General features: G+C 39.3%; 3 protein-coding genes across 3 annotated transcripts in view; all 3 read left to right on the forward strand.

Moving 5' to 3' along the window:
• The window catches only part of LOC145505235 (filaggrin-2-like), a 7,119-nt gene extending 1,730 nt beyond the window's left edge, over nucleotides 1-5,389 (forward strand). Inside the window, exons 2-3 of the mRNA XM_081486993.1 lie at nucleotides 1-2,083; nucleotides 5,364-5,389. The exon at nucleotides 1-2,083 is cut by the window's left edge and continues 1,295 nt beyond it. Coding sequence (XP_081343119.1) covers nucleotides 1-2,083; nucleotides 5,364-5,389 — 2,109 coding nt within the window. The remainder of the gene's footprint in view (nucleotides 2,084-5,363) is intronic.
• A 22,344-nt stretch (nucleotides 5,390-27,733) lies between these two features.
• On the forward strand, nucleotides 27,734-45,907 carry LOC145505236 (uncharacterized). Its single transcript, XM_081486994.1, has 4 exons — nucleotides 27,734-30,411; nucleotides 43,874-44,032; nucleotides 44,602-44,926; nucleotides 45,621-45,907. The coding sequence occupies exons 2-4, from the start codon at nucleotides 43,895-43,897 to the stop codon at nucleotides 45,905-45,907; spliced, it is 750 nt and encodes a 249-aa protein (XP_081343120.1). The 5' UTR covers nucleotides 27,734-30,411; nucleotides 43,874-43,894.
• A 351-nt stretch (nucleotides 45,908-46,258) lies between these two features.
• Nucleotides 46,259-49,261, forward strand: LOC145505237 (uncharacterized). The gene is made up of 5 exons (XM_081486995.1): nucleotides 46,259-46,516; nucleotides 46,591-47,279; nucleotides 47,331-48,388; nucleotides 48,528-48,700; nucleotides 49,199-49,261. The coding sequence occupies exons 1-5, from the start codon at nucleotides 46,259-46,261 to the stop codon at nucleotides 49,259-49,261; spliced, it is 2,241 nt and encodes a 746-aa protein (XP_081343121.1).
• Nucleotides 49,262-72,089: the final 22,828 nt, after the last annotated feature.

Raw genomic sequence — 72,089 nt, forward strand, 5'->3', positions numbered from 1 at the left:
GGAGAGTCAGCAGCCACAGTGAGAGGGAGACACCGAACTGCTCATGGACAGTCAGGAGACACCAGCACACATGGCCACTCTAGTCAGGGACAATCTACACGGTCAAGGTCCAGTCAGGCGGGAAGACAGGGATCCAGTCACAGTGAGGCTAGCGACAGTGAAAGGCATTCAGAAGTCTCACAGAGACACTCAGGATCCACCCATGGGCAGGCTGGATCTCAACATGGAGAGTCAGGAGCCACTGTTAGAGGGAGACACAGAACTGCTCATGGACACTCAGGAGACACCAGCACACATGGCCACTCTAGTCAGGGGCAATCTACATGGTCAGGGTCCAGTCAGTCGGGAAGACAGGGATCCAGTCACAGTGAGGCTAGCGACAATGAAAGACATTCAGAAGTCTCACAGAGACACTCAGGATCCACTCATGGGCAGGCTGGATCTCAACATGGAGAGTCAGGAGGCACTGTTGGAAGGAGACATGGAACTGCTCGGGGACACTCAGGAGACACCAGCAGATATGGCCACTCTAGTCAGGGACAATCTACACGGTCAGGGTCCAGTCAGGTGGGAAGACAGGGATCCAGTCACTGTGAGGCTAGCGACAGTGAAAGGCATTCAGAAGTCTCACAGAGACACTCAGGATCCACCCATGGGCAGGCTGGATCTCAACATGGAGAGTCAGGAGCCACTGTTGGAAGGAGACATGGAGCTGCTCGGGGACACTCAGGAGACACCAGCAGACATGGCCACTCTAGTCAGGGACAATCTACACGGTCAAGGTCCAGTCAGGCGGGAAGACAGGGATCCAGTCACAGTGAGGTTAGCGACAGTGAAAGGCATTCAGAAGTCTCACAGAGACACTCAGGATCCACTCATGGGCAGGCTGGATTTCAACATGGAGAGCCAGGAGCCACTGTTGGAAGGAGACATGGAACTGCTCATGGACAATCAGGAGACACCAGCAGACATGGCCACTCTAGTCAGGGACAATCTACATGGTCAGGGTCCAGTCAGGTGGGAAGACAGGGATCCAGTCACTGTGAGCCTAGCGACAGTGAAAGGCATTCAGAAATCTCACCGAGACACTCAGGATCCACTCATGGGCAGGCTGGATCTCAACATGGAGAGTCAGCAGCCACAGTGAGAGGGAGACACCGAACTGCTCATGGACAATCAGGAGACACCAGCACACATGGCCACTCTTGTCAGGGACAATCTACACGGTCAGGGTCCAGTCAGGCGGGAAGACAGGCATCCAGTCACAGTGAGGCTAGCGACAGTGAAAGGCATTCGGAAGTCTCACGGAGACACTCAGGATCCACTCATGGGCAGGCTGGATCTCAACATGGAGAGTCAGGAGCCACTGTTGGAAGGAGACATGGAACTGCTCATGGACAATCAGGAGACACCAGCAGACATGGCCACTCTAGTCAGGTGCAATCTACACAGTCAGGGTCCAGTCAGGCGGGAAGACAGGGATCCAGTCACTGTGAGGCTAGCGACATTGAAAGGCATTCAGAAGTCTCACAGAGACACTCAGGATCCACTCATGGGCAGGCTGGATCTCAACATGGAGAGTCAGCAGCCACAGTGAGAGGGAGACACCGAACTGCTCATGGACAGTCAGGAGACACCAGCACACATGGCCACTCTAGTCAGGGACAATCTACACGGTCAAGGTCCAGTCAGGTGGGAAGACAGGGATCCAGTCACAGTGAGGCTAGTGACAGTGAAAGGCATTCAGAAGTCTCACAGAGACACTCAGGATCCAGTCATGGGCAGGCTGGATCTCAACATGGAGAGTCAGGAGCCACTGTTAGAAGCAGACATGGAACTGTTCATGGACAATCAGAAGATACCACCAGATATGTCCACTCTGGTCATGGACAATCCACTTGGTCAAACAAACAGTCACGTCACACTCATGCCCATTCCGGTAAAAGTCATTCTAGATCACAGATTAGTGGCAGACAAAGACATAGATCAGATCAAGCCTGGAGACATGGCAGTTATGGGAGTGCGGAATATGACTATGGGCAGTCTGGTTATGGACCTTCTGGTGGTAGCAGAACAAGCAGTCGTAATTCTAGTTCTTTTAGGTCCACAGATAGAGCTGCAACCAAGCGAGCATCTAGTCATGGACAATCAGTTTCTAGTTTTGACTACATGGGATCAAAAGCAACTGAAAAAATAGGAAGACAAGATTCAAGTCATGGACAATCAGAGATAAGTGTTGGGCAGTCAATTGATTCCCATAATCATTCTGGATTTGGTGCAACTGGAGGACAGGGATCTAGTCATAGACATTCAATAGCAACTCAGGAACAGTCAAGAGACATCCACGTTCAATCTGGAAGGTGGGGGTCTACTCATAGCAGTCAGCTTAGCAATCACTCTGCATCTGACCATGGAAAACCCTTATCAGCCCACAGCCATTCAGATTCTAGTTCAACTGGAAGTCAAATATCCCATAGTGATAGTAAAGGGTATTCAGAAGATTGGGGGGAAAAGACTCATGAACAATCAGAATTGAGGCATAGACAATCAGAGTTCAGTACAATAGGTGTACATGAATCCAGCCAGCAGCACTTGGGAGATTGGTCTTCTCATGAGCTGGTAAGATCCAGCACAAATTTAGCAACACAGGGATCAAGTGATGGACAATCAGAACATATCCACGGTCAGTCTGGATTCAACACTAACGAAAGACAAGTATATAGTCATGGCCAGTCAAGTGATAGCTATGGGCAGTCAAGTGGCAGTCACTCACTTGATAGCCAAGCCCCTTTGGGAATTGAAGAAAATAGTTTTAGGTTTTTATCAAGCAGTGTAACCACATGGAGTGGGGAAAGGCAAAAGCAAGAGCCTGGGTCACGTCCATCAGGAACCATGAGAAAAAACAATCAGGATGTTGATGATAAGCAGACAAGAGACTCTGAGGTCAGAGGTTACCATGGAAGAGAGAGAACAGATTCAGGTTCCTTTTACTCAGATAGCAACACCCCACTCTATGAATATATCAAAGAACAAAGGAGCTATTACTTTGAATAATAATTTGAAACCAAAGGAAGACAAACTAACTCAAGATAAGAACTAATCCAAAGGAGAATTGAGACATACAACATGGAATGAAGATATTTAACGTGATCCTTTCTTTTGGTAGTGGGGGTATATGTCCGATTTTCTATTTTAACTGTAGTACTGTATTCTATTTCTTTTGTTTGGTACAAGGCTTTTTTGTAAAGCTCCATAATCATTGAGCTCTTAGAAAATAGTGGATGGAAGAAGTAAATTGCATTTGGGACATATTTAGAACTATATGACAAAGTGATTGGATGCTCTGGAATAAAGTGAGCATTTAAAAATAATTTTATATATTCCAAATTGATTCAATTGATTGTTGATAAACCTATCCAAGAAGCTAAGAGACATGGTTTAGGAGCCAAAATTTCTCTAATAACATTGTAACATATTCTGTGTCCTAAACAACAACAAAAAAATATAGTAGTTTAAGATTTAGAATATTTGCATCTTTTGTACCACCACTGGAACACTGTACTGCTGTTTTTTAATTTATTGTCATGACCACCAGGATACAGGATCCAGAAAATTGTATTGCATAAAAATTGACAATAAACTTTTCATCAAGTTACATTTTGTCTTCTCTTTCATCCTCGCAAAAACAAATACAGCCTTCTGCTATGGGGTCAGATGCATATTTCTCTTTTCTACCTTTGGACACCTAGATGACAGGAAAATACCTGGATACTATTCATAGAGAGTCCAAAGAAAGGCAAAACTCAATCACATTTATCTTTTCTTCAGTCTAATCACTGTCCAAAGCATTTATAAGAAGAAATGTTTTATATTGAGGAGTTGATCTCAGATACTTTAGTTAACCGTGATTATCAGAGCAATCATTAATAAACATAACCCCAAGTGGTTGTTTCCTGAGACCACACAACCTTTGAAAATAAGTGATGAGTCACAGATTTTCTCTGTCAAAGATATTAATTGAAATATCCCTTAGCAATGGAGGCTAATGGGGTCCTGTAGTTTCTAGTCAAATAAAAACAATAAAAGTATACTCCTCCCTAGCAAGAAAAATATGTGAGTTTATTATAAACAGAAAGAGACATAACTAGGAATAGAAAAATAGGTACAAAAAATAATAACTTCAGTAGAAAGGTTATTGCTATAAAATCAAAATGCAAAGTTCACAATGTGAAAACTAGTACAGACTTTAAAGATCATCCCCATAATTTACAGATTAAAAGAAAAAAAATCAAAGCAAAGCCAAAGTGAGTGATAATTTCTTAAATCAGAATTTGATGTTCCATCATCTTCTCCTCCCCCCAGAAACTCAAGCTTTTTTTTTCCATCTTCACCTTTGGATTTCAAACTAAAGTACAATTCATCAATGAGTGTTCAAGATCACAAGCCATTATTAGAGAAAGAAATTAAATGAAAGACCAAAAGAATAGTTTCATTCCTCTGGTTAGACTTAGAACATATTTTATCCAGCTTTTAACATTTTATTTTAAGAACTATCCAAATTTTAAGTCATGCTATGTGATAAATAGAACACTAGTCATATTACTTTATTAGTAGAAGAAGATAAAATTATTGTTATACTAGTAGTGACACACATAAAAATAACTGAGTATATCTAAGAATTGGACCATAAAGAAAGCTGAGCACCAAAGAATTGATGCTTTTGAACTGTGGTGTTGGAGAAGACTCTTGAAAGTCCCTTGGACAGCAAGGAGATAAAACCAGTCAATGCTATAGTAAATCAGTCCTGAATATTCACTGGATGGACTGATGCTGAAGCTGAAACTCCAATCCTTTGGCCACCTGATGTGAAGAAATGACTCATTGGAAAAGATCCTGATGCTGGGAAAGATTGAAGGCAGGAGGAGGGGACAACAGAGGATGAGATGGTTGGATGGGATCACCGACTGAATGAACAGGAGTTTGAGCAAGCTCAGGGAGGTGGTCATGGACAGGGAAGCCTGGCGTGCTGTGGTCCATTGGGTTGCAAAGAGTCAGACATGACTGAGACACTGAACTGAACTGAACTGAACTGATATGGTAGATAACTCTAAATGGTAACCAATTTATACAAATCTATATATCCATCATTTATATGCTTTATATGCATATATATGCAAATTTATATTCATTATTATATATGTTTTATATATGATTATAATTCAATTATATTTCATCATTGAATAAATGCTAAGTACCAAAGAATCATTAGAAATTTAAATATCATGTTTAATCTAATCCAAACAAAATCTATTGTAGGTTAAGTAAATGAGACTCAAAGAGATTAACTTGCCCCCATTGTGCAGGTAATAAGAAGCACTGCTATGATTAGGGTATAGGTTTCTGATTCTTAAACCAAAGTACTTTCCTTTCTTTCAGGGGCTCTGCACTCCATTCATTCATAATTTCCCCACCCTTTAATCTCTAAATATGAAATTTAGGAGTGTCTAAAACTTTACCAGTTCCTTGAATCAATGTTAATTTGCCTTTACTCTGTGAGTGTATGTTTATCAGTGATACCCATAATTCCTTGACCAAACTCATCTGAAGTATAAATATAATGAAAAAAATTATATTCCAGACTGTTAAGACCATCAATGATTTGTTTTAGTCAAATTGAAGGCAATTACCCCTTATAAATTATACCAAAAGTCTTCTAAAATAATTCAAAAAGAATTACATATTCCCCTTCTAAGATGAAAGGTAACAGTGAAACAGCAGGTATGCTCTACAAGGTAAAATGTTAGAAACTGGAGTGCATACATATGGAACCCTTGTGAAGAGTTGAATTAGATGCACTTCTGTTGAGAAATGAGTCATATGATATGCACAATTAGAGATTTTCCCTCTACTACCACCTGTGTATCAGTATTCTATGGATAAATCATTTCTGTGCCAAAGGATACTAAGTGAAGTCAAAGCATTCTTCAAAGCATGTCTGTACTGTCAGGGAGGAGCATGTGGCATTGAGGAGAAACTGTGAGTGGCCAAATGAGGAGGATCAGAGAAAAAAAACTTCTTTCCTTAAATTTTCTAGATAAAGATGGCATTTAGATATGGGAAACTGAAGGTCAGTTTAAACTGGACATACTACATGCACTGGTTGTTTTGTTGGAGTGCAAGTCATAGTCTGGGGTTTCCCTGGTGGCTCAGACGGTAAAGAATCTGCCTGCGATGCAAGAGGCCTGGGTTCGATCCCTGGGTCAGGAAAATCCCCTGGAGAAGGGAATGGCAACCTAGTCCAGTATTCTTACCTGGAGAATTCCACGGACAGAGGAGTCTTACAGGCTACAGTCCATGGGATCGAAAAGAGTCAGACATGGCTGAGCAACTAACACTACTACTACTGTTACTACTAAGTCATAGTCCTCTGTGTTATGAGAGACTTCTGTGTTTTGAGTTATGAGATAATCAGAAAGGATCTTTTAAAATAATACTACATGTAGTTTATTTTTATGTATAGTGTTAAAGAATGTTTTAATTTCATTCTTTTACACATAGCTGTCCAGTTTTCCCAGCACCATTTATCTCCATTATATTGTCTTGCCTCCTTTGTCAAAATCCCCAGTGGCTCAGTGGTAAAGAATCTGCATGCAATGCTGGAGACTAGCAGGAGATGTGAGATTGATTTCTGGGCCAGGAAGATCCCCTGGAGTAGGAAATGGTAACCCAGTCCAGTATTTTTGCCTGGGAAATACCATGGACAGAGGAGCCTAGTGGGCTGCAGTCCATGGGGTCACAAAGAGTCAGACACGACTGAGTGACTCAACAACAATCTTTGTCATAGATTAACCAATCATACATATCTGGGTTCATTTCTGGGCTTTCTATCTTGCTCCATTAATCTATATTTGTTTTCTGTGCTAGTACCATACTGTTTTGATGATTATAGATTTGTAGTATAGTTTGAAGTCAGAGAGCCTGATTCCTCTAGTTTCATCCTCTCTCTTAAGATTGCTTTAGCTATTCAGGGTCTTTTGTGTCTCCATACAAATTTAAAAATTTTTTTTGTTCTAGTTCTGTGAAAAACTGGTGATTCGACAGGGATTTCATTGAATCTGTAGATTGCCTTGGGTAGCATAATCATTTTGACAAAATTGAGTCTTCCAATCCAAGAACATGAATTAAACATCCAAATGTAATATCAAATACTGTAAAACTCTTAGAGGAAAACATAGGAAGAACACTCTTTCACATAAACATAGCAGTATATTTTTTGACACATCTCCTAGAGTAATGGAAACAAAACCAAAAATAAACAAATGGGACCTAATGAAACTCAAAGGCTTTTGCACACCAAAGGAAATCATAAATAAAATAAAAAGATAACCCACAGAATGGGAGAAAATATTTACAAACAATGCGACTAACAAGGGATTAATCTCCAAAATTTACAAACAACTCATGCATCTCAATATCAAAAAAAAAACAATCCAATCAAAAAATGGGTGGAAGAGCTTTATAGGCATTTCTCCAAAGAACATATACAGATGGCTGAGAGGCACATAAAAAGATGCTCAACAGCAGTGACTATTAGAGAAACTCAAGTCAAAACTATAATGAGATATCACCTCACACCAGTCAGAATGACCATCATTAAAAAGTCTACAAACAATAAATACTGGAGAGGGTGTGGAGAAAAGGGGGTCCTCCTACACTGCTGGCAGGAATGTAAATTAATATAGCCACTATGGAGAATAGTATGGAGGTTACTTAAGAAACTAAAAATAGAACTACCATATGATCCAGCAATCCCACTCCTGGGCATACATCCAGAGAAAACTATGGCTTGAAAGGATACATGCACCACAACAGTCATTGCAGGGCTATTTAAAATAACCAAGATGTAGAAGCAACTTAAATGCCCATTGCCCAATGAATGGATGGGTAAAGAAGATGTGGTATATACAATGGACTATTACTCAGCCATTAAAAAGAATGAAATAATGCCATTTGCAGCAACATGGATGGACTTAGAGATTATCATACTAAGTTAAATAAGCTAAGCAGAGAAAAACAAAATATTATACGTTACCTCTATGTGGAATCTAAAAAGATACAGATAAATTTGTTTACAAAACAGAAACAGACTCACAGACTTTAGAAAGCAAACCTGTGGTTACCAAAGGGAAAAAGTAGGGGGAGAGAAAAATTGGGAGTTTGGGATTGACTTACTCACACTACTATATTTAAAATAGATAACCAACAAAGACCTACTGTACAGCACAAGGAACTCTACTCAATATACCACAATAACCAAAATGGGAAAAGAATTTTAAAAAGAATGTATATATGTATATGCATAGCTGAATCACTTTGCTGTATACCTGAAACTAACACAACTTTGTAAATTAACTATAATCCAATATAAGATAAAAATAAATAAAAATACTACATGCAATCAAAGGTGAGTATACAAGCTGTGGGGGCAATGAGAAAAAGGAAGCAGAAGAACAAGAAAAGGATGAAGACTGCAGCAACACTGGATTTGACTGGAAATGAATCCAGCCAATAAACAGAGGTCAGCTTCTTCTCTAATAATAAACCATTTGGCACAATTAAAAGGCCACTAGCCCAGACTCTTAAACCTATTCTAAGCAACATTTTACCAGCTTTGGGGAGTATATTAAGTAAAAGTGAGACAAGTTCTACTTACAAAATACATAGAAGTACCAGTAGACATTTATAAATACTCTCTTTGTATTATGAAGTTATTTGGCACAAGGAAGTATAGAATTTCCAAGGCATTTGTCCATTTTTTAAAAATTATTTAGATACATTAAATTTTCTCTTGTATTACCTATTTTGTTCATTTTTCCATGATGATCACTGATGAAAATCTTGTGATTTCCTAATGCCTACAATAAAGTAATTAGGAAAAAGATGAAATGGAGAATAACTCTCTGTCTCCAAACACTTAGATGTGTTTCTGGCTTTACCAACTTTTTCTAGGATTAAAGTTTCAAAGGTTTACTGGTCTTCAATCCTTCATTAGAACATAGACATGAAGGCTAAGTGAAGCAGTTTCCCATAGTGAGGCTATTAGAGAAGAGGAAATATAGAGAGAATCTGAAATATACAAATGAGATGATCTGCTGAGGGGGTTGGGGGGACAGGACTTAAGGACTCAACAACTTAGATTCCAGTATAGGTAAATTAGCCCCTTCTAATGATCCAGCTCAGAGTCATTATTTAATTCCACTAGGGCTGGGAGTCAAAAAACTGAGTTCCAGTCTACTATTATGTGAGTTAATACAAATCATGCAATATTCCATTGTGGATTAAAGAAAGAAAATTAATATGTATCGAATGCCTACTTACTGTGCTTCAGATACTTTCCCTACAATTATCTTGCAAATTAAAAGTGCACCATACTTTACAGATAAAAATGAGGCTTAGAGAAGTATAAAAAAACTTACTCAAATCCACATAGCTGTTATACAACTAAGCAGCAAAGTCAAGACCCCACTCACTCAAAAGCCCGGTGTCTTGCACTGTCTCAGGCTACCCAACACAGAATTCTAACACCCAGAGAACATTCATCAAATGTTGCTTTCCCTTACTTTCTTTGCTTTAAAAGTTAGCTCACGTCTCTTCTTTTAGATAGATAGGTTGATGATAGATAGATAGATTTTAATTTTTTATTAATAAATATTAAAGTCTTTGCCATACCTCACAAAGCAGTATCTTTCCCTTTTGTCAAGAGGACTTTAATAAGACAGTAATTCAACTCTTCTTCTTCCTCAAATTCTCAAGATGAACTTTGTCAGCTCTGATGTTTTTGTTGAATTGCTGGACTAGCTAGGTATCTTAAAACCCAATCAACCAATACACAAACAAAATCACATCTCATTCACACTAATTTATTCCAAGTAGCATTTAAAATACATTTGAGAGATTATTTCCAACTGGTACAATTTCAGAGGCTGGACAAGGCTTATGTTGCCTCCCAAAGCTTACCATATAAGCCCTAGATTTGAATATTTGGGGGAGTAGGGAAATACCCAACAGCCTTTGTTTCCCAGTAATAATAATGTCTATTTCCTATTGGTTTTTTTCTTCCAAATCCTTGCCTCATTCTTCTATTCTAATAGCTTTCTTGACAAGTTTTGTCAGACTCAGCTAGCCAAGCCTGGAAGAATAAATGCTTTATCTAGCTCCACCTGTGAGTGATGAAATACATTTCTACACCTCTCCAACAAGTAATCCAAGAATGTGGGATAAGCGGATGAGCAATCCCTCTCTGATCAGTTCGATGAAACAATCCAGATGATCCAGATAATGTAGTTGTTGTCAGTGCAGCATTACCATCATTCATTCACTCATTCTTTCATTGGAGGGAAGTTCATAACTTCTTAGTTGACAGATGCTATATTTCGCACTGAAGTTACAAATATCAGAAAGATACTGTCCCTGTCCTTTAGGAGATTACATATTCATCAGGGAGATAAACATATGAGAAAGCAACAGATGAATACTGTGGTAAATGCTGTAATAGATATGATGAAGGGACTGTGTTTGCAATGAAGTGATTGACTGATTTTAACTCTGATTAAAAGTGAAGAAATGAGATTCAAAGAAATCTTAAGAGAAGAATTTGTAATGAGTCTCTAGAAGTAGCCAGGAGTTATCCAGGTTTACTTGGGGAGATTACCCCAGGAATATATATTTTTAGGTCTTAAAATAAGAAAGACCATGGTGAGTTAAAGTAATTCAAAAACAATTCAGTATAGGTAAGACATAATCACAGAAAATTAACCATACTGATCACATGGACCATAGCCTTGTATAACTCAATGAAACTATGAGCCATGCTACGTAGGGCCACCCAAGACGGATGGGTCATGGTGAAGAGTTCTGACAAAATGTGGTCCACTGCAGAATAGAATGGCAAACCACTTCAGTATTCTTGCCTTGAGAAACCCATGAATAGTATGAAAAGGCAAAAAGATAGGACACTGAAAGATGAAATCCTCAGGTTGGTAGGTGTCCAATATGATACTGGAGATCAGTGGAGAAATAACTCCAAAAACAATGAAGAGATGGAGCCAAAGCGAAAACAATGCCCAAGTGGGGATGGGACTGCTGATAGAAGCAAAATCCGATGATGTAAAGAACAATATTACATAGGAACCTGGATGTTAGGTCCATGAATCAAGGTAAATTGGAAGTGGTCAAACAGGAGATGGCACGAGTGAACATCAGCATTTTAGGAATTAGTGAACTGGATTGGAATGGACTGGAATGGGCAAATTTAATTCAGATGACCATTATATCTACTACAGTGGGGAAGAATCCCTTAGAAGAAATGGAGTAGCCCTCACAGTCAACAAAAGGGTCCGAAATGCACTACATGGATGCAATCTCAAAAACCACAGAATGATCTCTGTTCATTTCCAAGGCAAACCATTCAATATCACAGTAATTCAAGTCTATGCCTAAACCACTAGTGCCGAAGCTGAACAGTTCTATGAGGACATACAAGACCTTCTAGAAGTAACACCAAAAAAAAAAAAAAAAAGATGTCCTTTTCATCATAGGGGACTGCAATGCAAAAGTAGGAAGTTAAGAGATACCTGGAGTAAGAGGCAAGTTTGACCTTGGAGCACAAAATGAAGCAGGGCAAAGGATAATAGAGTTTTACCAAGAGAACACACTGGTCATAGCAAACACCCTCTTCCAACAACACAAGAGAAGACTCTACACATGGACATCACCAGATAGTCAACACCAAAATCAGAGAGATTACATTCTTTGCAGCTGAAGATGGAGAAGATCTATAGGTCAGCAAAAACAAGACCAGGAGCTGACTGTGGCTCAGAAAATGAACTCCTTATTGCAAAATTCAGACTTAAATTGAAGAAAGTAGGGAAAAACACTAGATGGTTCAGGTATGACCTAAATCAAATCCCCTACTATTATACAGTGGAAGTGACAAATAGATTCAAGGGATTAGACCTGACAGACAGAGTGTTTGAAGATCAATGGACAGAGGTTCATGACATTGTACGCAAGGCAGTGATCAAGACCATCCCTAAGAAAAAGAAATCCAAAAAGGCAAAATGTTTGTCTGAGGATGCCTTACAAATAGCTGAGAAAAGAAAAGAAGCTAAAGGCAAAGGAGAAAAGGAAGGATATTCCCATCTGAATGCAGAGTTGCAAAGAATAGCTAGGAGAGATAAGAAAGCCTTCCTCGTGATCAATGAAAAGAAATAGAGGAAAACAACAGAATGGGGAAGACTAGAGATCTCTTCAAGAAAATTAGAGATACCAAGGGAATATTTCATGCAAAGATGGGCACAATAAAGGACAGAAATGATATGGACCTAACAGAAGCAGAAGATATTAAGAAGAGGTGGCAAGAATACACAGAAGAACTGTACAAAAAAGACCTTAATGACCCAGATAACCACGATGGTGTGATCACTCACCTAGAGTGAGACATCCTGGAATGTGAAGTCAAGTGGGCCTTAGAAAGCATCACTATGAACAAAGCTAGTGGAGGTGATGGAATTCCAGCTGAGATATTTCAAATCCTGAAAGATGATGCTGTTAAAGTGCTGCACTCGATATGCCAGCAAATTTGGAAAACTCAGCACTGGCCACAGGACTGGAAAAGTCAGTTTTCATCCCAATCCCAAAGAAAGGCAATGCCAAAGAATGCTCAAACTACTGCACAATTGCACTCATCTCACACTCTAGTAAAGTAATGCTCAAAATTCTCCAAGCCAGGCTTCAGCAATATGTGAACCGTGAACTTCCAGATGTTCAAGCTGGATTTAGAAAAGGTGGAGGAACCAGAGATCAAATTGTCAATATCCGCTGGATCATCAAAAAAGCAAGAGAGTTCCAGAAAAACATCTATTTCTGCTTTATTGACTATGCCAAAGCCTTTGACTGTGTGGATCACAATAAACTGTGGAAAATTCTGAAAGAGATGGGAATACCAGATCATCTGACCTGTCTCTTGAGAAACCTGTATGCAGGTTAGGAAGCAACAGTTAGAACTGGACATGGAAAAACAGACTGGTTCCAAAGAGGAAAAGGAGTACGTCAAGGCTGTATATTGTCACCCTGCTTATTTAACTTATATGCAGAGTACATCATGAGAAACGCTGGGCTGGAAGAAACACAAGCTGAAATCAAGATTGCCAGGAGAAATATCAATAACCTCAGATATGCAGATGACACTACCCTTATGGCAGGAAGTGAAGAAGAACTAAAGAGCCTCTTGATGAAAGTGAAAGAGGAGAGTGAAAAAGTTGGCTTAAAGCTCAACATTCAGAAAACTAAGATCATGGCATCTGGTCCCATCACTTCATGGGAAATAGATGGGGAAACAGTGTCAGACTTTATTTTTTTGGGCTCCAAAATCACTGCTGATGGTGATTGCAGCCATAAAATTAAAAGACGCTTACTCCTTGGAAGGAAGGTTATGGCCAACCTAGATAGCATATTTAAAAGCAGAGACATTACTTTGCCAACAAAAGTCCGTCTAGTCAAGGCTATGGTTTTCCCAGTGGTCATGTATGGATGTGAGAGTTGGACAGTGAAGAAAGCTGAGCACCGCAGAATTGATGCTTTTGAACTGTGGTGTTGGAGAAGACTCTTGAGAGTCCCTTGGACTGCAAGGAGATCCAACCAGTCCATCCTAAACGAGATCAGTCCTGGGTGTTCATTGGAAGGACTGATGTTGAAGCTGAAACTCCAATATTTTGGCCACCTCATGCGAAGAGTTGACTCACTGGAAAAGACCCTAATGCTGGGAAGGATTGGGGGCAGGAGGAGAAGGGGACAACAGAGGATGAGATGGTTGGATGGCATCACTGACTCGATGGACGTGGGTTTGGGTAAATTCCGGGAGTTGGTGATGGACAGGGAGGCCTGGAGTGCTGCAATTCATGGGGTCGCAAAGAGTCGGACACAACTGAGCAACTGAACTGAACTGAACTGAACCCTGGAGAATGTTCAATATGCCATTGAGTAATGTGTATTCTGTTGCTTTTGGATGGAATGCTCTGTAAATATCAATTAGGTTCACCTGATCAAAAATGTTGTTTTAAGTCAATGTTTCTTCATTGATTTTTCTGTTTGGATGATATAGCATTTGTTATAAGTGGGGTATTAAAATCTGCTACTATTATTGTATTGCTGTCCATTTCCCTTTTTAGGTCTTTATATATTTGTTTTATATATTTAAGTACTCCTAGGTTGGTTGCATAAATATTTATAAATGCTATATCATCTTGCTGAATTGACCGTTGTATTATTATGCAACATCCTTTTTGTCTCTTGTTACAGTCTTTGTTTTAGTCTCTTTTGTCTGACATAAGTATAGCTACTCCAGCTTTCTTTTCATTTTCATTTGTATGCAATACCTTTTTCCTTCCCTACACTATCAGACTGTGTGTTTCCTTATATCTAAAGTGAGTCTCTTATAGGCAGCATACAGTTGGGTCCTGTTTCTATCCATTAAGCTACTCTATGTCTTTTGATTAGAAAATACAATTCATTTACATTTAGAGTAATTATTGATAGTGAAGTTGCTCCGTCATGTCCAACTCTTTGCAACCTTGTAGCAAACTGTAGCCTGCCAGGCTCCTCCAGTTATAGGATTTTCTAGGCAAGAATACTGGAGTGGGTTGCCATTTCCTTCTCCAGGGGATCTTCCCGAACCAGGGGTCAAACCTGGGCCTCTCACACTGCAAGCAGACTCTTTACCATCTGAGTCACCAGGGAAGCCCACTAATTATTGATAAGTATGTACTTATTTCCATTTTGTTAATTGTTTTCTGAATGTTTTTGTACATCCTCTCTGTTCCTTTCTTCTTTGCTCTCTTCCTTTGTGATTTGATTATTTCTTTAGTGATATGTTTATATCTCTTTATTTTTTGTATATTTACTATAGGTTTTTGCTTTGTTTTTACTATGAGGCTTACATATGACAACCTGTGTCTCTAACAGTCTATTTTAAGTTGATAACAACTTAAGCTTCATCCCATTTTAAAGCTAAACATTTTTACTCTCCCTTCCCCCATATTTTGTTTCTGATGTCACATTTTATGTCTTTAAAGAGGAAGAAATCTTATTTGAAAAAATAATGTCTAAAAATTTTCCTAACCTGGGGAAGGAAACAAACATCTCAATCCAGTAATCCCAAAGAGTTCCATTAAGAGGAATCCAAAAAGATCCACACATATTATAATTAAAATGTCAAAAGTTAGAGATGAAGAGAGAATCATACAAGTGTCAACAGAAAAAACAACTTCTAATGTACAAAGGAATCTCCATAAAACAATTAGAATATTTTTTTCAGCAGAAACTTTGCAAGCCAGAAGGGACTGGCATGATATATTCAAATGCTGAAAGAAAAAAAAAAACTTTCAACCAAGAATACTCTACCCAGCAAACTGGTCATTTAGAAATATATAAGAGACAAAGAGTTTTCCAGACAAGTAAACATTAAAATAGCTCATTGCCACTAAACTGCCTTATAAAAATGTTAAAAGATATTTCTTTAAACTAAAAAGAAGGGCACCAATTACTAATAATAAAACATGTACAAGGATAAACCTCACTGGAAAGGTAAATATATAGCAAATGTGGCTGATTAACTATCTATAAAGCTAGTATGAAAGTTAAAAGACAAAAGTAGTAAAAATAACCATGATTACAGTATTAGCTAAAGGACACAAGATAAAAAAGATGTCAAAAGGGTTTTCTATGAAATATTTATTTTAGTACTGATCCTTTTACTATTATGTTATCTAAGTTATCTCTTAATGTAGTTTGAATGAAAACAGATTGCTTGTCAAGTATGTTGCTGGTATTTTCTTCCAATTCAAAGTTTTCTTTTAATGTATAGTACCTTTTGTCAAATACAAATTTGGAATTTTTAAGCAGTCAAATGTATCTAAACTTTTCTTTATGAATTCAGCTTTGGGGGACATAGTCAAGAAAATCCTCTTTCCTAAAAACAAAAGTTTTCATTCTTCTCCATATTCAAATAACTTAAGAGTTTTATATGCTTTGTTTTGGTTGTGGTTTGGTGTTGGTCCTTTGTTGTTATTCAGTCACTAAGTTGTGTCTGATTCTTTGCGACCCCATGGACTGAAGCACGCCAGGCTTCCCTGTCCTCCACTATCTCATGAGTTTGCTCAAACTCATGTCTATTGAATCAGTGATGCCATCCAATCATCTCACCTTCTGTCACCACCTTTTCTTCTTGCACTCAACTTTCCCAGAATCAGGGTATTTTCCAAAGAGTTGCCTCTTTGCATCAGGAGGCCAAAGTATAGGAGCTTCAGCTTCAGCATTGGTCCTTCCAATGAATATTCAGCATTGACTTCCTTTAGAATTGACTGGTTTGATCTTGCAGTCCAAGGGACTCTCAGGAGTCTTCTCCAGCACCACAGTTTTGAAAGCATCAATTCTTTGGCACTCACCCATTTTTATGGTCCAACTCTCACATCCATAAATGACTACTGGAAAAACCATAGCTTTGACTATACAGACCTTTGTTGGCAAAGCGATGTCTCTGCGTTTTAATATGCTGTCTAGATTTGTATTTCTCTCAGAAATCTTGATTCTAGCTTGTGATTCATTCAGCCAGGCATTTCACATGATGTACTCTGCATAGAAGTTAAATAAGCAGGGTGACAATATACAGCCTTGACAAATTCCTTCCCTCATTTTGAACCAGTCAATTGTTTCATGTCCAGTTTTAACCTTTTGCTTAACCTGCATACAGGTTTCTCAGGAGGAAGGTAAGGTGGTCTGGTATTCCAGCCTCTTTAAGAATTTTCCACAGTTTGCTGCAATGATGATAATATTATAAATATATCAGTTTATCCCATATTAATCTATAAATTTAATACAATCACAAATACCTCAAATTTTTTTAATTCTTTTGAGAAAAGTGAGAACTTTATCTAAAATTTTCATAGAAAAATAAAGACCCATGAATAAGTAAGTTTACATTTCAGAAAAAAAGAGCAAAAAGAAAGAATATCTACTACGTATTAAGAAATATCACCAAAATATCATCATAATAACCAAAAAGTGTGATATTACTGCAACAACAAATAAATCAGTGAAATAATGGAGAACTTAGAAATATAACCTTGCTTATAAGAGAATTTAATATACAAATGGGTACCACATATTAAGGGGAGAATGACTAACTACTTAATAAACGAAGCTACAAACTTAGCTCATGCTATAGATTAAAATAAAATTGGATCTTTACTGAAAACTACATCAAAGGTAGACTGCAACTGCAGTAAAGATCTAAATGATAAACATAAAACAATAAAATAAATAGAAGAAAATAATTTTGTAATCTCAGAGTAGGAAAGGACACTGTTGATAGAACTTTATATACACATTTTTTTTTTAATTGTGATTTTTCTTTTAGGACAGCATAAAGGTTTCTATTCAGTGAAAGATGTCATGATAAAGTTAACTGACAAGTAACAGACTGGGAGAAATTATTTGCATGGTCTACATCCAACAATGGACTAATATAGGAATATACAAGGAACTATTTCCACAAAATTAGCAGAAAAATGGGAAATGTATTTGAACAGGCAATTATGGAATAGATAATCAATATACTTTAGAAACATACACAGAGATGTTCAAACTTATTAGTTAGGGAAACACAAATGGAAATAACAGTGAAATAGACTAGATAAGCTAGGCATTGGTTGGGATGGATGTGGGTTTAGGAAATAATTTGGGTAGAAAAGTAAAGTATAGAAGTATAGCTGTTCCAAAGAGCAATCTCAGTATTTTGTCAAATCAAGCATACACATACCCTACCACCAGGCAACTCTAATTCTGTGTTTAGACCCTCCAAAAAACACTTCTCATACATCCCTAGTGGATGTAAAAGGATGTTCATTGTTTTTCATGCTGGAGAATTGCAAGCAATCTGAATGTCCATTACTGGGGAAGCACATAGGTACACAGAGTAGGTGCACAACACTGGCACAGTTGCAAGCAATGAGCTAGATATATTAAATACATAAAGCAGGATGGATGCTAAGTGAAAAAGGTAAGAAACAGAATGAGATCTACCACATAATAGCACTTACGTAAAAGAAAACTACATGCACACAAAAATAACGATGCATATTTTAAAGAACACATACAAATTAAGAAATACAGTGTAAACTCATTAGAACAATTTTCTAGTGGGTGAGGGACAGAGAGATGGGAGTGAAGAATGGGGATATAAGTTAAACAATCAACCATTCCAATAAAATATGCATAGACCAATAAGGATAATATGCCATGAAGTGAGGAACATGAGTAACTCAGATCTCTATAACTGGAATTAAAAAAAAAAATAATCCTTGGTATCCTGGGTGTTGATAATCTCAAGTCAGCAAAAAGTCTGGAAAAGTCTATGAAGGGTAATAGAAGATCACAAAACTGTCTATGAGAAGAGGAAACATCTTGGGAAGAGTGAAGGCACAGGAAAGAACTGAAGACCTAAGGGAACAAAAACGGTTTCTGCATTTCTGACTTCAGAAGATAAAAAGAAAGTTAGAAAAGGGAAAATTAAATCATTTTTAAAATAGGAACCAGGCTTAGACTGCTAGGTAGCTTCCAGTGTTGAACAGGGCAGGAGCCACAGACACACTCCTCTTTATGTAGAGATTTCAGGCCAGCCTCTACTCTTGTTCACAAAAGAATGTATTCTTTCAAAAAACGTATAATGTGACAAATGTTGGTTCAGTCTTTCGTTTGGAGGGAAAGGGAAGCTACGAAAGAATTTGCAGGGAGAACTTGTTTTTCCTCTTCTTTCCCTTCCTCTACTATCATTCTTCCTTAACATGCCCTGGTTAACTTGCTATGTTTTTATATTAATTATAAATGCAGAACATAGTAAAAAGCAAATAGCAATTACAATAGTTAGTTTTATTTCTACTTGAAGTAACAGAAAAACTCAACATAAACTTTATTAAATAAAAAGGGGAATTTATTGGTTCATGTAATCAAAAAGTTCTGCATGGGTCCTGCAGACAGTAATCAATCCAAGGCTCAAATGGTGTAATCAGGATTGAGGGAGTTTCTTAATTTCTAACTCTGCTTTCCTCTCTACAGACTTCATTTTCAGCAGACTGCTGACATACAGTCTCAAGGTGGCTGCAGTAGCTCAACACACATGCTTCCAAGTTCAAATCTCAAGGTGTAGCAGGTGGAGGAGCATGAAATGATGTCTCTTTACTGGTGGTTCCACAAGCGTCCTGAGATTCTGCCTGAATCAGCCCAGGTTACATGCCCACCTACTGCTGACAGCTCTATTGAACAGACATTCTTCACCTCAGAGTCAAAGCTAGAACTTTTACTGCGCTCCCCTAATCACATGGAATAAGAATGGGAAATAGATGAATTCCCACATGGGACTCTTGCAAAAGGTAGAATATACACAAGGGAGACAAACAATGAATGTACCTAGAGTAATTTTCACTAAGTTTTGTTTTTTTTTTTAGTATTTTCATTTATCATTCATTTTTCTCTTAAATTTATTATTTTCCTAAAGCAGGTGAAAATCTTCTCTCTGATCTCCCAGAGTTACTAAAGGAATCCAACATATCACCCTACACCCTTCAATAACCTCCACATCCCCTCCACATTTGAAAGGGGATCAAATATTGAAGAAAAAGATATATGTATTTCTTGCTCTTCTCTCTTGATGAAAACACATATAAAATTGAATCAAAATAAGAATGTTTCACATTTAGTTATCAATTCTGTTAAGATTTCATAATAGCATAATACTGAAGTGAAGTGAAGTTCACTCAGTCATGTCTGACTCTGCAACCCCATTGACTATGGAATTCTCCAGGCCAGAATACTGGAGTGGGTAGCTGTTCCCTTCTCCAGGGGATCTTCCCAACTCAGGGATCGAACTCAAGTCTCCCACATCACAGGCAGGTTCTTTACTGTCTGAGCCACCAGGAAAACATAATACTAGTAACTGCCATTTATTGAACACCTGCTATAATGTCAGCCAAAATGCAGACCATTGATGTATAACTCATTTAGCACCCTCAACAAGCATGCAAATTACGTATTATTATCCCTACTTTAATGATGAGGAAACTGTCAGAGAGGTTAAGAAATCTGCTCAAAGAGAGCTGGTAACTGGAGGAGCCAATGGTCAAAGGCAATCAGTAGAACTTATGAGACTGGGCTCTCAATCCTAAACCAAGAACTTTGGGATCTGGGCACCCATTAGGCACCAATATTGTGATCACAGCGTTACTTCAATTCAATCCTTTTATGTACCTCATCTGAAAAGTTCTAATAACTAGGAATTTCATGAGGAAAATGAAATAATTAGTTGAGGATTACTAAATCTATACTATAAAAAGAACTGCAAATGGTTTTCTATAGACTGCTTTAAGCACAGGTAGACATGAAATGCTGCCAGAATATACTTTGCAAGTATAACTAATGGCCTAGATGTCAAGAAAAGATGTCTCATCCAGCCCTGGGGGACTCTGCCCCAAGTTGTTGGGATATCCTAAAATAAGATAAATCCCTTGAAATGAATGCTTTTAGAAGTTGAGAAAATCTGGTAATACTTCAGACAACATTGGTAAAACAAGTAGAAATGCTGGTGGGCCAAGAATCTACCTCAACTTCAACAAGATCATCATTGATGAAGAAATCTATGAGGTTAAAAATGCATTATTCATCTCATGAAGTCACACTTTAAGGACTTTGCAGCCTTCAGTCTCAGTGATTCTTTTGGATATATGGTAGTTTAGAGTCTTAAATAACTGTTTTTAATTTTTGTTATGAGCAGAAAATATAAACAATATGTCAGAATGGTTCACCTTCTAAACCCATCACTCCCCAGACTGTTAGACTATGCAAGCCTTCTGACCCCATAGTAAGCCACATACACTATTCTGGGCCCTCCCCCACCTACATCTAATGAGAGGGGTGTGGTGTAGTCAGTATTGGAGCTACTTAACAGCAATAATCATGGAGATTATCAGCCAAACATCTGCCTTATCTACAGGGTGTGGGTGGTGAATTAAGATGGATGAGTAATTAGGAGATTTGCAAGGGGAGTCTAAAGTCCAAGTTGATAAAAAGTAGGTACAGAGTAGATAAAGGGGTCTTCACATACTGGAAGTTCAGTGAGACTATTTGTCACCCAGAACAAGTACTGACCTTCAGCAGAAGAAATTTAAGAACAGAAGCTCCCCAAAGCTCAGGAATCAGCATCAGGTCACCTGTTCTGCTGGTCCGGTTTTGATCCTCTCAGTGGTGATAACTAGGTCTCTGCCTTGTTCCTGGTCCTTGAATGTCCCATGTTAGGAGTTCTTCTTTGTCTTTCTGCCTTTTCTGCTTCCAAAATTAAAATTCTAGCCTGAAAGATGAGCCCCTCAATCCTGCTACCCGCTAACTGATGTTGCTGATACTAACTCCCCATCACCTGCTAAATCTCCTATTCCTGGTTTCTCCATCACTGAGTTCTGTCCACCTTTCAGACACTACTGCAGCTGCCCCTCCCTAACCCGTCTGCCTGCACTCGCTATTGCCAAAACTATAACCTATTGCCTCCTGGTTTTTTTTCCTCCCTCAACCACCATTTCCAATGCATTGTTAAGCTCTAGCTCTGAAATGTCTCTTCCCTTCGATCCTAGTGCACCACCTTATTTTGAAACCTCATTATTGCCCCCATTTTCTCAACTTGCTTGCATCCTTGCCTGTATCAAACTCAATTTACCATCCATATTCTTAGTAGAGGTATTTTTACTAAATAAAAATCTGATCCTGTCACTTTTCTACTTAAAAATTCTTCAGTTGGTCTCCAATGTAAATAAGATAACATTATATGACTTAGCATGGTTTTTGAAACCTTTCCATATAGCCTTTCAGGTCAATCTTCCCATGTTCTGTCCCATGAAATCCAATAAATGCATTCTTTAAAGTTCAGCTCAAATATCATCTTTTCAACTCTCTAAAACAGAATAAGCTAAAATAAACAAGAGGGACTATATTAAACTAGAGCTTAAAATAAAACATTGAAAAGGCAACCTACAAGTAGGGAGAAAACATTTACAAACCAAATATCTGATAATGGGTGAAGATAAAAATACATAAAGAACTCATAAAACTCAAAGCCAAAAAGCAAATAATCCAAGTTATTATAAAAATGGTCAAAAGATCTGAATTAATATTTTCCCCCAAAGACATACAAATATCCAATAGGTATGTGAAAAGGTACTCAGCATCACTAAGCAGAGACTCTAATCAGAACTTCTCAGAGAAATGAAATCTAATCAGAGAAATGCAAAGCAAAACCATGATAAGATATCACCTCACACCTGTTAGGATGGCCGCTATGAAAAAGACAAAAAATAAGTTTTGAGAATGTGTAGAAAAGGAAACCCTTATACACCAGTTGGTAGGGATTAAAAATTGATTGAGCCATTGTGAAAAACAGTATAGGAGTTCTTCAAAAAACTAAAAATAGAATTATCAACTACCATATAATCCAGCATCTGCTGGATCACCGAAAAAGCAAGAGAGTACCAGAAAAACATCTATTTCTGCTTTATTGACTATGCCAAAGCCTTTGACTATGTGGATCACAATAAACTGTGGAAAATTCTGAAAGAGATGGGAATACCAGACCACCTGACCTGTCTCTTGAGAAACCTGTATGCAGGTTAGGAAGCAACAGTTAGAACTGGACATGGAACAACAGACTGGTTCCAAAGAGGAAAAGGAGTACATCAAGGCTGTATATTGTCACCCTGCTTATTTAACTTATATGCAGAGTACATCATGAGAAATGCTGGGCTGGAAGAAACACAAGCTGGAGTCAAGATTGCTGGGAGAAATATCAATAACCTCAGATATGCAGATGACACCACCCTTACAGCAGAAGGTGAAGAAGAACTAAAGAGCCTCTTGATGAAAGTGAAAGAGGAGAGTGAAAAAGTTGGCTTAAAGCTCAACGTTCAGAAAACTAAGATCGTGGCATCTGGTCCCATCACTTCATGGGAAATAGATGGGGAAACAGTGGAAACAGTGTCAGACTTTATTTTTTTGGGCTCCAAAATCACTGCAGATGGTGATTGCAGCCACGAAATTAAAAGACGCTTACTCCTTGGAAGGAAGGTTATGGCCAACCTAGATAGCATATTTAAAAGCAGAGACATTACTTTGCCAACAAAGGTCCATCTAGTCAAGGCTATGGTTTTTCCAGTAGTCATGTATGGATGTGAGAGTTGGACTATAAAGAAGGCTGAGCGCCGCAGAATTGATGCTTTTGAACTGTGGTGTTGGAGAAGACTCTTGAGAGTCCCCTGGACTGCAAGGAGATCCAACCAGTCCATCCTAAAGGAGATCAGTCCTGGGTGTTCATTGGAAGGACTGATGTTGAAGCTGAAACTCCAATACTTTGGCCACCTCATGCAAAGAGTTGACTCATTGGAAAAGACCCTAATGCTGGGAAGGATTGGGGGCAGGAGGAGAAGGGGATGACAGAGGATGAGATGGTTGGATGGGATCACTGACTCGATGGACACAGGTCGGTAAACTCTGGGAGTTGGTGATGGATAGGCAGGCCTGGCATGCTGCGATTCATGGGGTCGCAAAGAGTTGGACACAACTGAGCGACTGAACTGAATTGAACTGATATAATCCAGCAATTCCACTCCTGAGTATTTAGTTAAAGTATCAGTATCTGAAAAAGATAGTCCTGTATTCATTGCAGGATAATTCACAATATCAAGATACAAAAATAATTTAAATTTTCTTCAACATGGGAATGGATAAAGAAAACTTTATATATTATATATCATATATTAATTAGTTAGCTCAGTCACTCATCAGTGTTCGACTCTTTGCGACCCCGTGGACTGCAGCACGGCAGGCTTCCCTGTCCTTCAGCAACTCTTGGAGCTTGCTCAAACTCATGTCCATCGGGTCGGTGATGCCATCCAACACTTCTCCCACCTTCAATCTTTCCCAGCATCAGGGTCTTTTCAAATGGGTCAGCTCTTCACATCAGGTGGCCAAAGTATTGGAGTTTCAGCTTCAACATCAGTCCTTCCAATGAATATTCAGGACTGATTTCCTTTAGGACTGACTGGTTGGATCTCCTTGCAGTCCAAGGGACTCTCAGGAGTCTTCTCCAACACCACAGTTCAAAAGCATCAATTATTTGGCGCTCAGCTTTCCTTATGGTCCAACTCTCACATCCGTACATGACTACTAGAAAAACCATAGCTTTGACTGGACCTGTGTTGGCAAAGTAATGTTTCTGCTTTTTAATATGCTTTCTAGGTTGGTCATAACTTTTCTTCCAAGGAGCAAGTGTCTTTTAATTTCATGGCTGCAGTCACCATCTGCAGTGATTTTGGAGCCCAAAAAATAAAGTCTGTCACTGTTTCCATTGTTTCCCCATTTTTTGCCATGAAGTGGTGGGACTGGATGCCATGATCTTAGTTTTCTGAATGTTGAGTTTTAAACCAACTTTTTCACTCTCCTCTTTCATCAAGAAGGTCTTAGTTCTTCTTCGCTTTCTGCCGTACGGGTGGTGTCATCTGCATATCTGAGATTATTGATATTTCTCCCAGCAATGTTAGGGGATACATGAGTTGATTATCTTGATCTTGGCATTCATTCCACAGTACATACTTACACCAGGTCAACACACTGCACACTGAATATATACAAATATATTTATCAATTATTCCTCAATAAAGTTTGGGGAAAAGTTAGAAAGTGGAGGAAAATGAGTTGCTCCCTCATCTGTCTTTTCATAATGATTTATAAATATCTATACTAACATATATCATATTGTTTATATGTCTGTTTTCTTCATTAGATTATGAATGCTTTTAGGACAGGGAGCATAACTTCTTCATTGATGGCCCTATGGCAGGCATGATGATTGGTGAGTAGTCAGCTAGTAACTGATGTTGGTTGAATAAATGAATGATCCATGAATACTGTGACCTGTTCTTCATCTGAATCTCACTCTGACACCTGCAAAAAATTTCCCTCCAGAATACACTCTACCTTCTGTCTATAATATCCTTACATACAAATGGAGCAGGTAGGAAAGGAAGTAGGAGGTTATTCCAAGTTCTAGCCCTTCCTGATCTTCCACAGTCTCCTGTAATCAATGACGTATGCTAGTCCCTGTCTGAATAAGTGACACTGGTAAAGTCTGGTCATAATGGCTATAGTGTCTCTGTCCTAGCTTGCTCCTTGATCCTTCTTTTCCAGTTTCCTAATGTTGCATCACTCTGTCACCAAAACTCACTGTTTCTATGGAACACAGAACAGAGACTGGTCAATACTTTAGTGCTGGTACTGGTCATTGCCAATGTGGTCACTCTAAAGATCTCATAATCCCTCTGTTCATAACCATTTGAAAGTTAAGTCATGAAGGCTTTTCCTTAACTACAACGAGGTGATCAGTTACATTTCTATCATCCCTTCTATTATTTTTTTCTCTTCTTACTTTTGTTTCTAATTGTTAGAAAAAACTTTCAAAAAACACAGTACTGCATAGATGCCATTCCCTTCTCATCCTAGAAAGCCTCTGGCCATCTTTGCAGTTGTGCTTGAGGGGTTTAATAAACCACCATGGTTTTTGGAAAAATAATGCCTTATTGATACAAGTACTTCTGGAAATATGTCCCCACTGTTCAAAAGACATGTCCTTTAATTTTTGTTTTCCCCGAATCTCTCTTTCATTCTCATCTGGGGTGTGTGTGTGTGACTCTTACATCTGCAGTAGCTGAAATAACATGTTATACATGCACACACACACACACACCCTCAAAACCACATGTCTGTCCCATGTTCCTTCAATTCTATTCTCAATTTCCAACGCTGAGGCCATTTCAACTTTTCTCCATACCTAAATAAAACTGTCAGTGAGTACCTAGGAATTATTACATTCAGTTCAGTTCACGTGAACTGTCGCGTCTAACTCTTTGCGACCCCATGGACTGCAGCACGCCAGGCCTCCCTGTCCATCACCAACTGCCAGAGTTTACTCAAACTCATGTCCATTGAGTCGGTGATGCTATCCAACCATCTCTTCCTCTGTTGTCCCCTTCTCCTCCCGCCTTCAATCTTTCCCAGCATCAGGGTCTTTTCAAATGAATCAGTTCTTCGAATCAGGTGGCCAAAGTATTGAAGTTTCAGCTTCAGCATCAGTCCTTCCAGTGAATATTCAGGACTGATCTCCTTTAGGATGGACTGGTTGGATCTCCTTGCAGTCCAAGGGACTCTCAGGAGTCTTGTCCAACACCACAGTTCAAAAGCATCAATTCTTCGGTGCTCGGCTTTCTTTATAGTCCATCTCTCACATCCATACGTGACTACTGGAAAAACCATAGCCTTGACTTGACAGACCTTTGTTGGCAAAGTAATATTTCTGCGTTTTAATATGCTGTCTAGGTTGGTCATAACTTTTCTTCCAAGGGGCAAGCGTCTTTTAATTTCATGGGTTCAATCACCGTCTGCAGTGATTTTGGAGCCCCAAAAATAAAGTCTGTCACTGCTTCTGTTGTTTCCCCATCTATTTGCCATGAAGTGATGGGACCAGATGCCATGATCTTAGTTTTCTGAAAGTTGAGCTTTAAGCCAACTTTTTCACTCTCCTCTTTCACTTTCATCAAGAGGCTCCTTAATTCTTCTTCGCTTTCTGCCATAAGGATGGTGTCATCTGCATATCTGAGGTTATTGATATTTCTCCTGGCAATCTTGATTCCAGCTTGTGCTTCATCCAGCCCAGCGTTTCTCATGATGTACCCTGCATATAAGTTAAATAATCAGGGTGACAATATACAGCCTTGATGTACTCCTTTCCCAATTTGGAACCAGTCTGTTGTTCCATGTTCAGTTCTAACTCTTGTTTCCTGACCTGCATACAGATTTCTCAGGAGGCAGGTCAGGTGGTCTGGTATTCCCATCTCTTGAAGAATTTTCCAGTTTGTTGTGATCCACACAGTCAAAGGCTTTGGCATAGCCAATAAAGCAAAAGTAGACATTTTTCTAGAACTCTCTTGCCCAATTATTATGTTGCATATTTAAAAAACTGAGAGGCAATCCAGATTGGTGTAAAATGGCATGCTTATATATAGAAAAAGCTCATCCTTACTTTCACTCCACCTACATTTCTCTCTTCCCCTCTTTATCTTTCTTTTACACACACATACACACACACACACACACACACACACACAAGATTAAAGTAAGAAAAAGCTGAAATCACTGAGGACAACTTGAAATCTTTCCTTGGAATCAACACTACTTTTCTTCACTATTGTCCTAGTAAACACCAGCTATAGGTAGAGGTGTTCCTACCAGATATTGCTCCACCACCAGATAGCTAAGCAGGAACATCACCTACAATATGCCAAGGAACCCAAGAGAATGTTCTACCAGGAAAAATTCCACCCCCAAAATAGCACCTCCCAGGAGATGACTACAACTCCAATAGGAAATCATTTAACCACAAATTCCAGCTCCCCTTCACTCCTACAGCCTCAGTCACACATCTCAAAGGACTGCTCCCTTGAATTGTGACAGTTTGACCCACATCAGCAGCCCACAAGCCATATGCAGCATAATGCCCTTCTAGCCCATTGGATAGGAAAAGGGAGGGACAACCACAAATGAATGATTGCAACTGAAATCCTGTAATTTCTGATTTGTCAATAACTTCTGACATTTGGGGATTGTCTTCATACCTTAATAAATATTGGCAGCCAGAAGATATAACTGTGGACACCTAAAATGCCTCTGAAAGCATTTCATTGCCTAGGAACAATGAGGCAAAGAGTTAAGTTCTGTCTGAGGATAGAGAAGATGCTCTACATCTCAGACTACATTATTCCTTGGTCAGTAATTTTAAAGATTTAGGGGGTAAATGTTCTTTGGCATTCTAAAGATAAAAAGCTAAGATGCAAGAGAGAACAGGCATGTTGGCAGGAAGTGGAATATGGAAACACATACCATATACATAGGATGTAGTGGGAATTCCACATAAAGTGGAATTGATAGTCCTATTATGCCTGCAGTTAGTAAACTGCACTGATCAAACAGGCATCTGAGCTGAGTTGAATCAAGTCAGGCAAAGAAATTTACGTGAATAACAGAATCATAGCTCTCACATGGAAAGAAGGAGTTATCAGACATCCTCCAAATGCTCCTCTACTTAATGACCCTCCAAAATATCCTTGTCTGATGCTCATCTCCCAGTAATAGATGCAACCTGTGCAATGCAAAGTGCATTTAGAGGGAAAAATCTGAGTTGGAGGCCTGAGTCCTGAATTGTTGATTTATCAGCCATGCAGCATTGGACCTCCTGATTGTCGACCACAATATGAGGAGCCTAGACTAATTGACTGCTAACAACTCATTCAATTCAACATTCTCTAGGCAGTGATAGGAAATTATCTCCAGAGATAATTCTTTTCATGACTGGACAATTCTGACTATTAAAATGTTCTTACTTATTCAAAGTCAAAGTACACTTGCCTATGCTTTCTACCAATCTGAGTTTTTATACAACCCATTTACAAGAGATTCTCATAATCATTGAAAACAGATAATCTTCTCCCACCAACTGTTTCTCACTTTGTTCCCTTTGTTGTTGTTGTTGTTTAGTTGTTAAGTTGTGTCCAACTCTTTTGTGACCCCATGGACCATAGCCCCACCAGGCTCCTGTCCATGGGATTTCCCAGACAAGAATACTGGAGTGGACTGCCATTTCCTTCTCCAGGGGTTCTTTCTGACCCAGGGATCAAACCTGAGGCTCCTTCATTGGCAGGTGGATTCTTTACCACTAAGATACCTGGAAAGCCCTTGTTCCCTTTACTACCCATCTGGCCAATCATCTACTTAACTTGACTCAGAACATATAACAAGTTGTCCACATCCATATTGAGAAGTGAGTGTCAGAACTGAATGAAAAGCTAGAGAAACCATCTGACAAGGGCCAACGGAAAGACACCACCAGTTATTTTGTTCTAGTTAATGTACTTTTCTTAATGCATCCTGAAATAGCATTACCTTTTGGGCTACTACATCACACCACCACTGCCACAATACCCCTTCTTTTACTCATGGCTTCTACCCTGTACTTGTGAAGTTGAATTTAGAACCAAAGTCAGAATTTTACTTTTAATTCAGTAAGATTCAGTTTTATTAGATTTGAGCACTTGTATGATATGCTAAAATCTCCTTGGATCTTCAGTCTCTCCTAAAAATATTTGCCATCTTCTACATTTTCTTTTCTTTTTCTTTTTTTGGCTGTACCATGCAGCATGGGGGATCTTAATTCTGAAACCAAGGATCAAATCATGTCCCCTGCAATGGAAGCACAGAATCTTAACCACTGCACCACCAGGGAAATCCCTCTGCCCAAATTTTCATCCGTTACTGATAAGAATATAATGATCATAACATGGTCAAGAAAACAGTCCTGGAGCCAACTACTAGGACTGTCCTCTATATGGATAAGAAACTGTAAGATTTGTGTCCTCTGATCATTAAAACATTGCAGCCTAGATTGTCCCAGCCTGGCCACTCTCTGGACTCCACTTTTCTCAGTTCATTCACTGCTGCCCCTGCAATGATTTCCACCGTTAAGGTCACCCAAGACATAGGGTACTTTGAAAGAAACCACTGTTTCAAATGTCAAAAATATAAAAATATCTTTTCAAAAAGGAGAAAAGTTCACTCCTAGAGTAATGTGTACGGGAAATAATGCAGAAGTTGGAGTCAGAATGACCTGAAATTGAATCCTGGTTCTGTAACTTACATGCTGGATAATCTTCTCCCTATCACTATCAGTTCCCTCATCTCAAAATTAGGGATGATAATAATGACCTCACGGATTGTTTCTGAGGATTAGAAGAAATATGTGCAAAATCCTAGTACATTTTTGGCACATACTGAATGGGCATACAGTATAGATTAAGACTATTATTATATCCTGGAGAGAGAGAGACAGTAGCTTCTGGCACAAAAAGATAAACCTAAAAAGAAAAGAGGAGAAAATGAAGATCTATGTTCTGTGGATGTTAACTACTAATGTTTCACAAAAGGAAAGAAAATGAGGACATTAAACAAAGATTTTAAAGCTCGGACATATGCATACCTCACTGGCTCTAAACAAGATCATCTCCTCACCCCACACCCCTACCCCTGCCAACCATTGCACCCAAGCATTTATTTGATCATGTCTCAGGAACTATTACAGGGCCCAAGAATACAAAAGATGATTCAAGACCCAGTCAATACCAGAATGAGAAGAAACACAAAATGGGGCACTGGGCACTACAGGTACATAAGTAATTAAAGTATCATCAGTGCTGTAAGGGAGATTAATATAGAGTATATGAGAGGACAGTGATCTACCTGGAGATGTAATATGAGGCTTTATGAAGGAGGTGGTGATTCTGGAGAGGCTTAAAGAATGAAAAGAAGCTAAGGTTGAGGGACTCCCCAGTAGTAAGGATAGCATATAGAGAATCTGAATAGTAGTAGACCATTAAAAGGTTATGCAAGGAATGTGGATCAGTATAGAGTGACTTTCCCATAAAATGCAGGTGATAAGAGAAGTAGCTAAAAGGATACAGATTTATTACTACTGTGAAGGGACTTATATGTCTGGTAAAGAAATTTGGAATTCTCCAGGCAAGTAGGAGCCACCAGAAGGAATGGTAAGACTAAAAGATGAATCAAGCAGGCTAACAGTGGAAGGGTTGGTTATTATACTTTTTACTAATGTCCAGCCAAAAGATGGTGAGGTCTAGAACTAAGATTGCCATGCTAGAGATAGAGGAAAGTCTGCATAATAGGCCTTCGTATAAAAGTGACACATTATGACATGAACATGAGGGCTAAAGAGAGAGAGAAACGGAAAATGACTTTGTGGGGCTTTAGACACTCAGCAGATAGAGGTATCAGATAAGTTCTCTCAGGATTCAGAGATGAAATTTATTAATAAATAGAGACCTGTTGTAGGTGCTTGTAACGTTGGCATGTAACATGGGCCATGATGCCAGACTTCAGCACCCAGCAAGCTCCTCCAGGCTACAATCTCCTTGCTCTTCTGGTGAAGGAAGGAAGGAAGAGGGACTAAATCTCACCTTGTCTACTTGTTCCTAAGCAAGTCGGAGATCTGGATGTAGATGTGGTCTCATCCTCCCAACATGGAAGACGGCATATTTTGGTACAAGCCATGATAATTAGCTCAGTTTGAACAGTATGGACTGAGATACAAGGGGACATCCAAATAGAAATGTAATCTGTTCAATATACAGCCTGGGAATAAAGAGAGAGGCCAAGGATAGGCGTCTCCTGTATATTTACGAGGTCAATGAGAAAAGCCACAGCTTATTCCACAGGAAGAGTAGGTAGAACATGTCTCTGATACCCCAATTAACAACCCTGAAAACAAGACTGATGATTCTTGTCCAATAAGTTCATGCCACCTCCAAGTGATCACTGCTTCTAATTCAAGAGCCCACTTTCTTGTTCTCTTTTGAAAAATCAAAATTAAGTTTGCCTATATTCTCTGAATTCATTACACTTTGTAGAAGATCAACATTCATCATGGCAAATTCTCTCAGGATTCAGAGATGGAATTTATTAATAAAAAGGGACCTGTAGGTAGGTGCATGTAACGCTGGCTTAAATATAAGCCAAATTTAATTTTTTCAAAAATGTATACTCTACTACTCCTCTAGAGACAAGAATAAAGAAGCGCACTTATCAGTAGATATTTATCAAGCATCTACCATTCAAAGTCGGGGTAATAACAACAACAAAACCCAGAAGGTGTGGACCCTGCACACAAAGAGCCTATGCTAGCCAAAGGGAATCGTCCATGAAATCTACAGTGTACACGGGAATGATGTAAACCTAAATTGTAACTTGGTAAAACAAGTACAGATGAGTACGTGAGCAAGCTGGGAAGTAAACAGGTCACTAGAGAAATAGAGGTGGAGATATGGGTGGATCTGAGTTTGGTTAGGAATGAATCAGACCATCCTACAGAGGATGGCTCCTCCCTGGATGGACCTGCTATAAAAAGGCCATGATGCCAGACTTCAGCACCCAGCAAGCTCCTCCAGGCTACAATCTCCTTGCCCTTCTGGTGAAGGAAGAAAGTAAGTAAGAGGGACTAAATCTCACCTTGTCTACTTGTTCTTAAGCAAGGTGGAGATCTCGATGTATGTGTGGTCTGAGGCTAAAAGTTCTGGATGTTTGGGGTTCTCTATTTTTAGTCACTGTGTTACTAAAAGTTTATTTTGACACAGAAGGAAAATGAGGGCATAAATTTGCTTTCCACCTGGCTACTCTCTTAATATTGTTGGATTATCTATTTACCCATTCACTGAACAAATATATTAACTACCTTCTATTTGCCATATGCTGCTCTTGGCTGATTATGCAGCAATGAACAACATAAATTTAGCAGCAGAAGAAGACATTCAGTAAACAAGAAATGAATAAAAATTTAAACAGTGATAAGAACCATGAAGAAAATAAGACAGTGATATAGTAAAGTAATAGGATAGTACTTGAGATTGAAGGGTTAGGAAAGGACTCTGGGGAATTCTTTTGAGCAGAGATCTTAATAACAGAAGAAACTAGTCAAGGCAAACAAGAGGATTCTAAAGCAGTAGTAAACCCTTTAAAGGATAAAAGATGCTTGGGTGCCTAGATCATGTTTAACATGAGGAATAGTGGTATATAGTGAGTCACAGAACTAGACAGGCCATGTAAAGAGGGGCACAGTAGAGTTTGTACATTATTTGAAGCAGATGAGAAGCCATTGGAGAGTATTAAGCAGGAAGAGTAACAAGATCACTCTGAGCTGCTATATGGAAAATAGGATCATAGGCAATGGTGGGAGAAAGGAGATGGACTGCAGTTTAGATGAGAGATGACAGGGTAATAGAAACAGTGAGAAATAACTCTTTGTTCAAAAACAAATCTAGAATCTATGCATGTCTCCATTCTCTCCTTTACACCACACTGATTTATTGCTCTGACCAGCCAAATCTGACTGTAAGACATGCCAATCCATCTGTCTTCCTATCCACACTACCATCTTAATCTAGGCTATCCCTTCATTCCCACCTCTATTATATGAAAATACCACAAATTATTTATTCATTTTTTATTGATAGATACTTGTGTTGTTTTCATTTGGGGAGATATTATAAATAATGGAGCTATGAACATTTTTGTTCATGATTTTTGGTTACAAATGTGTATATATTTCTATTGGGGATATTTCTAGGAGTAAATTGCTGGTCTTAGATATTATCAAACAATTCTTGAAAGTACTTCTGCCAGCTTATGCTCCTTCTAGGAGTGTATGAAACACCCAGTTTCTGCATATCTTCACCAATATGTGGCATTAGTATTCTTTTTTCTTTTTATCTTTTTAGTCATTTTGGTGGGGGAGTTATATTCTCACACTGTTAATTTGTAGCTCCCTGATGATTAACAAAATTGAGAACTTTTTGTGTTTATTAGAGATTTGTATATCCTGTTTTTCAAAGCTCTTGTACTGTCTAATCATTTTTCTATGGGGCCATCCATATTTCTTGTATTGATTTATAAGAGTTATTTTTATATTCAGGAGAGAGCCCTTTATTGGTTAAATGTGTTGCATATATTGTTCCACTCAATGGCTTTCCTTCTCTCCTTAACAGAGTCTTTGAATAAACAGACATTCCTATTTTTAATGCACTCCAATTTATCAATCTTTTTCTTTATCATTAATATTTTTTAAGTTCTCTTTAAGAAGTATTTCTCTACCCCAAGTTCTTGAAAATATTATCCTATGTTATCTCCTTCACCTTTTTTTAAAGCCTATGTTAGACTTTGCAGGCAAATAATCCCTCTCTTTTAAAAAATATTCACTTATTTGTTTGGCTGTGCCGGGTCTTAGTTGCAGCACATGGGATCTTTGATCTTCATTGTGGCATACGGGATCTTTTAGTTGCAGCATGTGGGATCTAGTTGCCTAACCAGAGATTGAACCTGGGCCCCCTGCATTGGGAGTATGGAGTCTTAGCCATTGAAGTTCAGTCTCCTTTATCTTTCACATGTAAAATCCACCTGGGAACAAATTCATTTTTCCATATGGGAATTCAATTAACCCAGTGCCATTTATTCAAAAGACCATCTTTTCCCTGCCAACTCTCATCACAACCTTTTTCATAAATTAAATTGCATAATGATATATCTGATCTTTCACTTATCTATTTGTTTAATGTTGCATCAGGGTCATGCTGTCTTCTTTTATAATACACTTAACATCCAATATGTCCACAAAGTCGGTCTTCTTCAGTGTTGTTCTGGCTAATCCTGGACCCCCATATTTTAATACAAATTTCAGACACTGCCTTATCAATCTTTATTTTAAAAAATTTCACAGATTCTGAATGAAATTTTATTGCATGTAAAAATGAGTTTAGGGAGATCTGACATCTTGACAACACTGACACTTTCAACCCATGAACAAGGCACAATCTTCCATTTATCCATATCTTCTGTAATTAGTCTCAATAACTTTTATAATTTTCTGAGTACATATATTTCATATCTTTCATTAGATTTCAGTTCAGTTCAGTCGCTCTGTAGTGTCTGACTCTTTGCAATGCCATGTACTGCAGCATGCTAGGCTTCCCTGTCCAACACCAACTCCCAGAGTTTACTCAAACTCATGTCTGTTGTGTCAGTGATGCCATTCAACCATCTCACCCTCTGTCATCCCCTTCTCCTCCCGCCTTCAATCTTTCCCAGCATCAGTGTCTTTTCAAATGAATCAGTTCTTCGCAAAAGGTGGCCAAAGTATTGAAGTTTCAGCTTCAATATCAGTCCTTCCAATGAATATTCAGGACTGATCTCCTTTAGGATGGACTGGTTGGATCTCCTTGCAGTCCAAGGGACTCTCAAGAGTCTTCTCCAACACCACAGTTCAAAAGCATCAATTCCTCGGCACTCAGCTTTCTTTATGGTCCAACTCTTACATCCATACATGACTACTGGAAAAACCATAGCTTTGACTTGATGGACCTTTGTTGGCAAAGTAATGTTTCTGCTTTTTAATATGCTGTCTAGGTTGGTCATAACTTTTCTTCCAAGGAGTAAGCATCTTTTAATTTCATGGCTGCAATCACCATCTGCAATGATTTTGGAGTCCCAAAGGATAGTCTGTCACTGTTTTCATTGTTTCCCCATCTATTTGCCATGAAGTAATGGGACCGGATGCCATGATCTTAGTTTTCTGAATGTTAAGTTTTAAGCCAACTTTTTCACTCTCCTCTTTCACTTTCATCAAGAGTCTCTTTAGTTCTTCTCTTTCTGCCATAAGGGCGATATCATCTGCATATCTGAGGTTATTGATATTTCTCCTGGCAATCTTGATTCCAGCTTGTGCTTCATCAAGTCCAGCATTTCACATGATGCATTCTGCATATAAGTTAAATAAGCAGGGTGACAATATGCATCCTTGACTTTCTCCTTTCCCGATTTGGAACCAGTCTGTTGTTCCATGTCCAGTTCTAACTGTTGCTTCTTGCATACAGATTTCTCAGGAGACAGGTCAGGTGGTCTGGCATTCCCATTTCTTTCAGAATTTTCCAGTTTCTTGTGATCCACAGTCAAAGGCTTTGGCATAGTCAATAAAGCAGAAGTAGATGTTTTTTCTGGAACTCTCTTGCTTTTTTGATGATCCAACGGATGTTGGCAATTTGATTTCTGGTTCCTCTGCCTTTTCTAAATCCAGCTTGAACATCTGGAAGTTCAAGGTTCACATACTGTTGAAGCCTGGCTTGGAGAATTTTAAGCATTACTTTGCTAGTGTGTGAGATGAGTGCAATTGTTTGGTAGTTTGAGTATTCTTTGGCATTGGTTTTTTTTGGGATTAAATCTTTGTTAGATTTAACTCCTAGCAATTTCCTGACTTTTTATACTTTTGTAAATAGCATCATTCCTTATTTCAATTTCTGTTTCTTGATTTAGTATAGAAATACAAATGAATTTTGTATATTTATCTTGTATCCAGCAACATTTTTAATTTTTTCTAGTAGTTTTAAATTAGTTTTGAAATTAGTTTTCCAATTTTATTTATTCTAGTAGTTTAACTATACATTTTTTTTAAATTTCTACATATGGAAGTCACATCATTCTTCAGTAATGACAGTTTTGTTACTTCATTTCCAATTATTCTGTTTTTCATTCTTTGTCTTAATTTTTGCTCTACCTAGGAACTTTAATACAATGTTGCATAGTATATTAGCAGGTGTACTGATTTCATCCAAAGACTGAGCAAGAAAAGTTTTCACCATGTAACCATTAAGTATGCTGTTTACTATAGTACCATCAAGGTGAAAGTGAAAGTGAAAATCGTTCAGTCCTGTCCGACTCTTTCCGACCCCATGGAGTATACAGTCCATGGAATTTCTAGGCCAGAATACTGAAGTGGGTAGCCTTTCCTTTCTCCTGCAGATCTTTCCAACCCAGGGATCGAACTCAGGTCTCCCGCATTGCGGGCGGATTCTTTACCAGCTGAGCCACAAGAGAAGCCCAAGAATGCTGGAATAGGTAGTCTATCCCTTCTGCAGCGGATCTTCCTGACCCAGGAATCCAACCAGGGTCTCCTGCATTGCAGGCGGATTCTTTACCAACTGAGCTACCAGGGAAGCCCTAATTGTATCATCGTAGGTACAATTCATATTTATAAATCAAAATTAATGTTGGATTTTTTATGGACAAGAATATATTTTTATTGTAATTACTTCCTTATAATGCATTTTATTCATTCACTGCCAGAATTTTCAGATTCCATTGGAATGAAAGAAAAATTGAACCAGGAATATGCTAAGCTTTATTTATTTATTTTTTTAAAGTTCTAGAGAGAAATTTTATTTTATTTTATTTTATTAAATAAATTTATTTATTTTAGTTGGGGCTAATTACTTTACAATATTGTAGTAGTTTTTGCCATATATTGACATGAATCAGCCATGGGTTTACATGTGTTCCCCTTCCTGGACCTAAGCTTTAAATAGCACGTCCATTGTAGGGGTTTTATCAAATGTTTTTTGCATCTATTAAGAGGTTCAAAAAAAACTGTTTTCCCTGTATTCTATCAGTTCTCATATATTAAAACAAACATGATTTTTGGAATAAAACTTTCTTAAGTATAATGCATATTCTTTTTGTACAATACTGCTAAGTCGCTTCAGTCGTGTCCGACTCTGCGATCCCATAGACGGCAGCTCACCAGGCTCTGCCGTCCCTGGGATTCTCCAGGCAAGAATATTGGAGTGGGTTGCCATTTCCTTCTCCATTTGTACAATACTAGATTCAGTTTATTATTTTCTTTCAGATTCTTGCATCTATATTCATGAAGGAAATTCTCCTGAAAATTTTGTTTCTTGTAATATCCTTGTCAGGTTATGGGTACTGAGGTTATGTTGGATTCATATAATCAGTGTTCTCCTTCTTTAATTTCCCTGAAACAGTCTGTGGTGTTAGAGTTATTTATTTCTTACACATTAAACAAATTCACTAGTAAAGCCAACTGATTTGTAGTCACCCCTCTCCTCAACATGGAATACTTCCTGTTGTTTACATTTGCATAGGAAGCATTTTTATAGAAATATGTCCACTTCATTTAAATTTTCAAAATTTTTCTATAAAGTTTATAATATGCACTTATCTTTCTAGTACCTGTAAAATCTAAGGCAATATCCCCTTTTATTTTCCTGATATTGATTACTTATGCCTTTCTCCTCTTTTCTTATTTAATCAGAGTTTCTCAGTTTTATGAATTTTTCAAAAATTTTGGCTTTTTGATTCTCTAAATTTGTTTCCTATTTCATTAATATCAATTTTTATCTTTATTATATACTTTCTTTGGACTGAATTTGTTCTTTTCCAAACTTCTTAACATATATGGTTAGGTTATTGATTTTTCAGCCTTTCTTTTCTAATATATGTAATAAAACTATAAATTTTTCATTAGGCATGAAATGACTGTATCCCACAAGTTTTGCTATTGCATATTTTTCTCATTTGTATTTAGTTCAAAATATTTTCTAATTTACACTGTAATGTATTCTATGACCTATTTGTTATTCAGAAGTTACTGCTTAATTTCCAAAGATTTGTGGAGATTTTTGTATCTTTCTTTCTATCACTGAAATCTAGCTTCATTCCACTGTGGTACAAAACAAATTCTGCATGATTTTAATCCTTTAAAATTTGTTGAAATTTTCTTTATGATTAGCATATAGTAAATTTTCAAAAGTCTCACATTCATTTCAGTAGGATGTGTATGTTATATTTGTTAGACACAGTGTTCAATATATATTAGTTACTGTCTTATGAATTTTGTGGAACTCTTCTATAGCCTTATAATATTTTTGTTTACTTGTTCTATCAGTTGCTGAGAGAAGTATGTTACCTACTATAATTATAAATTTGTCAATTTGTCCTTATAATTCTGTCAGTTTTTTGTTGGACATCTTATGAGGCTATGTTATTAAGTACATATCAATTTAAATTCTTATATCTTCCTCAAGAGCTAGCCATTTATTGTTATGAAAGATCCTTCTAGTTACACTTTTGTCTTAAAGTCTACTCTACAGATGTTAATACAGCAAAAACAATATCTCTCCCTTAATATTTGAATAACATATCTTTTTCCAACATGTATCAGACTTAAGTGTGTCTCTTGTAGACAGTATGTACTTTTTTTCCCGTCTAGTCTGACAATCTTTGTTTCTAAGTTACAGTATTTAGTACATTCTTATTCAGTATCATTACTGCTTAAATCTATTTGGTTTAAATCTACCATATTACTACTTGGTTTCTAATATCCTACCTGTTTTACATTTCTTTTTCTCTTTTCTAACTTTTTTGGATGAATTACATATTCATCAGTTAATTTTTGTCATATCAGCTTATTAATTACACATCCTTTTATTGGTCTTTTCATGCTTACCTTAGACATTGCAACACAACACCTACCCCTGGACTTATTAGAGTATATTATTAAAAAAAGAAAAATACTTTAACACTACTAATACTTTACTCCAACAATCCAAGTATCCTATAGTACCTGAACTCTATTTACCCTTCCCAACCTTATTTATGATAGTTATGGACTATCATAAATCTCGAAAGATATTATTATTGTTGTTTTCTCCATCACTATTCATTTAGATTTTCCCCTATACTTACATTTTTGACTTTTTCTTCATTCTTTCCTACCTCTCTGTGCTTCTGACTAGGATCATTCTTTAATATTTCCTTTAGAGTAAATCTTATGGTGTAAGGTAAATCTGCTTTGTATGCTTGAAAATATCCTTACTTAGGCTTTCTTCTTCATGTATATTTTCAATGGGTATAGAAGTCTAGGGCAGAACTTACTTTCCTACAGGAAGATAAGAAAAACATTTCACTGTCTCCCGGCCTCCATTATTTCTTTTGAAAAGTCAGTAGTTGGTTTTTTGAAGATAATATGTTTTTCCCTGGCTGCTTTTAAGATTTCCTCATTGTCTTAAGCAGAGAAGGCACTGGCGACCCACTCCAGTACTCTTGCCTGGAAAATCCCATGGGCGAAGGAGCCTGGTAGGCTGCAGTCCATGGGGTTGCTAAGAATCGGAAACGACTGAGCGACTTCACTTTCACTTTTCACTTTCATGCATTGGAGAAGGAAATGGCAACCCACTCCAGTGTTCTTGCCTGGAGAATCCCAGGGATGGGGGAGACTGGTGGGCTGCCATCTATGGGGTCACACAGAGTCGGACACGACTGACACGACTTAGCAGAAGCAGCAGCGGCAGCATTGTCTTAAGTGTTCAGACATTTTTTATTATGTGTCTAGGTATTGTTTTCTTTTAAATATCTGCTTGGAGTTGATAATACTTCTTGAATCTGTGGCTTGTTCCACAGTTTTTAATAATATCTTCCACCAGTTTTTAATAATTGCAGTTATTTAACTCCCCAAATTACTGTAGTTCCCTTCCAATCTGAATGTAAGCTTTGACAAATTGTCACTATTTTGATAGTGTTATGATACCTACACACACACATAAACACCAGCTTTCCAGTTGTCCTTAAAGAATCTGACTCTGAAAGAACCCTAATTAGTGATTCTACAAATTGATCCTTTAAAAACTGAATCAGATTACTCTGTTTCCAAAAAAAATCATTTAGTGACTTCCCATCACACTTACAATAAAAAGCACAAACGTTACCCTGTTTAGAAGATCATCATTTTCTGACCCCTGCTTGTAAATCTGACTTTAAGTTGTATTACTCCTGATTTGTTCTGGAATTGGTATTTTTTCTATATCACTAACCTTCCAAGTTGATTCCCACATTCAGATCACTGCACTGTTCCTTTTTACCTAAAATTCTTCAACTAATCAACAAGGTTAGTTTCTTCTTATTTTTCTATTTTAAGTTCACATATCCTTTTTTAACACAAAATCTCCTCTGATCAATCTAAAGCACAACCCTTACAACAACTCTATATATTAATAGCACCGTTCTTATTTTAACGGTATGCATATCACTTGTCAATATCTAATTTCTTTATTCATTTGTTTATTGTCTTCAGAAGAATAGGTACCTCATTCATCTTGTTTATTAGTACATCCCCAGAGCATAAAATAGTACCTAATCCTGAAGTAGGTGTTAAATATTTGTTAAATAAATTAAGGTATGAATGAGTGAGTGTAGAAATCAAAGGTAAGGTCATGCTTGGAGGTACCAACCTGGAAATCATTAGATAGTATCTGAAGTCAAGAAGTCCGATGAGATTTCAGTGAATAGATATATTTTGAAAGAGAAGGTCAAGGACATAGGCCATGGGGATTTTCCAACGTTTTGAAATTAGGCAAAAGATGAGAGATTAGTGAAGAATATTGAGAAAGCTGATAGATTAGAGGTATATCAGGAGAATGCAGTGTTACGATCCAAGAAACAAACAAACAAAAATTCCATGAAAAAAGGAATGAGCAATTCTACACCCCTAAGAGAGTGAGTAAAATGAGGAGGACGAACAACCAATCACTGTATTTAGCAACTTATAGACCATAGGTTATTTAACACAAATCAGTTTCAAGTTTGGAGACAAAAAATTGAGAGAACTGGTTTTAAGTGAGTTGTAAACATAAAATGAGGGGAAGCACAGACAATTCTTTGAAGACTCTTTGCTGAGAAAGTAAACCATTTACTAGGAGAGCTGGATGGAGTGGAACATCTTAGTGGTGGAGGAAATATTGTTCAAGGGAAGATCTTCAAGATGGAACAAACTCCAGCATGTTTTTGCTATGAATCAAAATTAATTACTAGATAAGGCAATAGTACGGAGAGAAGAAAAGTGGCCAATTTAAGGGATATTTTAAAAGTACACTCAATAAAACATGGTGATGAATTAGATACACGATGTGAGAAAAATGATAACCAAGACTAAATCCCAGGTTTGTGGCTTGAGCAATCAGTGAGATAAGGATAACTGGGGAGGAGAGGTGGGGGGCATAAAGTAGTTGGAAATTAAGGCTTCTGTCATGACTATGGTAGATTTAAGATCTCTTTTAGGCCCAAGCAGAAATATTTGATAGGTACTTCAGTTCACTTCAGTTCAGTTCAGTCTCTCAGTCATGTCCGACTCTTTGCAACCCCATGAATTGCAGCACGCCAGGCCTCTCTGTCCATCACCAACTTCCAGAGTCTACCCAAACCCATGTCCATTGAGTCAGTGATGCCATCCAACCATCTCATCCTCTGTCATCCCCTTCTCCTCCCACCCCCAATCCTACCCAGCACTAGGGTCTTTTCCAATGAGTCAACCCTTCGCATCAGGTGGCCAAAGTATTGGAGTTTCAGCTTCAACATCAGTCCTTCCAATGAACACCCAGGATTGATCTCCTTTAGGATGGATTGATTGGATCTCCTTGCAGTCCAAGGGACTCTCAAGAGTCTTCTCCAACACCACAGTTCAAAAGCATCAATTCTGCGGTGCTCAGCTTTCTTCACCGTCCAACTCTCACATCCATACATGACACTGGAAAAACCATAGCCTTGACTAGACGGACTTTTGTTGGCAAAGTAATGTCTCTGCTTTTAATTAGACATACATATGTCAAGCTTAGAGGAGACTTTATGGCTGGATATATAAATTCAGAGTTGTCAAACTATACATAGGATTTAAAGTTACACAGCCAGTTGAGACCCCTCCACTCCACCCAAGGGAACATAAAATACAGAAGAGGAACTAAGGACTCAATCACAGGCACATCAACATTAGAGCCTGGAATAGGAGACTAAGAAAAATAGGCAGTGAGGCCAGAAGAAAAAACAAAAGAGAATGGGGTCTCTGAAGGAGGATGTAGCCACCTGCATCAAATGCTGCTGATAATGTCAAGCATATGTGAAATGAAAATGGATAGTTGGACGTAGTAAGATAAAGAGTATTTTTTTAATTATCATGAGAGCTTTAGTGGATTTTTTGAGACAGAAAGATAATCTGAATAAAAGAAAATAAAAAGTGAAGAAAAAATATAGGTATATCTTTTGAGGGGTTTTGCTATAGTAGAGAAAAGATAAATCAGGTGGTGCATAAAGGGAGATGTAGGATGAGGGAGGGGATATAAATAAGAGACATTTCAGCATGAACACATGCTGTAGTGAATGTTTCAGAGGGGGAAAAAAAGAAATTGATGAGGTAGGAGAAAAAGTGAATAACTACAAAAGCAAATTGTTTGAATAGGCAAGAGAGAGTGAGATCCAGTGCCAAAATAAAGGACAGAAGGACAATTTATCCACAAAACAGTAGTGGAGGTTAAAGTATGTGGATACAAATGCAATAGGCTGGATAAACAGATAAAATAAAAATAAAAATATAAAATTCTTTCCTAATAGATCGCAAGTTTTCAGTGAAATAAAAATCAAAGTTATCTTCTGAGATAAAGGAAAGGAAGAATCTATTGCAGCTTTTGCCAAAGGTCTGTGAGAGTATCTACATTCCACTGTGAAAGACACCAATACAGTATACTAACACATATATATGGAATTTAGAAAGATAGTAACGATACCCTATATGTGAGACAGCAGAAGGGACACAGATGTATAGAACAGGCTTTTGGACTCTGTGGGAGAAGGCAAAGGTGGGATAATCTGAGAGAATAGTATTGAAACATGTATATTATCATAAGTGAAACAGATCGCCAGTCCAGGTTTGATGCATGAGACAAGGTGCTCAGGGCTGGTGCACTGGGATGACCCAGAGGGATGGGATGGGGAGGGAGGTGGGAGGGGGGTTCAGGATGGGGAACACATGTAAACCCATGGCTCATTCATGTCAGTGTATAGCAAAAACTGCTACAATATTGTAAAGTAACTAGCCCCCAATTAAAATAAATTAAAAAAAAATAAAACTATTGAGTAGAAAAGTAAAAAAGAAAAGCGAGTTTTAAGAGATATTTTGTGACTTATGATACTCTAGGCATGCAAATAAAAGAGTAGTTTTGATGTGAACAACAAAAAAAAGAGATCAGGCCAAAATGTTGGCAGTCCAGTCAAACTCTGTGTTGATATTCATCATGTAGATAATGAATAGAAGTTTTTTGTGGGCATCTTCCATTTTTAAAGCTGGGCTACCTAGGAAAAGATGTAGGTTTATAAATGTGAAAATCTATCATAATAATTGATATGACCTACAAAAGAAAAGAAATTAATGTACATTTTAACCTCTTTCTAGGTTCACCTATAGTTCCAAAAGATGTCGACTCTCCTGGAAAACATCAATGGCATCATCAAAATATTCCATGAATATTCAAAAACAGATAAGGAGACCGACACATTGAGTAAAAAAGAGCTGAAGGAACTTCTGGAAGTGGAGTTTCGGCCCATCTTGAAGGTAAAAGTTATTTGCCAGATAAAACAGTATATCATTTTTGTTCTGCATCAAAAAATGCCAAAATATTACTGTGAAATCTTTATGAGTTGTGTCACTTGGAATACGAACAAACATAATTTTATTTCAAAACAGATATAATTTGTTCAGCTCTTTATACCTCTATATATATTACACACACACATTGTTTATGGAAAAACATAAATATTTAGTTAAAAGGAAGTAAACAGAAGTTAACTTATCATAATATTCCCCCAAATTTCAAGAATGTAAAGAGGGTATGTCTAAAAGATAATTCCATGAAAAAAATTTATAAAATGCTGACATTTGAAGAATTAAAAGAAGAACATGCCCCATCAAATTTTTTATGTCACCATACTAGCATTTAAGATTTAGGTTTTTTAGTACAGTACCAACAGCTCTTTACTAAGTCAAGATAAAACAAACATTATTAAAGAAAACATTAGGTTCTACTTTTATATAGCAAGAATTCACATTTCCAAAGTTCACTTTAATTATTTAATCTTCCACTTCAGTCACTCTCATGTACTCTCCGTCTTCCCTGTTTACAGAATCCAGATGACCCAGACACCACTGAAGTTTTCATGCATATCCTCGATGTAGATCACAACAAGAAAATAGACTTCACAGAGTTTCTTCTGATGGTATACAAGTTGGCTCGAGCCTATTATGATTACACTCAAAGACAGAATTTACAGACAGCAGGACAAAAACAGGAAAAGTGTACATACCACTATGAAGATGAAGAAGATGATACAGAAGAAGACAAAGAAGAAACAAAAGGAAAGTACAGTCATTCAAGAAGAAGTGATGGAAAGAATCAAGATAGATCAAAGAGCCCAAGAGGAAGAGGGAAAAAAAGACATGGGTCTGGAAGTAAACAAAGAGGTGACACACCTACCTCTGGACACAGACATGGATGTAGCAAAAGCCATCATGAGTCAAGAAGGGAAAAGAAAAGGAGATCAAGCTCTACTGAACTAAAAGAAAGAAGGCACATGTCAAGTGTTAGCCCAACCAGGGGATATGAAGAAAAAGAAGAAGAATGTGGTTATGAAAATAAAGGTAAAAGAAGTGCAAAATGCATAGGATCAGAGTGTGATGACTCATATCAAGTTTGTGAAGACAAAGTGACCACGAATTTTCAATCCAGTCACAGTACACACTATGGGTCAAACATCATTAAGGGCAGAGACACGGAAGGACATTCACGGGATACAGATAGTAAATCTGTGATCACTCATGGAAGATCAGGGTCCAGCTCAAGGAATCAAACTGGCTCTGTCCAGACTCATAGAGGAGACAGTTCTACCCACTCAGAATCCCAACAAGAGACGCACAGTGAATCTGTCCGTGGAAGGTCAAGAAACACTGGGCAAAGACAGGGGAGCCACCATGAGCAGTCAAGGGACAGCTCCAGACACTCTGGTACTCGACATGGACAAACTTCTACTGTATCTGGAGGCAGTAGACACAGGCAATCCAGTGTTAGTCAGACCAGTGACAGTGAAGGACATTTGGAAGACTTAGGTAGACAGTCTGTGACAACTCAGGGAAGATCTGGTTCCAGCTCAAGAAACCAACATGGATCTTCCCAGGGCCAGAAAGGAGACAGTTTTAGGCACTCAGAGTCCCATCAAGGGAGCCATAGTGAATCTGTTCATGAAAGATCAGGATCCAGCACGGGGCAAAGACAGGGGAGCCACCATGAGCAATCAAGAGACAGCTCCAGACAGTCTGGAACCGGTCATGGACAAACCTCCACTGGATCCAGAAGCAGTAGGCACAGGGAATCCAGTGTTAGTCAGACCAGTGACGGTGAAGGACATTCAGAAGACTCGGGTAGACAGTCCGTGACAACTCAAGGAAGGTCTGGTTCCAGCTCAAGTAACCAACGTGGATTTTCCCATGGCCAGACAGGAGACAGTTCTAGGCACTCAGCATCTCATCAAGCGAGGCACAATGAATCTGTCCATGAAAGGTCAGGATCTAGAACTGGGCAAAGAGAGGGCAACCACCATGAGCAGTCAAGGGACAGCTCCAGACACTCTGGAACTGGACATGGACATACCTCAGCTGGATCTGGAAGCAGTAGACATAGGGAATCCAGTGTTAGTCAGTCCAGGGACAGAGAGGGCCATGCAAGAGATTCAGGTAGACAGTCCATGATACCCCACACAAGGTCTCATTCCAGCTCAAGAAACCAACATGGATCTTCCCATAGCCAAAGAGGAGACAGTTCTAGGCACTCAGAGTCCCATCAAGGGAGCCACAGCGAATCTGTCCATGAAAGGTCAGGATCTAGAACTGGGCAAAGAGAGGGGAGCCACCGTGAGCAGTCAAGGGACAGCTCCAGACACTCTGGAACTCGACATGGACAAACCTCTACTGGATCCGGAGGCAGTAGACATAGGCAATCCAGTGTTAGTCAGACCAGTGACAGTGAAGGACATTCAGAAGACTCAGGTAGACAGTCTGTGACAACTCATGGAAGGTCTGGTTCAAGTTCAAGAAACCAACATGGATCTGTCCATGGACAGACAGGAGACAGTTCTAGGCACTCAGAGTCCCATCAAGGGAGCCACAGTGAAACTGTCCACCAAAGGTCTGGATCGAGCACTGGGCAAAGACAGGGGAGCCACCATAAGCAGTCAAGAGACAGCTCCAGACACTCTGGAACTGGTCATGGACAAACCTCCACTGGATCCGGAAGCAGTAGGCACAGGGAATCCAGTGTTAGTCAGACCAGTGACAGTGAAGGACATTCAGAAGACTCGGGTAGACAGTCCGTGACAACTCATGGAAGGTCTGGTTCCAGCTCAAGAAACCAACATGGATCTTCCCAGGGCCAGACAGGAGACAGTTCTAGGCACTCAGATTCCCACCAAGGGAGCCACGGTGAATCTGTTCACAGAAGGTCAGGATCCAGCACTGGGCAAAGACAGGGGAGCCACCATGAGCAGCCAAGGGACAGCTCCAGACAGTCTGGAACTGGACATGGACAAACCTCTACTGCATCCAGAAGCAGTAGACACAGGCAATCCAGTGTTAGTCAGGCCAGTGACAGTGAGGGACATGCAAGAGATTCAGGTAGGCATTTTGAGACAACTCAAGGAAGATCTGGTTCCAACTCAAGGAACCAACAAGGATCTCTCCATGGACAGACAGGAGACAGTTCTAGGCACTCAGAGTCCCATCTAGGGAGGCACAGTGAATCTGTCCACCAAAGGTCTGGATCAAGCACACGGCAAAGACAGGGGAGCCACCATGAGCAGTCAAGGGACAGCTCCAGACACTCTGGAACTGGACATGGACATACCTCAGCTGGATCTGGAAGCAGCAGACATAGGGAATCCAGTGTTAGTCAGTCCAGTGACAGAGAGGGCCATGCAAGAGATTCAGGTAGACAGTATGTGACACCTCACACAAGGTCTGGTTCCAGATCAAGGAGCCAACATGGATCTTCCCATGGTCAGACAAGAGACAGTTCTAGGCACTCAGAGTCCCATCAAGGGAGCCACAGCGAATCTGTTCATGAAAGGTCAGGGTCCAGCACGGGGCAAAGACAGGGGAACCACCATGAACAGTCAAGAGATAGCTCCAGACACTCTGGAACTCGACATGGACAAACCTCTACTGGATCAGGAAGCAGTAGACATAGGCAATCCAGTGTTAGTCAGACCAGTGACAGTGAAGGACATTCAGAAGACTCAGATAGACAGTTCGTGACAACTCATGGAAGACTTGGTTCAAGTTCAAGAAACCAACATGGATATGTCCATGGACAGACAGGAGACAGTTCTAGGCACTCAGAGTCCCATCAAGGGAGCCACAGTGAAACTGTCCACCAAAGGTCTGGATCAAGCCCGGGGCAAAGACAGGGGAGCCACCATGAGCAGTCAAGGGACAGCTCCAGACACTCTGGAACTGGTCATGGACAAACCTTCACTGGATCCAGAAGTAGTAGGCACAGGGAATCCAGCATTAGTCAGGCCAGTGGCAGCGAAGGACATTCAGAAGACTCGGGTAGACAGTCTGTGACAACTCATGGAAGGTCTGGTTCCAGCTCAAGAAACCAACATGGATCTTCCCAGGGCCAGACAGGAGACAGTTCTAGGCACTCAGATTCCCACCAAGGGAGCCACAGTGAATCTGTTCACAGAAGGTCAGGATCCAGCACTGGTCAAAGACAGGGGAGCCACCATGAGCAGTCAAGTGACAGCTCCAGACACTCTGGAACTCGACATGGACCAACTTCCACTGGATCTGGAAGCAATAAGCATAGGGAATCCAGTGTTCGTCAGGCCAGAGACAGTGAGGGACATGCAAGAGATTCAGGTAGGAATTCTGAGACAACTCATGGAAGATCTGGTTCCAGCTCAAGGAACCAACATGGATCTTCCCATGACCAGACAGGAAACAATTCTAGGCACTCAGAGTCCCATCAAGGGAGCCACAGTGAATCTGTCCACGAAAGGTCTGGATCAAGCACTGGGCAAAGACAGGGGAGCCACCATGAGCAGTCAAGGGACAGCTCCAGACACTCTGGAACTGGTCATGGAGAAACATCCACTGGATCTGGAAGCAGCAGCCATAGGGAATCCAGAGTTAGTCAGTCTAATGACAGCAAGGGTCATTCAAGAGGTTCAGGTAATCAGACTGTGACCAACCAAGGAATGTCTGCATTCTACTCAAAGATCCAAAATCATGGTGCAGGCCAAGGGTGGAGACATGGCAGCTACGGCAGTTCCAATTATGACTATGGACAGTTATGGATTGCACATTCTCCAGCTGAAAATTTCAGTCATGATTCCAGTCATATGGAAAACAGGGACAAATCTGAATATAGAGGAGAACTAATGAGATCCAATATAACAGTCTGTAATATACACCCTGGAACTTATGGCCATTCAAATTATATTTCAAAACAGCTGGGCTTTTGACAGTCATGTAGACACTATTATTATGAATGAGTATTAATAAGGTAGTAATAAAGTAATTAACCCAAAGTTTAGGATATTACAAAGGCATAACTTTGATTCAAGGAAATTTGCATTACCCCTTCAGGGTGTTACCTCTTCTTGTCAGTTTTTAAAAATTAGTGATACTATTTCTTCACATTGGTGATAATTTCTTTTTATTCTATAGGAAACTTTGAGCTTTGTGGTTAAGAACTGGTTAATAGAACAAATAGATATCAAGGAGTGTTAAACTTGGAAAACCATGAGTATTTGGGGAGATGTGGTTCAAGGAAGGATTTTTCTTTTGAGAGGTACATATCTGGACCTCTCCAGACTGGTACAGATTGATATTAATGAAAAATATTAAAGGAACCAACAGGACAAAGTCACTGTTCCATCAAGCAAAGCTGCTATATCTTATTATCAGCACATCTGCCTCAAGTATCCTTCTTTTGGAACTCTGTATTATTCTGCATTTATTAAGCACTTTGGGCATATAGAATATAAAAGAGTGAATGGCATGAAAACGGAAAATAAACAATTGATCATGTATCATAGTTTGTCTCTTCCATGCTTATTTCTCATAGACCCTAAAAGACTTATCTCCCCATGGTAAGAATGACATCTTTTTCTTCTGTCACTGACAACTGTTACGTCCAAATGGCAGATGTATACCATGCAAAGAAATAAGGAGTCCAAGGAAGAAAGAATTTAATCAAATTCTGTATTTTTCTCCAACATAGTCCTTGTTCCATACAGTCACCATCAGGATGAAAAAAGGCTTAGTGCCATCATAGACAGCAGCATAATTATTATCAGAACATCAATCCAAGTGACTATTAACCATGTCAAACCAAGATCAGGAAACAGAACACTGACCATAAGTCCTTCTTACAAAGAAGTAAAGAGACATTTTCCAAAGGAAACTAATGAGACATGCTGTATTATAGCATGTGAAGATTCTTCCCTTTTTAAGGCCAAATAATATTCCACTGTGTGTATATTCCACTTTTTGTCTATCTATTTGTCTGTTAGAAAGACATTTAGGTTTCTTCCACTTTTGGGCTATTTTGAATAATGCTTCTATGAACGTGGTTGTGGATATATATCTTCCACACCCTGCTTTCAATTCTTTTGTTGCTAGATCATATGGAAATTTCATACTCAATTGAGGCACTATCATACTTTTTTCCATAGGAGCTATAGCATTTTACATTCCAACCAACAGTGCACAAGGGTTCCAATTTCTCCAGGTCCTCACCAACACCTGTTATTTTTGTTTTTTTGATAGTGACTATCTTAACGAGTATGAGGTGGTATCACATTATGGTTTTGATTTGCATTTCTCTAATAATTGGGCTGTTGCATACCTGATCTTTTATATATCATCTTTGGGTAACTGTCTATTCAAGACCTTTGCCCATTTTTTAATCAGTTCTTTAATTGCTGATATGTTAATAGGACTTCACATACTTTGGATACTAGCCCCTTGGAGATATGTAATTTGCAAATTTTCTCCTATAACATACATTGCCTTTTCATTCTGCTCTTTTTTAAAAAATGTATTTGTTTATTTATTCATCTATTTGGTTGTAAGCCAGGTCTTAGTTATGGCATATGGGATCTTCGATCTTCACTGTGGTAAGCGGGATCTTTAGTTGCAGCATGAGAACTCTTTGTTACAGCATGTGGGATCTAATTCCCTGCCCAGAGTTTGAACCTGTGCTCCCCACATTGGGACTGCAGAGTCTTAGCCACTGGATTACTGTTGTGGTCCTTTAACGGACCGGAACTTGGGGGTACAGAGTCGACCAATAAGAAAGTGAAAGAAGGAAGAAAAGAGGCTGAGCAGCCTGAAGGGGACAGAGAGAGAGAGAGAGAGAAATGAAGAAAGACGTGGGGACCAGTGCTCTGGTGGAACAAAGGTGTTTATTTAACATATTGTGGGCATATATATACTCTCTTACAAGACAGCTGTTTTTAGCAGAGACAGGGATAAAAAAATCTTACAAGTTATTCAGAAAGCTGGAGGCTAGAATCATCTTCAAGGGAGGGGATTGTAAAAGTTACTTTCCGTATCAGAAGGGAAAAGAGTAGTAAATGGCTGCTATTCACCATATGGAGAAGCTATTTTCCATACGAACGAGATGCATAAATTCCTATTATTCTGGGAACTGCATGCAGTTCCTCCAGTGCCTGCTTTCAGGTGCTATGAGGAACAAAGGATTTATGCAAGACCAAAAGCAGCATACAGGTAGCCTCCTGTTAAATGCTACCTTACAGATTACCAGAGAAGTTGCTTTTCTATCTTTACATGTGTAGAACTTTTTAAGCCTGATATAATCCCATTTGTTTAATTTTGGTTTTGGTGCCTGGGCTGGAGGCTGAATTTTATTCTGATTTGATAGAAAGCTTTTGAAGGATTTCAACCAGTAGAGTGATAATAATATGATTTTTCATTTCAAAAACATCATTTTAACTGCCTGATGGAGGATACGTTTTAGTAGGGATTAAAGGCAAGACTGAAGAATAACAGGAGTCAATACAAAATATTAGAGCAGCTGGGATGAGGGCAGAGGCAATAAAGGGAGTAAGAAATGGTTATAATTGGTATATATTTCAACAACAGAATCAGTAGAACTTGCTGATGGATTTGTTCCGGAGTATATGAGACAGTGTAGATTCAAGGATAACTCCCAGATCTTTGGGCTTAGAAGGGCTTGGCTGAGCAGTTCTAACTTGGGTTTCTCATCAAGTTGTAAGTAATAATTAGATGTCATCTGGGGTTTCAATCATCTGAAGGCTCAACTAGATAAAAGATACAAATACATGTGGTTCATCCACAAGACTGGCTGTCAGTTGGGAGCTGAGCTGGGCCACTGACTGGAGCACCTCTATGTGTCCTCTCCAGCCTGGTAATCCCAAAGTGGTCTGATGTCTTACATGCCTGTCTTCCCCAGAGAAAGCATGCCAAGAAAAAAAAAGTAAAATTAGAACTATATATAATCCAGATAGTGAAGGACAGGGAAGCCTGGCATGCTGCAGTCCACAGGGTCGCAAAGAGTCGGACACAACTTAGCGACTGAACAACAATAGTCCAGCAAGTCCACTTTGGGGTATTTATCCAAAGAAAACAAAAAACAGTAACTCAAAAAGACATACTCAATATGAATCCACATATTCACTGCAGCATTACTTATAGTAACCATGATGTTACTGAATGTCCATCAGTAGATAAATGGATACAGAAAATGTGGCATACATAAACACAATGGAATATTATTCAGCCATTAGAAAGGAATGAAATCTTGACATCTGCAATGACATGGATGGACCTTGAGGGCATTATGCTAAGGGAAATAAGTCAGACAGAGGAAGACAAATACCACATGATCTCACTTAAAGGTGTAATATAAAAGAAATAAACAAATGGAAAAAAGAGAAAACAAATTCACAGATATAGAGAACAGACTGGTGGTTGGTGGAGGTTTCAGGGTGGTCTAAATGGGTACTGGATGACAAAACTTACAAACTTTCAGTTGCAAAATAAATAAGTCAAGGGGACATAATGCACAGTATAGTGCATTATAGTTAATAATATTGTGTTGCATATTTGAAAGTACTAAAAGAGTAAATCTTTTTTTTTTTTAATAAATTTATTTATTTTAGTTGGGGGCTAATTACTTCACAATATTGTAATAGTTTTTGCCATACATTGACATGAATCAGCCACGGGTCTACACGTGTTCCCCTTCCTGGACCCCCCACCCACCTCCCTCCCCATCCCATCCCTCTGGGTCATCCCATTGCCCCAGCCCTGAGCCCTTGTCTCATGCATCGAACATGGAATGGTGTTCTGTTTCACATACGATAATATACACGTTTCAATGCTATTCTCCCAGAACGTCCCACCCTCACCTTCTCCCTCAGAGTCCATAAAATTGTTCCATGCATCTGTGTCTCTTATTCTGACTCGCATATAGGGTTATCGTTACCATCTTTCAAATTGCATATATATGCATTAGTATACTGTATTGTTGTTTTTCTTTCTGGCTTACTTCACTCTGTATAATGGGCTCCAGTTTCATCCATCTCAGTAGAACCGATTCAAATGTATTTTTTTTTAATGGCTGAGTAATATTCCATTGTGTAAATGTACCACAGCTTCCTTATCCATTCGTCTGCTGATGGACATCTAGGTTGCTTCCATGTCCTGGCTATTGTAAACAGTGCTGCGATGAACATTGGGGTACACGTGTCTCTTTCAATTCTGGTTTCCTCGGTGTATATGTCCAGCAGTGGGATTGCTGGGTCATATGGCAGTTCTATTCCCAGTTTTTTTAAGGAATCTCCACACTGTTCTCCATAGTGGCTGTACTAGTTTGCATTCCCACCAACAGTGTAAGAGGGTTCCCTTTTCTCCACACCCTCTCCAGCATTTGTTGCTTGTAGACTTTTGGATAGCAGCCATTCTGACTGGTGTGAAATGATACCTCATTGAGGTTTTGATTTGCATTTCTCTAATAATGAGTGATGTTGAGCATCTTTTCATGTGTTTGTTAGCCATCTGTATGTCTTCTTTGGAGAAATGTCTGTTTAGTTCTTTGGCCCATTTTTTGATTGGGTCGTTTATTTTTCTGGAATTCAGCTGCAGGAGTTGCTTGTATATTTTTGAGATTAATTGTTTGTCTGTTGCTTCATTTGCTATTATTTTCTCCCATTCTGAAGGCTGTCTTTTCACCTTGCTTATAGTTTCCTTTGTGTGCAAAAGCTTTTAATTTTAATTAGGTCCCATTTGTTTATTTTTGCTTTTATTTCCAATATTCTGGGAGGTGGGTCATGGAGGATCCTGCTGTGATTTATGTCGGAGAGTGTTTTGCCTATGTTTTCCTCTAGGAGTTTTATAGTTTCTGGTCTTACGTTTAGATCTTTAATCCATTTTGAGTTTATTTTTGTGTACGGTGTTAGGAAGTGTTCTAGTTTCATTCTTTTACAAGTGGTTGACCAGTTTTCCCAGCACCACTTGTTAAAGAGATTGTCTTTTCTCCATTGTATATTCTTGCCTCCTTTGTCGAAGATAAGGTGTCCATATGTGCGTGGGTTTATCTCTGGGCTTTCTATTTTGTTCCATTGATCTATATTTCTATCTTTGTGCCAGTACCATACTGTCTTGATGACTGTGGCTTTGTAGTAGAGCCTGAAGTCAGGCAGGTTGATTCCTCCAGTTCCATTCTTCTTCCTCAAGATTGCTTTGGCTATTCGAGGTTTCTTATATTTCCATACAAATTGTGAGATGATTTGTTCTAGTTCTGTGAAAAATACCATTGGTAGCTTGATAGGGATTGCATTGAATCTATAGATTGCTTTGGGTAGTATACTCATTTTCACTATATTAATTCTTCCAATCCATGAACACGGTATATTTCTCCATCTGTTTGTGTCCTCTTTGATTTCTTTCATCAGTGTTTTATAGTTTTCTATATATAAGTCTTTTGTTTCTTTAGGTAGATATATTCCTAAGTATTTTATTCTTTTTGTTGCAATGGTGAATGGTATTGTTTCCTTAATTTCTCTTTCTGTTTTCTCATTATTGGAGTATAGGAATGCAAGGGATTTCTGTGTGTTAATTTTATATCCTGCAACTTTACTATATTCATTGATCAACTCTAGTAATTTTCTAGTAGAGTCTTTAGGGTTTTCTATGTAGAGGATCATGTCATCTGCAAACAGTGAGAGTTTTACTTCTTCTTTTCCTATCTGTATTCCTTTTATTTCTTTTTAAGCTCTGATTGCTGTGGCCAAAACTTCCAAAACTATGTTGAATAGTAGTGGGGAGAGTGGGCATCCTTGCCTTGTTCCTGACTTTAGGGGAAATGCTTTCAATTTTTCACCATTGAGGATAATGTTTGCTGTGGGTTTGTCATATATAGCTTTTATTATGTTGAGATATGTTCCTTCTATTCCTGCTTTCTGGAGGGTTTTTATCATAAATGGATGCTGAATTTTGTCAAAGGCTTTTTCTGCATCTATTGAGATAACCATATGGTTTTTTTCTTTCAATTTGTTAATGTGGTGTATTACATTGATTGATTTGCGGATGTTAAAAAAACCTTGCATTCCTGGGATAAAGCCCACTTAGTCATGATGTATGATCTTTTTAATATGATGTTGGATTCTGTTTGCTAGAATTTTATTAAGGATTTTTGCATCTATGTTCATCAGTGATATTGGCCTGTAGTTTTCCTTTTTTGTGACATCTTTGTCTGGTTTTGGAATTAGGGTGATGGTGGCCTCATAGAATGAGTTTGGAAGTTTACCATCTTCTGCAATTTTCTGGAAGAGTTTGAGTAGGATAGGTGTTAGCTCTTCTCTAAATTTTTGGTAGAATTCCGCTGTGAAGCCGTCTGGTCCTGGGCTTTTGTTTGCTGGAAGATTTCTGATTACAGTTTCGATTTCCGTGCTTGTGATGGGTCTGTTAAGATCTTCTATTTCTTCCTGGTTCAGTTTTGGAAAGTTATACTTTTCTAAGAATTTGTCCATTTCTTCCAAGTTGTCCATTTTATTGGCATATAGCTGTTGGTAGTAGTCTCTTATGATCCTTTGTATTTCTGTGGAGTCTGTTGTGATCTCTCCATTTTCATTTCTAATTTTGTTGATCTGATTCTTCTCCCGTTGTTTCTTGATGAGTCTGGCTAATGGCTTGTCAATTTTGTTTATCTTCTCGAAAAACCAGCTTTTAGTTTTGTTGATTTTTGCTATGGTCTCTTTTGTTTCTTTTGCATTTATTTCTGCCCTAATTTTTAAGATTTCTTTCCTTCTGCTGACCCTGGGGTTTTTCATTTCTTCCTTCTCTAGTTGCTTTAGGTGTAGAGTTAGTTGATTTATTTGATTTTTTTCTTGTTTCTTGAGGTACGCCTGTATTGCTATGAACCTTCCCCTTAGTATTGCTTTTACAGTGTCCCATAGGTTTTGGGTTGTTGTGTTTTCATTTTCATTCGTTTCTATGCATAATTTTATTTCTTTTTTGATTTCTTCTGTGATTTGTTGGTTATTCAGAAGCGTGTTGTTGAGCCTCCATATGTTGGAATTTTTAATAGTTTTTTTCCTGTAATTGAGGTCTAATCTTACTGCATTGTGGTCAGAGAAGATGGCTGGAATGATTTCAATTTTTTTGAACTTACCAAGGCTAGATTTATGGCCCAGGATGTGATCTATCCTGGAGAAAGTTCCATGTGCACTTGAGAAAAAGGTAAAATTGATTGTTTTGGGGTGGAAAGTCCTGTAAATATCAATTAAATCTAATTTGTCTATTGTATCATTTAAAGTTTGTGTTTCCTTGTTAATTTTCTGTTTAGTTGATCTATCCATATGCGTGAGTGGAGTATTAAAGTCTCTCACTATTATTGTGTTATTGTTAATTTCCCCTTTCATACTTGTTAGTATTTGCCTTATATATTGTGGTGCTCCTATGTTGGGTGCATATATATTTATGATTGTTACGTCTTCTTCTTGGATTGAACCTTTGATCTTTATGTAGTGTCCTTCTTTGTCCCTTTTCACATCCTTTATTTTAAAGTCTATTTTATCTGAAATGAGTATTGCGACTCCTGCTTTCTTTTGGTCTCCGTTTGCATGAAATATGTTTTTCCATCCCTTCACTTTCAGCCTGCGTGTGTCCCTAGTTTTGAGGTGGGTCTCTTGTAGACAGCATATATAGGGGTCTTGTTTTTGTATCCATTCAGCAAGCCTTTGTCTTTTGGTTGGGGCATTCAACCCATTTACATTTAAGGTAATTATTGATAAGTATGATCCCGTTGCCATTTACTTTGTTGTTTTGAGTTCGTGTTGAAACATCCTTTCTGTGTTTACTGTTTAGAGAAGATCCTTTAGCATTTGTTGGAGAGCTGGTTTGGTGGTGCTGAATTCCCTCAGCTCTTGCTTGTCTGTAAAGCTTTTGAATTCTCCTTCATATCTGAATGAGATCCTTGCTGGGTACAGTAATCTGGGTTGTAGATTATTCTCTTTCATTACTTTAAGTATGTCCTGCCATTCCCTTCTAGCCTGAAGGGTTTCTATTGAAAGATCAGCTGTTATCCTTATGGGGATCCCCTTGTGTGTTATTTGTTGTTTTTCCCTTGCTGCTTTTAATATTTGTTCTTTGTGTTTGATCTTTGTTAATTTGATTAATATGTGTCTTGGGGTGTTTCGCCTTGGGTTTATCCTGTTTGGAACTCTCTGGGTTTCTTGGACTTCTGTGACTATTTCTTTCCTCATTTTAGGGAAATTTTCAACTATTATCTCCTCGAGTATTTTTTCATGGCCTTTCCTTTTATCTTCTTCTTCTGGGACTCCTATGATTCGAATGTTGGGGCGTTTCATATTGTCCCAGAGGTCCCGGAGGTTTTCCTCATTTCTTTTGATTCTTTTTTCTTTTTTCTTCTCTGCTTCGTTTATTTCCATCATTCTATCTTCTACCTCACTTATCCTATCTTCTGCCTCCGTTATTCTACTGTTGGTTCCCTCCAGAGTGTCTTTTATCTCCTTTATTTCATTATTCATTCTATATTGACTCCTTTTTATTTCTTCTAAGTCCTTGATAAACATTTCTTGCATCTTCTCAATCTTTGTCTCCAGGCTATTTATCTGTAACTCCATTTTGCTTTCAAGATTTTGGATCATTTTTATTATCATTATTCTAAATTCTTTTTCAGATAGATTCCCTATCTCCTCCTCTTTTGTTTGGCTTTGTGGGCATTTCTCATTTTCCTTTACTTGCTGAGTATATCTCTGCCTTTTCATCTTGTTTAGATTGCTGTGTTAGGCATGGCCCTTCTGTATTCTGGTAGTATGAAGTTCCTCTTTATTGTGGAGGTTTCTCACTGCGGTTGGGGTTGGACAGGTGGCTTGTCAAGGCTTCCTGGTTGGGGGAGCTTGTGTCGGTGTTCTGGTGGGTGGAGCTGGATTTCTGCTCTTTAGAGTGCAATGGAGTGACCAGTATTAATTTTTGAGATGTCTATGGATTTGGTGTGCCTCTGGGCAGCCTGTATATTGATGCTCAGGTCTATGTTCCTGCGTTGCTGGAGAATTTGAGTGGTATGTCTTGCTCTGGAACTTATTGGCTCTTGGGTGGAGCTTGGTTTCAGTGTATATATGGAGGCTATTGGATGGTCTCTTATTAATTAATGTTTCCCCTGGCTTTCAGTCTTATTCTTGTAGTAGCCTCTAGACTTCTCCTTCCATACAGCCTCAATAATAAAACTTTTAGGTTAATGGTGAAAAGATTCTCCACAGTGAGGGATACCCAGAAAGGTTCACTGAGTTACATGGAGAGATGAGGTGGGGGGGGGGGTTTGGGGTGACCAGGAGGGGAAGAGGGGAATTCAAATGTGGAGAGAGCAATCTAGCCAGTAAGCACTTCCCTCTGTGCTTTCCACAGTTTGGAACCCTCAGAGTGGTTCACAGAGATACATAGAGAGGGGGGAGGAAGGTAATAGAGGTGAGCATGAGTAGAAAGGGAGGAATCAAGAGGGGAGAGAGAGATCTGGGCAGTATCCTGTTCCTGAAGTGTTCTCCGGTACCCAGAACACCCTCAGAGATTCACAGAATTGGGTTGAGAAGAGAAGGAGGAGGGTGGGAGATAGAGGTTCCCTGGGGGAGAAGAAAGAGCATCAATAGGGGGAGAGAGTGATCAGGCCAGTGATCACACTCCTGAGTAAAAATGGGTCCTAAAGATTGGGTTCTTAAATGTACAAAATTGATATCAAATATGTAAAACAAAGATTAAAAATCTAGAGTAGAGGTTAGACTCTTATAAAACTTACAATATAAAAAAAAAAAGAAAAAAGGAAACAGTGTAAAAAGAAAAAAAAACAGTAAAACAGCAAAAAAAGAAACAGTAAAAAAAAGTAAAACAGGAAAAAAAACATTAAAAAAAGAAAACACAAAAGGTATAAGATATATGTATGCAGTTTGCTTCAAAAATAGGGTGTTTTTTTTTTTGCAAGTTAATAGTGGGTTATGAAAATGAAATTTAAAGGTGTAATAGAGGACTTGAAGAAAAAGGAAAGAAGAGAAAAAGAAATTTTTTTTTTAATTAAAAAAAAATAATAATAATAATAGTAAAAAAATATATATATCCCGGACTTTCTCTGGAGCTGTTGTGAGCAGTGTGGGATCTGCTCAGTTTCAGATAGATCCTTATTCCTGCTTATACTTTTCAAGATCTATAGGTCCTTTTCAATGCAGTCGGTATTAACTACAGGGATTTTAATCTGTTTGCCTGTCCCTTCCAAAGCGCTTCCCTCTGTTTATTAGGCTTCTGTTTGGAGATCTCTTCAGTATCTAATTTCCGCCCTGCAACAAAGCGGTGGAGGTGATCTCTTTAGGTTCGCTTGTTCAATCGTGCTGTGGGGAGGAAGGAACACTGCAAATCTGGCGTGTGTGTGGTAAGCTCGCAGTGTCTCGGCCGCACTGGGTTCGCCCCCGCTCACGGCGTGTGTGCTTTCCCCGTCTACCCTGCTCAGGCTTCAGGTTACTCGGCCGGGGAGCGGGCCCTGAGCTGCGTGCACTTCCCAGGTCTAAGCCGCTCAGGTTCAGGCTCCCGGTTACTCCACAAAGGCGCAGACTCGGTTTCGCCCGCGGCCTGTGCCGTTCCCGGTCGGAGCTGCCCCGGCGGCCAGGAGTTTGGCGAGCGCGCTCTCCCCTGTTGGGGCGGTGCGGCTTATCACCTCCCTGGTCCCCGCCTCGGTTTACGGGCGCGCCCGGCTCCGGTGTGCTTTGTGTCGGTTCTGGGGAGCTGGTCTCTGGCTGCGACCCTCCCGGCGGCTGTCGACCCTCCGGGATCTCAGGCAGTCTTTGCTTAGAAACTGGGAGCCTGTTTGCAGTTTGGTAGGGGGTGCCCTCTCTGGAGCCGAGTTTGCCCCTTTCCGGCTCTGGCGGGCCCCGCCTGCCCGCTGTGGCCGGCGGGGGATGGGGCGGTCCGCAGCCGGCTAGCTCTCCTCTGGTATCGCTCAGTCCTTTGTTCTGTGAACGGGCTGGCAGTGCCTTAGAGTTGGGCTTTTCGCGGGATAGTTCTCTCTCTCTGGCTGTCCCACAGTTTAGGTTACTATCTCACGTTAGCTCCCTCAGATTGCCCTCAGGGCACTCAGGCCCGGTCCTTACCCTAGGCAGTGCCGCCCGCTCCTCTCCGTTCAGCCCCCACTTGCTGGTGGCGGATGATGCGAGCGTCTGGGGTTCTTTGCTGGGAGTTGCTTTAGGCACGTAATCTGTGGATTTTATTTATTTTTTCCTCCCAGTTACGTTGCCCTCCGAGATAAGAAATCTTCCCCCACACCCGCCGGTGGGAGGGTTTCCTGGTGCTTGGAAATTCCTCCTCTTTTACGACCCCCTCCCCAGGACGGGTCTCCGTCCCTAGCTCTTTTGTCTCTCTTTTTATCTTTTATAATTTCTCCTACCTGCTTTTGAAGATAATGCGCTGTCTTTGTGGAAGCCTGACGTCCTCTGCCAGCCTTCAGAAGTAGTTTTGTGAAGTTTGGTCAGCGTTCAGATGTTCTTTCGATAAATTTGTGGAGGAGAGAGTGGTCTCCCCGTCCTATTCCTCCGCCATCTTAGCCCCGCCTCCGCTGTTTCTAAAAGAGTAAATCTTAAAAGTTCCCATCACAAGAAAAAAATTAACTATATATGGTGATGGATGTTAAGCAGACTTCATTGAAGTAAGCATTTTGCAATGTATACAAAATACTGAATTATGTTGTAAATCTGAAACTAATATAATGTTATATGTCAAATACGTAAATTAAAAAAAAACTCATCCACAGCTAGCAACGTTCTACTTCACTGGTAGTAACCTTCTATAAGTTGACCTTACTCAAAATATTGAATTACAATGTTATTTTTTCTACCATATAAAAATAGAGTGGAACTTTATTGATTTCTCACTACACATCACCTTACTCACAATATAGTAAAGAAAAAAATTATAATTTACCCTTTACAAATTATAAAACTGATGAGCAAAGATATCAACAATAATTTACCTACAGGTATGGACTGAATGATAAAGCCTCAAAGCCCAGGCCCCTTCTACTATACATACTAACGAGCACAGTTTCTGACACACAATGGATCCAGATTAAGCAAGTTTCCTTTCATGTTTTCCTCTAAAAATACAGCTCACGGCTCCACTGTTAGAGTCTAAAAAGAGAGGGCAAATTTTCACATTCACTTGGCAATGTCTTTTTCCTTCCTTGGCAGTAAAACTTTAGTAGAAAATCAGTTGAACCTAAAATCCTCAAAATGAAAGCTTATCATAATCCAAGCAGAGTCTCTTCTTGATTCTAGAAAAATATACCATTAAAATGTACAAAAACATCCATCATTGACTAATGGTGCCATTTCAGGTTCTAAGCAGTTAAGAAATCATACCATCAAGATGCCACTTACTGCTAAGATGTTAACATTCAGGGGACTAGGAGATGTGAGAAGAAAATGAGTAAATTACAATCATATCATATGCTATTACCAAAGTGACAACTCTTGGCAATAAGACTGCAGTTTTAATTTAACAAAAGACTTATCTATATAGCTTCATATGAAAATGAACAAAATAGTCCCTAGCTCTTTGTGGGCCCATATAGCCATCAATTTTCATTGCTCTTCCCTTCCAAAAATTTGTTCCACTTCTTAGCACCTCTCCCAACCTGTCACGTGAGGGAAGGCTGGGCTAAGTATATGTCAATGGATGTCTGGCTCTAGACAAACACATTTCCACACATCTTCAAAGAGAAATCTGAGAATAAGGATTAGACTAATCAGAACCCAGATAATATGGGTTGTTGGCTGGCTCTTGATGAACATTACTTCATTCTTTCATCAGGAGGATTCAAGGAAATTATTAATAATTTCATTGTTAGTCTCTATACTAAATGTTAGAGTTACAAAAATGAGACAGATCTGTTCCTTTAAGAAATCACTCACAATGGAGGAAAGCCATAATAGTATGACAAGTAGATTAAAAAAGATATTATTAATATGCAGTGGTGGTTGAAAGTAAAGGTGCTAGCTAACTGTATTTACTGGTAAGAAGACCTGGTTCAGATAAAATTTTTGAATTTAGAAGAAACGTCAACTGAATCTCTACAAACGCCTGGAAATGTGCCATTATGACTTAGAAGGGAGAGTATTCCAGGGGAGCTAACCATCCTGTGCAGAATCTCAAAGATGGAATAAATAAATAAATGAAGGTGCAGTAAAGGAAGTGATAGCAGCTAGGCATAGCTAAGATATAAGATGAATGTTGGAACATGGCATCAGGTGATTCTGGAAACCTAGGAACCAGATCGTAAGGCTCCTCATAAGCCATCCTAAAGGATTTGGTCTCCACAGTCTGATAGGAAGAGCCAACAAAGGGTTTTAATAGAAAATATGATTACAGTTGCATTTTGAAAGATCATTTGGTGGCAAGACAGGAAAGGGATGACATCAGCGGCAAGAAGACTAGCTAGGAGACCATTGCAAATCTAGGCAAAATTATGTTAGGGGTCAGTAACAGCAAAGCAGAACTGAATATCAAAGACATGACTGAGACAAAATGAATATGATTTGGGGATACACTGAATGTGGTGATTGTGCAAGAGGAAAGTCTCAGAAACTCTACCAGATTTCTGGATGGATTTCTAAGTAAATGAGCATATCAGAGGTGAAAAACAATACCTTACTAGATGAATGTACTTTATCAGGAACTTTCTAACAGTTTTAAAGTTGAATCACATCCCAATCAGAGGTTATACTAGTCACCTAAAGGCCAAATCTGGCCTACAGATGTGTTTTATTTGGCCTGCACCATTTTAGCTCAAGTATTCTGAATCTGATTTAGTTGGATGATTCCACATAAAAACATGAATAGTTGCCTTCCTTCTCTTATTTTTAATTGGAGAATAATTGCTTTATAATGTGTTGACTTCTGCTGTACAATGACTCAAATCAGCCATGAGTGGGTGTGTGCATATATATATCAGTTCAATTCAGTTCAGTCGCTCAGTCGGATCCGACTCGTTGCGACCCCATGAATCGCAGCATGCCGGGCCTCCCTGTCCATCACCAGTTCCCGGAGTTTACCCAAATTCATGTTCATCGAGTCGGTGATGCCATCCAACCATCTCATCCTCTGTCGTCCCCTTCTCCTCCTGCCCCCTATCCTTCCCAGCATTAGGGTCTTTTCCAATGAGTCAACTCTTCACATGAGGTGGCCAAAGTATTGGAGTTTCAGCTTCAACACCAGTCCTTCGAATGAATACGCAGGACTGATCTCCTTTAGGATGGACTGGTTGGATCTCCTTGCAGTCCAAGGGACTCTCAAGAGTCTTCTCCAACACCACAGTTCAAAAGCATCAGTTCTTCGGTGTTCAGCTTTCTTCACCGTCCAACTCTCACATCCATACATGACCACTGGAAAAACCATAGCTTTGACTAGACGGACCTTTGTTGGCAAAGTAATGTCTCTGCTTTTTAATACGCTATCTAGGTTGGTCATCACTTTCCTTCCAAGGAGTAAGCGTCTTTTAATTTCATGGCTGCAATCACCATCTGCAGTGATTTTGGAGCCCAAAAAAATAAAGTCTGACACTGTTTCCATTGTTTCCCCATCTATTTGCCATGAAGTGATGGGACCAGATGCCATGATCTTAGTTTTCTGAATACTGAGCTTTAAGCCAATTTTTTCTCTCTCCTCTCTCACTTTCATCAAGAGGCTTTTTAGTTCTTCTTCACTTTCTGCCATAAAGGTGGTGTCATCTGCATACCTGGGGTTATTGATATTTCTCCCAGCAATCTTTATTCCAGCTTGTGCTTCTTCCAGCCCAGCGTTTCTCATGATGTACTCTGCATATAAGTTAAATAAGCAGGGTGACAATATACAGCCTTGACGTACTCCTTTTCCTATTTGGAACCAGTCTGTTGTTCCACGTCCACTTCTAACTGTTGCTTCCTGACCTGCATACATACACTCACATATATCCCCTCCCTCTTGAGCTTCCTTCCCACCGCCCACCCCCCAACCCCCTAGTTCATCACAGGGTGCCAGGCTGGGCTCCCTGTGTTATATAGAAGCTTCCCACTAGCTATCCATTTTACACATGGTAGTACATATATATATATATATACGTCAATGCTATTTTCTCAATTCATCCCACCTTCTCCTTCCCACAATGTGTACAAAAATCTGTTCTCTATGTGAGGATCTCTATTTCTGTCCTTCAAATAGCTTCATCAGTACCATTTTTCTAGATTCCATATATATGCATTAATATATGATATGTGTTTTCTCTTTCTGACTTACTTCAATCTGTATAATGGGCTCTATGTTCATTCGCTTCAGTTCAACTGACTCATATTGATTCCTTTTTATGGTTGAGTAATATTCCATTGTATATATATATATATATATATACACCATACCTTCTTTATCCATCTATCTGTCTATGGACATAGAGGTTGCTACCATGTCATGGCTACCGTAAATAGTGTGGAAATGAACTTTGGCATACATGTGTCTTTTTGGATTATGATTTTCTCAGGGTATATACCCAGAACTGGGATCACTGGGTCATATGGTAGTTTTATTCCTAGGTTTTTTTTTTTTTTTTAAAGGAATATCCATACTGTTCTCCATAGTGGCTGTATCAATTTACATTCCCACCAACAGTGCAAGAGGGTTCCCTTTTCTCCACATCCTCTCCAGCATTTACACTTTGTAGATTTTTTTGATGATGTGAGCTAAGTCACAGGTTCATTAGCACCTTCTTCTGAGGACAGGGCTTCCCTTGTGGCTCAGCTGGTAAAGAATCCACCTGCAATGCGGGAGACCTGGGTTTGATCCCTGTGTTGATAGGATCCCCTGGAGAAAGGAAAAAGCACTATTTGGAGGAACTATACTCACAAGTCACAATTTCCCTGAGGTTGTACTCCAAGTGACATGAAAACCTACCATGATTTTCTGAATTTCAGAAAGGGGGTTGGGCAGCACCCAGATCACACTGTACCCACTGCAGTATGCTCCCTGAGGGCTCCAGGGAAGTTTCCCCTAAAAGGAAAAGTCCTGAAAAAGACATTTGCATTCTTAGATCTTCTATTACTGGAACCACTTACAAGTACATAAGTTCACCCAATTAAGACAGTCAACATTAGGCTGACAACTAAACTATGTTAACTATATAATAAACTTTGAGGCAATGTGCCAGATACTTGACAGAATTAACTTATTTAATGTTCTCAATATCCCTTTAAAATAGGCATTTTATCCCCATCTTAAAGATGAGAGGGGGTTTCCCAGGTGGCACTAGTGGCAAAGAACCCATCTGCCAAGGCAGGAGACATAAGAGTCATAGGTTCAATTCCTGGGTCAGGAAGATCCCCTGGAGAAGGACATGGCAACCCACTCCAGAATTCCAGCCTGGAGAATCCCATGGACAGAGGAGCCTGGAGGGCTACAGTCCATAGGATCACAAAAAGTTGGCCATGACTGAAGCAACTTAGTGTGCACACAAAGATGAGAGACCAACTCAAAAGTACTAGGTAACTTGCTGAGGTCATAGAGCTGTAAATGGAAGAGTCCGGAGGCAAATTCAGTGGGTCAGACTCCAAAACTTTAGCAGTCAACATTGTTCTAGGCTGGCTTATGGTCTGATCTACTCAAAAGTAGTGGTGGGTGTGTTTTTTAGGTCAACCCCAAGATATAAACTTAACTTACAAGATTTTTAAAAATAGAATGGCATTAAAAATTTAGTTGAAATATAACCACACTACATATTAATTACACACAATTCAGTGATAGTTATCTTGAGCAATAGGGGTACACTGTGCATGGGCACTTAATGGGTCCCAAGAGAGGAAATATGAAAAAGTGGGAGAAGAGTTGGATCCCAGGGCATGAGGATGAAGAGTTTTGATGAAAATAGAAAGACAGCCCCAAATCTCTTAAAGAATACCCCTGAGGGAAGAGAATTCACCCTAAAGTAGTGAAAGAGCCTGGGTTCCACATCACTTCCCTGGTGTGCTCACCACCAGTGGGGATACCACTAAAAATATCTGATCCAGTGTGAAGGGCTTTGTCCTCAGTTGATCAGGAAATCCTAAAGTAGAGCTGGGAAACTACAGGAAATGGTAAACACGGTTCAAAACTGAGATGCTGATGAAGGAATTAAAATGCTGATGGAGAGAGTGAGCCAGACTTCACCATGAGATCAGCACTGCTTGAGGACGCTATGGCTTCTATGTTGAAGGGCATCATTGGTGACACAAGGTCATACTTGAAGGACTTTTGGAACTGTATCTCAGTGGTTATTCTGGTTTTATAGAGGTTCACAGCCCAAGATAATTTTTTATACTATTGTTATTATCTGCTACCTTTTGAATAATCTCCCCCAATTTATGTGGGCAGAAAATTGCAAGTAATATGCAATGTGGTGCACAGAGTCTTGTACAAAGCTAGGTCAATAATCTTGAAGATAGGGATGCTATTTTATTTCTAAACTCAGATTTTAACATTTATCACATTTATCACTATTAGAATGACCTCTGCTAAACTTTTACACCATTTTTTTCTGAGTCTATATCTTCAGTGGTGTTGAATCTTAACATACAACATATTGGCCATCTATTCACATTGTTGTTCAAGTCACTGATTAAAATGGCAACCTACATACAAATCAGGGAAACAGTCTTTCAGCACACCAGCTAACCACCCTGCAAACTGTTAGCAACCCATGAGTCAAAAAGATTCAGATGCCCTTTCATCATAAGGACAGATCCTGCCACCATTTCCCCTGAGGGCCTCAGCCACCTAATAAATTTCCAGCAATGTGGCTAGAGTCATCAAGTGCCAAAAGCTTCTGAGAAGGGGTCTCCTAGATGGCTCAATGGTAAAGAATCCACTTGCCAATGCAGCAGACATAGAAGGTGTGAGTTCAATCCCTGGGTCAGGAGGAGCCCCTGGAGCAGGAAATGGCAACCTACTCCAATATTCTTGCCTGGAAAATTCCATGGACAAAAGAGCCTGGCAGACTACATTCCATGGGGTCACAAAAAGTTGACATAACTGAGCACACGCACACACAAATAGAGGAGAAATTAAGACGAGTGAATGCTGAAAACAACAACAACAAAAAACACCATGGATTTTTTTTTGTCCTTTTATTATGTTTCAGGGGGTATTTAACATAGGGCAGCATTTCCCTTATTATCTTCCCTAACTAATAATGCATTCTTCTTCAGAACAAGAATTCCGAAGTAAAAAACATTTGGGAAATCCTGGTTAGACAAGGGTCTTAGGTGCAGCAGAGTCAGAACCTCTCATGGTTTACTGCACATGGTGCCTCCAAGAGAACAGTGTGTGCCTTCCCTAATGGTCCCAAATACTGTAGCTTAACTGGTGGCTCAGACGATAAAGAATCTGCCTGCAATGCAGGAGAGCCAGGTTCAATCCCTGGGTCAGGAAAATCCCCTGGAGAAGGGAATGGCAACCCACTTCATTATTATTGCCTTGGAAATCCCAAGGCAAGAGGAGCTTGGTGGGCTACATTCCATAAGATCATAAAGTCCATGGCCTCAGAGGAAGTCACAGAAAGCATATAAGTAAGTGATAGCATTTCAGGCAGATCTTACAGTATATACAGGAGAACTTGTTGGAGAGAGAATATATGCAGCAGAAAAAATAGCATATGCAATGACATGAGATCAAGAGTGAGGGTATGATCAAGAATAGTTTTAACATTCAAAAGGACAATCCCATAAGAGGCAGTGGTAGGAGAGGAAGCTAAAAAAGTGGATTCCTATCCAATTTTAAGGAGGCTTGTGGGTTCAAATTTCAAATAATTTGAAATTATTCTATAGGCACAAGAGAGATATCAGGAGCTTTAAAGCAGGAAAATGACATGATAAGGTTTGTTTATAGGAAGATGAACTGGGCAGCAATATAGAAGGGGTAGCAGGGAGATATCTGGGTGGCAGAGAAAGACTGATTGCAAAGCTGCTGTAAAGGTCAGGCTGCAAGGTGACCAGAGTCAAAATAAAACTAGCAGTGCTGAAGACAGAAGAGAGCTGGGTCCAGGAGAAAAGTCTGAGGTAGGACTAACAGGATAGGATGTGGTGGTTATCTGAGTATGCAGTTTTTTTAAAAAGGTGAGAAATGAAGAATGACTATAGAAGTTCATAGCCTGAGATGCTAGATGACGATGATGTTACTGGTATGACAAAAGACAACAGGAGAAAAGATACTTCTCATTATATATTGTAAGGAAATAGTTTGAACCTCTTAGGTTTGAGATAACAGGGACATCTAAGTAGCAAGTGGATAATGAATCATTAGGCAGTGAGAAATAATGGTCTACAAAAATGAAATGCAAGGCTGAATGTGTCCCCAAAGAGTTAGCGGTGTTTTTATAGCAGTAAAAACACGATATATGGCCTATGTCTAATATTCCAGGGTAATAACAATGATAGTTCAGTATAGTTCAGTCGCTCAGTCGTGTCCAACTCTTTGTGACCCCATGAATTGTTGCACTTTCTTCAATTTAAGTCTGCATTTGGCAATAAGGGGTTCATGATCTGAGCCACAGTCAGCTCCCGATCTTGTTTTTGCTGACTGTATAGAGCTTCTCCATCTTTGGCTGCAAAGAATATAATCAATCTGATTTCGATGTTGACCATCTGGTGATGTCCATGTGTAGAGTCTTCTCTTGTGTTGTTGGAAGAGGGTGTTTGCTATGACCAGTGCATTCTCTTGGCAAAACTCTATTAGCCTTTGCCCTGCTTCATTCTGTACTCCAAGGCCAAATTTGCCTGTTACTCCAGGTGTTTCTTGATTTCCTACTTTTGCATTCCAGTCCCCTATAATGAAATGGACATCTTTTTTGGGTGTTAGTTCTAAAAGGTCTTGTAGGTCTTCACAGAACTGTTCAACTTCAGCTTCTTCAGCATTACTGGTTGGGGCATAAGCTTGGATTACCATGATATTGAATGGTTTGCCTTGGAAATGAACAGAGATCATTCCGTCGTTTTTGAGATTGCATCCAAGTACTGCATTTCAGACTCTTTTGTTGACTATGATGGCTACTCTATTTCTTATAAGGGATCCCTGCCCACAGCAACCCCACGTCCAAGGAGCGGCAGCTGTGCAGGTGCAGGAGGGCAGAGAGGAGCTACTCCATGTTCAAGGTCAGGTGGGGCGGCCGTGAGGAGATACCCCTCGTCCAAGGTAAGGAGCAGCAGCTGCACTTTGCTGGAGCAGCCGTGAAGAGATACCCCACATCCAAGGTAAGAGAAACCCAAGTAAGACAGTAGGTGTTGCAAGAGGGTATCAGAGGGCAGACACACTAAAATCATAATCACAAAAAACTAACCAATCTGATCACATGGACCACAGCCGTGTCTAACTCAACGAAACTAAGCCATGCCGTGTGGGGCCACCCAAGACAGACGGGTCATGGTGGAGAGGTCTGACAGAATGTGGTCCACTGGAGAAGGGAATGGCAAAGTACTTCAGTATTCTTGCACTGAGAACCCCATGAACAGTATGAAAAGGCAAAATGATAGGATACTGAAAGAGAACTCACCCATGTCAGTAGGTGCCTAATGCTACTGGAGATCAGTGGAGAAATAACTCCAGAAAGAATGAAGGGATGGAGCCAAAGCAAAAACAATACCCAGTTGTGGATGTGACTGGTGATAGAAGCGAAGTCTGATGCTGTAAAGAGCAATATTGCATAGGAACCTGGAATGTTAGGTCCATGAATCAAGGCAAATTGGAAGTGGTCAAACAGGAGACGGCAAGAGTGAACATCAACATTCTAGGAATCAGCGAACTAAGATGGACTGGAATGGGTGAATTTAACTCAAATAACAATGATAAAAGAGAGAAAAATAGACCCTCCTTCCAACTCAGGATGATATAACTAAATTTTCCCACCTACAATGTCCTTTCTGTCCCATTTACCACAGTACTACAAAGTGAAAAAAGTGAAAGTCGCTCAGTCATTGTCTGACTCTTTGTGACCCCATGGACTGTAGCCTGCCAGGCTCCTCTGGCCATGGAATTCTCCAGGCAAGAGTACTGGAGTGGGTTGCCATTTCGTTCTCCAGGGGAGCTTCCAAACCCAGGGACTGAACCTAGATCTCCTGCATTGCAGGCAGATTCTTTATTGTTTGAGCCACTAGGGAGAGAGAAATAGAAAGTGAAAGTGAAAGTCACTCAGTCATCTCTGACTCTTTGCAATCCCATGAACTATACAGCCCATGGAATTCTCCAGGCCAGAATACTGGAGTAGGCAGCCTTTCCCTTCTCCAGGGCATCTTCTCAACCCAGGAATCGAACTGGGGTCTCCTGCATTGCAGGCAGATTACCAACTGGGCCATCAGGGTAGCCCTGAGAGAAATAGACCCTCTTCCCAACTCACGATGACATAACTAAATTTTTCCACCTACAATGTCCTTTCTGTCCTATTTACCCAGTGCTTCAAAGACTACTATTAGTGACTCACTAATCTCATAGGCAGGTTTCTTCAATACTCAGAGATGGAATTCACAGTGACCAACCAGGTCACATAGAACCCTAGCTGGGCATACTCTTTCACACCCTTGACCTCTCTTGGACCTCTTCCACATGCATATTCTTTCATTCTCAGTTCAAAGATCACTACTCTTCAGCAAATTACATCAAGCATTTGTTAAGTCACAATGGCAGACACAAGGATGTATAAGGGATGATAGGTGTATACAAGGAATGTGTGATTTCCAAAGAAATCTTTCTGCAAAAATGTCTTGTAGATGGCACTAGTACTAATCTAAATCTGGAAGTTGTGAATATTAGCAGAAATGAGTACTTAAAGAAGCTATGAGGGGCTTCTCTGGTGGTCCAATGGTTGAGAATCCACCTGCCAATGCAAGGGACATGGATTCGATCTCTGGTTTGGGCAGATCCCACATGCCATGAGGCAACTAAGCCCAAATATATATTTCACCATAGAAATCAGACCATCTCATAAAGGATGAGTCCTCCTAAGTATGAAGTTTTAGCTGCTATAAAATGGCCACTCTCCTGACCTTCAGCAACCTGCTCACTCCTTCATGCCATATCCTGCCAACTCCTTTAGCACCCTGACAACTCCTTTGGCAAACTAAGTAAGAAAAAATGTATACAACTATTCCTACTTAATACTACCCAAGGTGGAAATCTAGGAATGTGCTCTAAGGCATAATACTACAGGAAGCTTGGCTTTTTTTTTTTCTCTTTATTTTAGGCTCCCTATTAGCATGACATTTTGTATAGAGAGGAAACTGAAGACAGAAATGAGCCTTTTTTGAGATTACCCCTTACTCTCCTTGCAGAGCTGTACTATACAGCCCTAAGATATGTGAGGCCAAAAGAGAGTCAGCATCACTGATAGCCTCTGCTGTCTTCAGAGTGTGTGTTTGTGCTCAGTTGCTGACTCTTTTGTGACCCCATGGAGTTTTCCAGGCAAGAATACTGGAGTGGGTTGCCATTTCCTCCTCCAGGGGGATCTTCCTGACCCAGGGATCAAACCAACATCTCTTGGGTCTTCTGTATTGGCAGGTGGATTCTTTACCACTGTGCTACCTGGGAAGCGCTGTCTTCCAGGGCTTTATCTAAATATCATACAGCTCTTACTGTGGATCAGATGAGTCAAACTGCCTCCTGCACTGTTGAATCTAAGGATGCAAGAAACTCTTGTGTCCTCCTAAAGCTTTTGGGATATATGAAAATTTAGATAAATCTTTAGTAAGATAGAAGCTGATTTCAGGAGACCAATCCCATGACTCTATTATCTACATTAATAATGGCTAAATTCTAATTCAATTCATCTGATTATAATTCAATGACTATTTATTCAGGTAGTATTTGTTGAGTTCTACCATTGAATAGGTACTTTCATACATGTTGGAGATACAAAGATGAATAAGCTGTGGAGATACAAAAAATCAATAAACTATCCTCACAAAGATCACTTTCCACTTATGAGACAATTCCACAAAAAATTTTAACTATAATTTAGTACATTACATACTAT

Source organism: Giraffa tippelskirchi, chromosome 5 (genome assembly GCF_054371585.1).
Source record: "Giraffa tippelskirchi isolate mGirTip1 chromosome 5, T2T-mGirTip1v1.2.pri, whole genome shotgun sequence".
Taxonomy (NCBI): domain Eukaryota; kingdom Metazoa; phylum Chordata; class Mammalia; order Artiodactyla; family Giraffidae; genus Giraffa; species Giraffa tippelskirchi.

Coding starts and splice junctions, on each gene's coding strand:
- LOC145505236 (XM_081486994.1), top strand. CDS start 43,895: ATGTCGACTCTCCTGGAAAACATCAATGGCATCATCAAAATATTCCAT. Junction 44,033..44,601: donor AGTTTCGGCCCATCTTGAAG/GTAAAAGTTATT, acceptor CCCTGTTTACAG/AATCCAGATGACCCAGACAC. Junction 44,927..45,620: donor AAAAAGACATGGGTCTGGAA/GTAAACAAAGAG, acceptor ATCTGGTTCCAG/CTCAAGAAACCAACATGGAT.
- LOC145505237 (XM_081486995.1), top strand. CDS start 46,259: ATGGATCTTCCCATAGCCAAAGAGGAGACAGTTCTAGGCACTCAGAGT. Junction 47,280..47,330: donor AGTGAATCTGTCCACCAAAG/GTCTGGATCAAG, acceptor TGAGCAGTCAAG/GGACAGCTCCAGACACTCTG. Junction 48,701..49,198: donor GGGTCATTCAAGAGGTTCAG/GTAATCAGACTG, acceptor TTTATTCTATAG/GAAACTTTGAGCTTTGTGGT.